General features: G+C 40.8%; 1 long non-coding RNA gene across 4 annotated transcripts; it reads left to right on the forward strand.

The window, feature by feature from the left end:
* The first annotated feature begins 1,864 nt into the window (after window positions 1-1,864).
* Window positions 1,865-21,066, forward strand: LOC118846667. Of its 4 annotated transcripts, XR_005010210.1 has the most exons (9): window positions 1,865-2,038; window positions 2,656-2,719; window positions 8,354-9,133; window positions 10,124-10,211; window positions 11,061-11,228; window positions 11,845-11,908; window positions 17,540-19,376; window positions 19,844-19,935; window positions 21,027-21,066. It is a non-coding gene; the product is annotated as an uncharacterized LOC118846667 (long non-coding RNA). The 4 variants fall into 4 exon arrangements; XR_005010207.1 differs by having other exon boundaries at window positions 8,354-10,211; XR_005010209.1 differs by having other exon boundaries at window positions 8,354-10,211; window positions 21,031-21,065.
* Window positions 21,067-72,089: the final 51,023 nt, after the last annotated feature.

Here is a 72,089-nt window from a genome sequence, read left to right on the forward strand (position 1 = left end):
ATACTCTAGTAGCTGGGGTTGACCCAATATGTCGCAAGACACTTTCTTGTTGTTGTTTATCTCAGTTTCCATGACAGACCTTTCCTCAGTCTCTTGTTTTCTTCTTCAGTACGATGCTTTGGCAACTTGGATACTATGGCCTCATAGCTCCTTGACCTCCTCAATCCCTATTCCTTCTTTTCTTGATGCTATTTCAGCTAGTCCCACCCCTTCCCCAAATAGTCATACTTTAGCCCTCACCATTGCCCAAAACTCCTCCATCACCATGCAAGATGGTGAGTTCTGAGGTGCCCTTATCTCAGCACGATGTCCTGTTCCATCTTTCCCATTCTCCTAATGAGGCTACTTTTTTCAGTCAAGACTATCTTGACCCTTCCTAGATGAATTGATAATTCATTTATGAAATTATGAACTAGAGCAGGCACACCCAGGTCTTTGGGTATGAGCTGTGAAAGACTTCTATGATGAGGCAGCAATTCCATTTTAATAAGGTACAGGGGGTGTGGGCACAAAAACACAGAAATTACATAAAGAAACAGTAAAAGGATGTGCAGAGGCAGATAGCATGGGGGTAGAGGATGGGATGGAGAAGGAAGGTGAGCAGCATGGAAAAGAGAATTAGGAGGGGGAGAGGCACAGAGAATCACCCATGTAACAACGGATTCGATTTGGAAGCACTTGGCAGAATGGACCCAATGGAGAGGGAAGCATATTTGGGGGCAGGAGTTTTAGGTCTCATTTTATGGGGTTTAGGGGAGGAAAAGACTAACCCTTCTCTGTGCCTCCTAGGGGGTTAGTTCATTAATACTTCAAATCATCTCAAAGGTTCAGTAAAACTTTCAAGTGAACACATCCATATCATGTCAGAGTTATCCGTACAATCTTTGCTGGTTTTACTACAAATGTCTAAAACTTATTTGAGATTTGCTTATCACAGGACCAAAAATCTCCGACAGCAAGATGGCTTCCCCTGATTTGACACATGTTACCAAGATGTGATTTTTGGTTAATGTGTGATCCAGTGTGTAAGTTATGCTCTTTTGACCTTTGCAATAGTTTGTATGTGACTTCGAGGTGGCTCTTCACAATCTTACTTCCTGCTACTGCTACTTTATACTTTTGTTGTGTAATTCAGTTGTTTCAGTCATGGCTGACTCTTCATGACTCCATTTGGGGTTTTCTTGGCAGAGACAGTTTGCCATTTCCTTCTCCGGCCCATTTTACAGATGAAGAAGCTGAGGCAAACAGGGTTAAGTGATGTGTCCAGGGTCACCCACCTAGTAAGTGTCTCGGGCCAGATTTGAGTTCCCAACAATGAGTCTTCCTGACTCCAGACCTGGTGCTCTGTTCAAAATGGCGCCCCCTAGCTGCCCTGTAGTGAGAGTATGACAGATCTACTATAAAACCTTTACTTTATGAAGCTCCCTACATACTGGACAGTTGACTTGTCCTGATTTAAGTCAGTCCCATGGCTAAGGGTCACAGAGCTGTCATGAAAGCACTGTCTTGAGGTATTCTACAGGATAATGATAATAATAACAACTATAAATAACATTTCTATGGTGCTTTGAAGTTTGCCAAGTGCTTTATATTCACTTAGGTGGCACAGAGCGTGGAGTGTTGAACTCAAGAGTTCGGGAGTCTCGAGTTCAAATTTGGCCTCAGACATTTCCTGGCTCTGTCTGTCTCAGTTCTCTAATCTGTAAAATGGGAATACCGGTAGGCTCTACCGCCCGGAGGTGGCATGAGGTTCAAATGAGAAAACTTTTGTACAGTTTTGTTTAAAGCGTTGTATAAATGCTGTTGTTATCTCATTTGAGCCACCCAGAGACCCTGTGAGGTAGAGTGTCATGGGTTCCATTATCTCCAGTTTTACAGACGATAAAACTGAGGTTCAGAGATGCTACATGACTTACTTGTGATCACAAAGCTAGTCAACATTGAATGCAGAAACTGGAAGATCCAACACGTCACATGAGGAGGTCCCTCGTGCAAATGTCTGCTAGGGAAGGCTCTTTCCTCTTCCTGCGTCTTTCACGTGAGTACTTCATATTTTTGTCCTGTGACTGGCCCATCTTCTATTTGTGTAAGGCCTCTTAGAACTCCACCAACACACTCCCCCCTTCTCTTTCATGGCCACACCCCTCTTTGGTAGTCACAGCAGAACAGGGTATTCTGATTGGCTTCTATTTCTCGTTGATAAAAGTTAGCATACCCAACTATGAATGAGACAGAAGGTGCCTGATATCTCATGTTTTCCATGCTTTAACACCCAAGAACTACCTAACTTCTCTCAAAGAAATGAGATCCACATTTTAAAGGTCTATAAGAAAAATAGTTCCATACTTCCATTCTGATGAGTAACCAAGATTCACTCATTGGGAAAATCTTCCTTAAATTTGACTTTTCATTGATTCTGCACTTTAAACCTGTTTCTGTCTGTTCTTTTCCTTCATGGAGACAGAGCCCATGTTTACCATCTGCGAATGATAATGCTTATTATGTTCAAAGATAATTACTGTCACCTGACAAACCTCTTTTCTCTTCACTATATATTTTAGCAACATACCCTTTCTGAGGTTTTATTTCCTACCCTTTAATCATCTCGATGGCTCTCTAGTAACATCTCTACAACTTTCTCTTATCTTTCTTCAGCTCTCTTCTATGGCATCCTTTGAGCAAAAGATACCATGAAGGAAATGTATGATCAGAAAAGAAGGTAAGCTAGAGATTCACTGAGAACTAGAGACAACAAATGGGCAGCCTGAGTACCTCTGGGATACTTAAAGATGTAGAAGAAGGTGTCCAGCGAGGTGTGTATATGGAAAATCTGTGGGGGATGAGAGACCAAAATCACACAGGATAGAAAGACGTGAATGGGGTCTAACCTGAACCGTGCAGGGAGTACTCACCCTGATGAGATCATGGAAACACTGGGCAGGGGTTTTTATAAAGAGCTTTGGTAATGCTAAATCTAATGAAAAGGATTGGGCCAAAACTAGAAAGTCTAGATGATGATCAGGCCTCAAGGTCTCAAAAAGAAGAGGTCTTATGATGGAAGGAGTCACAACAAACATTAGCAAGGCATACCAAAATTGAGTCACATACCTAGTCAGTTTGAGAAGGATTTGAACCTGAGTCTTTCAAACGCCAATCAAGTAATCAGCAAGTGTTAATTAAGCACCTACTATGCACCATACCCAACAAGCAAGCCATTATACTATACTATGCTTTCATATATACTGGGTTCGTTGCAAGGAAATACTGCCCTGGTTTTCAGAGAAGAGACACAATGCCTCCTTTCCCCTAAAGTCCCAGCTCAACATTCAGGAGTAATCCTAACATGTCAGTGCTAAGTAAAAGAAGAGAGAAGAAAACAAAATGAGATAGGAAAAAGGCAATAACCCAATGAAAAGATTACTGTGACATTCTGGTATTTCACAGCCTGTTATGTGCCTCAGTAATATCTACCACTTCATATTGGAAATTCTCATTGGTGACCCAAAAGCAGTTTATTAGTTACAAACCAAATGCAACCCCATTGATATCCCATTGGGCTGCTTCTCCAAGCTAGACCCTAAGGTCCATAGATAGAAATGGCATGGACATGCTATCTTTCTGAATTTTCACCTCTTTTCAAATAATTCATACACCTCCCAGCTCCACTTCAGCCCAGTTCCCTCAGTCTTTGTCCACTGCCTTGTGGCCTTTGATTACCTTCCCTCCACTTCATTGCAAACTGCCCTGTGTCCTTGGACTTCTAAAACAGGATTGGTTCCATCTCCTCCATTTAAATATTGCACCCTATCGTGTCATGCTGCTCTTCCCATCTCGCACTCCTCCTTGCCAGTGTGGCCCAGCAGAGTCCTGTGGCCACACACACGTCGAGGAAGTAGGAGGGATTTAGGAGTAAGGTCAGCTTCAAACCAGCATCTCCAAATTGTTTGCAAAACAGATGTCCCAGGGGCACCTAGGTGGCTCAGCACCAGGCCTGGAGTCAGGAGGACCTGAGTCAAATCCAGCCTCAGACACTTGACATGTTTACTAGCTGTGTGACCTTGGGCAAGTCACTTAACCCCAATTGCCTTGCCTTCTCCCCTCTAAAAAAGTAAAAAATAAAACAGATGTCCCAGAAGAATTTTATATACAGTGTCCAAGACTGAGCTCATTACTTTTCCTCCTAAACCTGCTCTTTCTCTTGAAAGAGAGAAAGTTCTGTCTGTGGCATCACTATTCATCTCAATGACTAACTTCCAACCTTGAATTCTCTTTGGCTATTCCCAGTCTATCATCTCTTATGTCCCCTGTTTCCAATTCTGCCTTCTCAACCTTGCTCACATTCATCCCCTCTTCTCTGCTCTTACTTTTCCATTCCTAGTACAGTATTCTGTCTAGTCCTCCCACTTCTCTCTTCTCCAATTATCTTTTCCTCTGGAGCCAGAATAAGCTTTCTTATGCATAAATATGTCCAGGTCACTCCTTTTCTCTAAAATCTTCCTTGGCTCCCCATTGCCTACTCAGAAAAATTCCAATTCTTTTGCCTGGCATTCAAGTCCCTCCAAAACCTGGTATGACTTTCGCTTTCCAACTGTACCTCATGGTACTCCCTTGTACTCAGTCTGTCCTTTAGCTAACTCAGACATCTTCTTGTGCCCTGAATGTGCACTGTGTTCTTATTCCTCCATGATCTTGTTCAGTTTGTTCCCCATCCATGGGATGCCCTCCCTCTCCATCTTTACCCATTGAACACCCTCCCACTCTTTAAAGCCCAACTCACTGATCACTACCCACCTCCTCCAGGAAGTCTCCTTTGATCTTCCAAATGACCTCGTACTTCACACCACACATTTTGTTCAAACACACTGATAATGCAATATTATTTATTTTAACTGTCTGTGTTCATGGCCTTCTTCACCGTCCACTAGACTTTTAAATCCTTGAGGCCAGGCAGAGACTGTGTGTTACCCAAATGTATCTTCCCTAGCACTTAGGATAGTACTCTGCATACAGGTGGCACTTAATAAACAACTATTGACATATTGAATTATATCATCCCTGGAAACAAGATTATTCTCATACCTCGCTGCTCATTATCAAACCTACAATCAATTCTCAGTCTTCCTACTCCACTCCCTCCCTCTATCATGCATTACTGGACATCATTCTTCTCGAACTTCTGATCAGTTTACCAAGATTAGGATTGCCTTCCAGTTTCCTGTAGCTGGTCACTGGAGCATCATATTCTCTGAGAATCCAGTGAGTTTATTTTCATTTTCATCTTCCAGATGCTGAGGAGAGCTCTGAAAGCCAGGCCCTAACACTATGAAAAGCATTTGCTATAGTTTGCCCACCTTGACATCCCATCATCAATTATTCACCTGTGGCTATGAGCCTCCAACCATGAAGGTGCCCACACCTTAATTCTCTGTGGTTCAGGTTAGTGCCTGCCAACCCCTCTGTGTTCTTTTTCATGCCCCAAGAACCCAACCATGGTTCACAGTTGGCACTGGGGCTGGAGGTGATGGTGCAAATATTAATTTGGCATGCTTTCCATTACTGCCCTTTGTTTGAAACAGCCAACAGGGTGCCTCAGGAAGCCCTGGAACCCAGTGAAAACTATATGGATGGTTTTGTAAATCTATCATCCCAGACTGAATCTATAAACTTGATTCTTGAAGAAATAAATCTTCCCCCTTTCTTGAACTCAATATATTATGGTTCTGCCCTTAGTAGGTGTTTTTCTTGAGAAGACAACAGGATTTAGTGAACAGAGCATTGGATTGGGAATAAGAGGGCCTAGGTTTTAGTACCAGCTCTGACATTTACTACTTATGAGATCTTGATTTGGTAAACTTAGCTTCCTGGGTCTCAGTTTTCTCACTTGGAGAGTAGGGACATGGAACGATGAATTCTTGAGTTCAAATCTTTTCTTGCGATGTGAACACACACTTACAAGCAACGTCACCCTAGACAAGTCACTTTATTGCTCTGAGGCTGTTTCCTCATCTCTAAAGTGAAGATGTTGAACTCGATGGCCTCTAAGCTCCCTGCCAATTCACCTATGAAACTATATCTTTTAAGATCCTCTCTAACTTCATATCTACAGTTATACCACAACCCTACCCACTAATCATGCACTTTGAGTTGCTCCGTCTAGCAGTTCTGACATAACTCAAGTGTCTTACCCCAACCCCTGGGATTAATACACTGCATCGCATGGGGCTGGCAGGATACAACATGGCGGTAAAATGGAGCAATGATACTATTGGCACTGAAGCTATGACCTAGGTCTCAGGAGTAAAGGAAGGACTTCTGACAACTTAGCTAATTGGTCCATGACAAACCTGGAACTACCTTGACTAACAGCAAATGTGTAAACCCAGCTGGCCTTGCTCTATTCTCGCCTACAACCTGAGTCACCTCAGAGAACTTCACAGCAATGGTTGCTGCCCTTCAAGGGCCCCCTTCCCATTCTATCTCTTAGTACAATCCAGTGGGTTGGGAGACAGAGTTTTCATTGAAAAATAATCAATCCATCTGTTCTCCCCATCATGCAAAGGGATGCATCTTCTACTGAGTTCTAGAATCCTGTGATTCAACCAAAAAGAGCCATGTAATTTCATATGGGATCAGAAGTAGGGGGAAAAATGGGAACAAAGTTACATGTATTTTCAAAGTGCTTTTTTTTTCAGGTTGGATCTTGAGCAACACCCACCTTCCTTTTTTATTTTTTTTTTGAGGCTATGGGGATTAAGAAACTTGACCAGGTGCACACAGCCAGTAAGTGTTTGAGGCCAGATTTGAACACAGATCCTCCTGATTCCAGGGTCAGTGCTCTATCCACCATGTATCTTGCTATTTCTTGAAGCAATAAAAAAAGGAACTAAAATCACTAACCCTATTAACCAATGCTGCTTAGACCTAAATCCCGGACAGAGTACTGGCTGTGACTACTGATTGTGAGAAAGTAATGATTTAGATGAGTTACAGCTATTTTTTTAATCTGTAAAATGGGATAATAATATTTATATGAACTATGCCACAAGCTTTTTATGAAGAAGACATGTATTCTTCCCATGGCTCTACTTCTGACTCTCTAAATGCCTTCTTCCACCCAAGATCACTCAGCCCCTGTAGACCCTTCCTCTGACTGGTCAGTTCCTCTCAGGAGCTCAATTTTAAGGACAGTGACTAAGAAAGTAGGCATGTTCATTGCTTCATTGCTCTCAGGGTCCCTCTCATGAGTGACTTCTTTCTCTTCCACGATCTCTATGGTACCTTCTCCCAGACCTCCCACAACCATTTCTTAGCATCCTTTGTGTTTTATCTTCACCCATTTAATTATAGGCTCCTTGAGGGCAGGGGCTATCTTTCCTTTGACTTGTGTTTTTGTTCCCAGTGCTTAGCACTGGGCCTGGCACATAGGAGATACTCAATGAATGCTTGTTGGCTTGATTCGTGACTATGTAAAGTGAGTCAATGGTTATTGTTTTCATTGAGTCGAGATAACATTTTGGCATTTTTCCCCAGTGAGTAACGCAAAATTCATATTGCCTGCAGAAAAACAAGAAATGAGGGATTGAACTAGACCTCAGTAAGAAGTGCGTGAGGCAAAGGACAAAATGATTTATCTTAATTTCATAGCAACAATACATGTAGATTAAAGTCGTGTTGAAAATACGAGTCTATGTCAGATTTGGTCGTTGTATTGGTTGATTTTGTTAAAATGCATTTTTTTTCTTTTTCTTTTTTATTATAAGGAATGGATCTCTGGGTGGGGGGAAAGAGTAGGGGTATACTGGGAGAAAGGGTGATAAAAAATTTTAATAAAGTTTTTTTAAGGAAATGTGAGTTTGACATAAAAGAAAATATGAGGCAAAACAGAGTTTGTTTATGCATGTTAAGTGAGGGGGAAAATAGCTCTTTTATGTGAGAAAGAGACATAATCAAATAAGGAAAAGAAGACTGTTTTGTGGTTATTTCGTATGTTTTATTGAGAGTAGCAAAAGAATTAGTAGAAAGACAAAACATAGTACAAGAGAACAGTGATATATTGTGTGCTCTGAAAGGAAAAAATGTGGACACAAAATTGAGAAGATAATATCCCAGGGGAGATTTCGCAGGATGAAAAGATTAGAGAACTGGGATCCTATTATTTGTATATTTATGACTTGCTTCATATTAGTTGGTCTCTTTGGGGATTTGCCTTAGTAATGATGAAAGGACAGATTGGTGATAGAATTATACCTAGACAGACTAGAGAGGTTGAGGTACCCACAGCCATAGAAATATAGATTTAGAGCTGGAAGGAGTCTTAGAAGCCACTAATCTAGTCCTTTCCCCCATTTTACAGGTGAGGAACTTGAGGCCTACTGAGGTTAAGTGACTGACCCAGAATCACACAGCTACTAAGTGTCTAAGGCTAGGATTTGAACCCGGGTCTCCCCACTGCCCTAGCCACTACATCATGCAGCCTCTCACAAAAATCTTCATCATCCTACAATTAACGGGGTTCTCGCTCATCAGCAATGAGCCTAGGAGATGGTGTGAGAGGTAGAGAGAAGCAGATAGGCTGAGCCAAGGAAAGTCTTGCCTTCCTGGATAACATGGCCCCAGCAGGTCCTTCCTAGAGACCCAGCCCCAATCACCTCTCTAGCAGCAGCATTACTTCTTTAACAGCAACATTGTTGGCAGCAGCATTTCTGTTGGCAGCAGCCCTTGCCACAGCCACAGCAGCCACAGCCACCACAGCCACCCCCACAGGAGCCACAGGAGCCACAGCCACAGGAACGGCAGGAGCGGCGGCAGCGGACGACCACCACGGGTCTGCAGCAGCCACAGCAGCAGGGGCAGCAGGCAGAACAGCAGCCCCCACGGTAGCCACCAGAGCCACCGCCGTAGCCACCAAGGCCACTGCCATAGCCACCAGGGCCACTGCCAAAGCCACCTGAGCCAACGCCGTAGCCTCCATAGCCACCACGGCCACCATAGCTGCTGCCGTAGCCACCAGAGCCACCACCGTAGCCACCAGAGCCACCACCGCCACCATACCTGCCACCTCCACAGCCACAGCAAACCATAGTGTCAGTACAGAGTGTTCAGGTGAGGTGAGGAGAGAGAGGACTCAAGAGAGGTGAGTGAAGTCTGATGGTCTCCTTCTGCAGGGCAGCCCTTATATACTCTAGTAGCTGGGGTTGACCCAATATGTCGCAAGACACTTTCTTGTTGTTGTTTATCTCAGTTTCCATGACAGACCTTTCCTCAGTCTCTTGTTTTCTTCTTCAGTACGATGCTTTGGCAACTTGGATACTATGGCCTCATAGCTCCTTGACCTCCTCAATCCCTATTCCTTCTTTTCTTGACTCTATTTCAGCTAGTCCCACCCCTTCCCCAAATATTCATACTTTAGCCCTCACCATTGCACAAAACTCCTCCATCACCATGCAAGATGGTGAGTTCTGAGGTGCCCTTATCTCAGCACAATGTCCTGTTCCATCTTTCCCATTCTCCTAATGAGGCTACTTTTTTCAGTCAAGACTATCTTGACCCTTCCTAGATGAATTGATAATTCATTTATGAAATTATGAACTAGAGCAGGCACACCCAGGTCTTTGGGTATGAGCTGTGAAAGACTTCTATGATGAGGAGAAGTGAGGCAGCAATTCCATTTTAATAAGGTACAGAGGGTGTGGGCACAAAAACACATAAGTTACATAAAGAAACAGTAAAAGGATGTGCAGAGGCAGATGGCATAGGGGTAGAGGATGGGATGGAGAAGGAAGGTGAGCAGCATGGAAAAGAGAATTAGGAGGGGGAGAGGCACAGAGAATCACCCATGTAACAACGGATTCGATTTGGAAGCACTTGGCAGAATGGACCCAATGGAGAGGGAAGCATATTTGGGGGCAGGAGTTTGAGGTCTCATTTTATGGGGTTTAGGGGAGGAAAAGACTAACCCTTCTCTGTGCCTCCTAGGGGGTTAGTTCATTAATACTTCAAATCATCTCAAAGGTTCAGTAAAACTTTCAAGTGAACACATCCATATCATGTCAGAGTTATCAGTACAATCTTTGCTGGTTTTACTACAAATGTCTAAAACTTATTTGAGATTTGCTTATCACAGGACCAAAAATCTCCGACAGCAAGATGGCTTCCCCTGATTTGACACATGTTACCAAGATGTGATTTTTGGTTAATGTGTGATCCAGTTTGTAAGTTATGCTCTTTTGACCTTCGCAATAGTTTGTATGTGACTTCTAGGTGGCTCTTCACAATCTTACTTCCTGCTATTGCTACTTTATACTTTTGTTGTGTAATTCAGTTGTTTCAGTCATGGCTGACTCTTCATGACTCCATTTGGGGTTTTCTTGGCAGAGACAGTTTGCCATTTCCTTCTCCGGCCCATTTTACAGATGAAGAAGCTGAGGCAAACAGGGTTAAGTGATGTGTCCAGGGTCACCCACCTAGTAAGTGTCTCGGGCCAGATTTGAGCTCCCAACAATGAGTCTTCCTGACTCCAGACCTGGTGCTCTGTTCAAAATGGCGCCCCCTAGCTGCCCTGTAGTGAGAGTGAGTATGACAGATCTACTATAAAACCTTTACTTTATGAAGCTCCCTACATACTGGACAGTTGACTTGTCCTGATTTAAGTCAGTCCCATGGCTAAGTGTCACAGAGCTGTCATGAAAGCACTGTCTTGAGGTATTCTACAGGATAATGATAATAATAACAACTATAAATAACATTTCTATGGTGCTTTGAAGTTTGCCAAGTGCCTTATATTCACTTAGGTGGCACAGAGCGTGGAGTGTTGAACTCAAGAGTTCGGGAGTCTCGAGTTCAAATTTGGCCTCAGACACTTCCTGGCTCTGTCTGTCTCAGTTCTCTCATCTGTAAAATGGGAATACCGGTAGGCTCTACCGCCCGGAGGTGGCATGAGGATCAAATGAGAAAACTTTTGTACAGTTTTGTTTAAAGCGTTGTATAAATGCTGTTGTTGTCTCATTTGAGCCACCCAGAGACCCTGTGAGGTAGAGTGTCATGGGTTCCATTATCTCCAGTTTTACAGACGATAAAACTGAGGTTCAGAGATGCTACATGACTTACTTGTGATCACAAAGCTAGTCAACATTGAATGCAGAAACTGGAAGATCCAACACGTCACATGAGGAGGTCCCTCGTGCAAATGTCTGCTAGGGAAGGCTCTTTCCTCTTCCTGCGTCTTTCACGTGAGTACTTCATATTTTTGTTGTGTGACTGGCCCATCTTCTATTTGTCTAAGGCCTCTTACAATTCCACCAACACACGCCCCCTTCTCTTTCATGGCCACACCCCTCTTTGGTAGTCACAGCAGAACAGGGTATTCTGATTGGCTTCTATTTCTCGTTGATAAAAGTTAGCATACCCAACTATGAATGAGACAGAAGGTGCCTGATATCTCATGTTTTCCATGCTTTAACACCCAAGAACTACCTAACTTCTCTCAAAGAAATGAGATCCACATTTTAAAGGTCTATAGGAAAAATAGTTCCATACTTCCATTCTGATGAGTAACCAAGATTCACTCATTGGGAAAATCTTCCTTAAATTTGACTTTTCATTGATTCTGCACTTTAAACCTGTTTCTGTCTGTTCTTTTCCTTCATGGAGACAGAGCCCATGTTTACCATCTGCGAATGATAATGCTTATTATGTTCAAAGATAATTACTGTCACCTGACAAACCTCTTTTCTATTCACTATATATTTTAGCAACATACCCTTTCTGAGGTTTTATTTCCTACCCTTTAATCATCTCGATGGCTCTCTAGTAACATCTCTACAACTTTCTCTTATCTTTCTTCAGCTCTCTTCTATGGCATCCTTTGAGCAAAAGATACCATGAAGGAAATGTATGATCAGAAAAGAAGGTAAGCTAGAGATTCACTGAGAACTAGAGACAACAAATGGGCAGCCTGAGTACCTCTGGGATACTTAAAGATGTAGAAGAAGGTGTCCAGCGAGGTGTGTATATGGAAAATCTGTGGGGGATGAGAGACCAAAATCACACAGGATAGAAAGACGTGAATGGGGTCTAATCTGAACCGTGCAGGGAGTACTCACCCTGATGAGATCATGGAAACACTGGGCAGGGGTTTTTATAAAGAGCTTTGGTAATGCTAAATCTAATGAAAAGGATTGGGCCAAAACTGGAAAGTCTAGATGATGATCAGGCCTCAAGGTCTCAAAAAGAAGAGGTCTTATGATGGAAGGAGTCACAACAAACATTAGCAAGGCATACCAAAATTGAGTCAAATACCTGGTAAGTTTGAGAAGGATTTGAACCTGAGTCTTTCAAACGCCAATCAAGTAATCAGCAAGTGTTAATTAAGCACCTACTATGCACCATACCCAACAAGCAAGCCATTATACTATACTATGCTTTCATAGATCCTGGATTCGTTGCAAGGAAATACTGCCCTGGTTTTCAGAGAAGAGACACAATGCCTCCTTTCCCCTAAAGTCCCAGCTCAACATTCAGGAGTAATCCCAACATGTCAGTGCTAAGTGAAAGAAGTGAAGAAAACAAAAAGAGATAAGAAAAAGGCAATAACCCAATGAAAAGATTACTGTGACATTCTGGTATTTCACAGCCTGTTATGCCCCTCAGTAATATCTACCACTTCATATTGGAAATTGTCATTGGTGACCCAAGAGCAGTTCGTTAAATACAAACCAACTGCAACCCCATTGATGTCCCATTGGACTGCTTCTCCAAGCTAGACCCTACAGTCCGTAGCTAGAAGTGGCATGGACATGCTATCTTTCTGAATTTTCACCTCTTTTCAAATAATTCATACACCTCCCGGCTCCACTTCAGCCCAGTTCCCTCAGTCTTTGTCCACTGCCTTGTGGCCTTTAAGCACCTTCCCTCCACTTCATTGCAAACTGCCCTGTGTCCTTGGACTTCTAAAACAGGATTGGTTCCATCTCCTCCATTTAAATATTGCACCCTATCGTGTCATGCTGCTCTTCCCATCTCGCACTCCTCCTTGCCAGTGTGGCCCAGCAGAGTCCTGTGGCCACACACCCATCGAGGAAGTAGGAGGGATTTAGGAGTAAGGTCAGCTTCAAACCAGCATCTCCAAATTGTTTGCAAAACAGATGTCCCAGGGGCACCTAGGTGGCTCAGCACCAGGCCTGGAGTCAGGAGGACCTGAGTCAAATCCAGCCTCAGACACTTGACATGTTTACTAGCTGTGTGACCTTGGGCAAGTCACTTAACCCCAATTGCCTTGCCTTCTCCCCTCTAAAAAAGTAAAAAATAAAACAGATGTCCCAGAAGAATTTTATATACAGTGTCCAAGACTGAGCTCATTACTTTTCCTCCTAAACCTGCTCTTTCCCTTGAAAGAGAGAAAGTTCTGTCTGTGGCATCACTATTCATCTCAATGACTAACTTCCAACCTTGGATTCTCTTTGGCTATTCCCAGTCTATCATCTCTTATGTCCCCTATTTCCAATTCTGCCTTCTCAACCTTGCTCACATTCATCCCCTCTTCTCTGCTCCTACTTTTCCATTCCTAGTACAGTATTCTGTCTAGTCCTCCCACTTCTTCTCTCTTCTCCAATTATCTTTTCCTCTGGAGCCAGAATAAGCTTTCTTATGCATAAATATGTCCAGGTCTCTCCTTTTCTCTAAAATCTTCCTTGTCTCCCCATTGCCTACTGAGAAAAGTTCCAATTCTTTTGCCTGGCATTCAAGTCCCTCTAAAACCTGGTATGACTTTTGCTTTCCAACTGTACCTCATGGTACTCCCTTGTACTCAGTCTGTCCTTTAGCTAACTCAGACATCTTCTTGTGCCCTGAATGTGCACTGTGTTCTTATTCCTCTGTGACCTTGTTCAGTTTGCTCCCCATCCATGGGATGCCCTCCTTCTCCATCTTTACCCATTGAACACCCTCCCACTCTTTAAAGCCCAACTCACTGATCACTACCCACCTCCTCCAGGAAGTCTCCTTTGATCTTCCAAATGACCTCGTACTTCACACCACACATTTTGTTCTAACACACACATAATGCAATATTATTTATTTTAACTGTCTGTGTTCATGGTCTTCTTCACCCTCCACTAGACTTTTAAATCCTTGAGGCCAGGCAGAGACTATGTGTTACCCAAATGTATCTTCCCTAGCACCTAGGATAGTGCTCTGCATACAGGTGGCACTTAATAAACAACTATTGACATATTGAATTATATCATCCCTGGAAACAAGATTATTCTCATACCTCGCTGCTCATTATCAAACCTACAATCAATTCTCAGTCTTCCTACTCCACTCCCTCCCTCTATCATGCATTACTGGACATCATTCTTCTCGAACTTCTGATCAGTTTACCAAGATTAGGATTGCCTTCCAGTTTCCTGTAGCTGGTCACTGGAGCATCATATTCTCTGAGAATCCAGTGAGCTTATTTTCATTTTCATCTTCCAGATGCTGAGGAGAGCTCTGAAAGCCAGGCCCTAACACTATGAAAGCATTTGCTATAGTTTGCCCACCTTGACATCCCATCATCAATTATTCACCTGTGGCTATGAGCCTTCAACCATGAAGGTGCCCACACCTTAATTCTCTGTGGTTCAGGTTAGTGCCTGCCAATCACTCCGTGTTCTTTTTTGTGCCCCCAGAACCCAACCATGATTCCCAGTTGGCACTGGGGCTGGAGGTGATGGTGCAAATATTAATTTGGCATGCTTTCTATTACTGCCCTTTGTTTGAAACAGCCAACAGGGTGCCTCAGGAAGCCCTGGAACCCAGTGAAAACTATATGGATGGTTTTGTAAATCTATCATCCCAGACTGAATCTATAAACTTGATTCTTGAAGAAATAAATCTTCCTCCTTTCTTCAACTCAATATATTATGGTTCTGCTCTTAGTAGTACTTTTCTTGAGAAGACAACAGGATTTAGTAAAAAGAGCATTGGATTGGGAATAAGAGAGCCTAGGTTTTAATACCAACTCTGACATTTACTACTTATGTGATCTTGATTTAGTAAACTGAGCTTGCTGGGTCTGTTTTCTCACTTGGAGATTAGGGACATTGAACTAGGAATTCTTGAGTTCAAATCTTTTCTTGCGATGTGAACACACACTTATAAACAACATGACCCTGGACAAGTCACTTTATTTTTCTGAGGCTGTTCCCTCATCTCTAAAGTAAAGGTGTTGAACTCAATGGTCTCTAAGATCCCTGCCAATTCACCTATGAAACTATATCTTTTAAGATCCTTTCCAACTTCATATCTACAGTTATGTCCCATCCCTACCCAGTAATCATGCACTTTGAGTTGCTCTATCCAGCAGTTCTGACATAACTCCAGTATCTTGCCCCAACCCCTGGGATTAATACACTGCATCGCATGGGGCTGGCAGGATACAACATGGCGGTAAAATGGAGCAATGATACTATTGGCACTGAAGCTATGACCTAGGTCTCAGGAGTAAAGGAAGGACTTCTGACAACTTAGCTAATTGGTCCATGACAAACCTGGAACTACCTTGACTAACAGCAAATGTGTAAACCCAGCTGGCCTTGCTCTATTCTCGCCTACAACCTGAGTCACCTCAGAGAACTTCACAGCAATGGTTGCTGCACTTCAAGGGCCCCCTTCCCATTCTATCTCTTAGTACAATCCAATGGGTTGGGAGACAGAGTTTTCATTGAAAAATAATCAATCCATCTGTTCTCCCCATCATGCAAAGGGATGGCATCTTCTACTGAGTTCTAGAATCCTGTGATTCAACCAAAAAGAGCCATGTAATTTCATATGGGATCAGAAGTAGGGGGAAAAATGGGAACAAAGTTACATGTATTTTCAAAGTGCTTTTTTTTTTCAGGTTGGATCTTGAGCACCACCCACCTTCTTTTTTATTTTTTTTTTGAGGCAATGGGGATTAAGGAACTTGACCAGGTGCACACAGCCAGTAAGTGTTTGAGGCCAGATTTGAACACAGATCCTCCTGATTCCAGGGTCAGTGCTCTATCCACCATGTATCTTGCTATTTCTTGAAGCAATAAAAAAGGAACTAAAATCACTAACCCTATTAACCAATGCTGCTTAGACCTAAATCCCGGACAGAGTACTGGCTGTGACTACTGATTGTGAGAAAGTAATGATTTAGATGAGTTACAGCTATTTTTTTAATCTGTAAAATGGGATAATAATATTTATATGAACTATGCCACAAGCTTTTTATGAAGAAGACATGTATTCTTCCCATGGCTCTACTTCTAACTCTCTAAATGCCTTCTTCCACCCAAGATCACTCAGCCCCTGTAGACCCTTCCTCTGACTGGTCAGTTCCTCTCAGGAGCTCAATTTTAAGGACAGTGACTAAGAAAGTAGGCATGTTCATTGCTTCATTGCTCTCAGGGTCCCTCTTATGAGTGACTTCTTTCTCTTCCACGATCTCTATGGTACCTTCTCCCAGACCTCCCACAACCATTTCTTAGCATCCTTTGTGTTTTATCTTCACCCATTTAATTATAGGCTCCTTGAGGGCAGGGGCTATCTTTCCTTTGACTTGTGTTTTTGTTCCCAGTGCTTAGCACTGGGCCTGGCACATAGGAGATACTCAATGAATGCTTGTTGGCTTGATTCGTGACTATGTAAAGTGAGTCAATGGTTATTGTTTTCATTGAGTCGAGATAACATTTTGGCATTTTTCCCCAGTGAGTAACGCAAAATTCATATTGCCTGCAGAAAAACAAGAAATGAGGGATTGAACTAGACCTGCGTAGGAAGTGCGTGAGGCAGAGGACAAAATGATTTATCTTGATTTCATAGCAACAACACATGTATACTAAAGTCGTGTTGAAAATACGAGTCTATGTCAGATTTGGTCGTTGTATTGGTTGATTTTGTTAAAATCCATTTTTTTTCTTTTTCTTTTTTATTATAAGGAATGGATCTCTGGGTGGGGGGAAAGAGTAGGGGTATACTGGGAGAAAGGGTGATAAAAAATTTTAATAAAGTTTTTTTAAGGAAATGTGAGTTTGACATAAAAGAAAATATGAGGCAAAACAGAGTTTGTTTATGCATGTTAAGTGAGGGGGAAAATAGCTCTTTTATGTGAGAAAGAGACATAATCAAATAAGGAAAAGAAGACTGTTTTGTGGTTATTTCGTATGTTTTATTGAGAGTAGCAAAAGAATTAGTAGAAAGACAAAACATAGTACAAGAGAACAGTGATATATTGTGTGCTCTGAAAGGAAAAAATGTGGACACAAAATTGAGAAGATAATATCCCAGGGGAGATTTCGCAGGATGAAAAGATTAGAGAACTGGGATCCTATTATTTGTATATTTATGACTTGCTTCATATTAGTTGGTCTCTTTGGGGATTTGCCTTAGTAATGATGAAAGGACAGATTGGTGATAGAATTATACCTAGACAGACTAGAGAGGTTGAGGTACCCACAGCCATAGAAATATAGATTTAGAGCTGGAAGGAGTCTTAGAAGCCACTAATCTAGTCCTTTCCCCCATTTTACAGGTGAGGAACTTGAGGCCTACTGAGGTTAAGTGACTGACCCAGAATCACACAGCTACTAAGTGTCTAAGGCTAGGATTTGAACCCGGGTCTCCCCACTGCCCTAGCCACTACATCATGCAGCCTCTCACAAAAATCTTCATCATCCTACAATTAACGGGGTTCTCGCTCATCAGCAATGAGCCTAGGAGATGGTGTGAGAGGTAGAGAGAAGCAGATAGGCTGAGCCAAGGAAAGTCTTGCCTTCCTGGATAACATGGCCCCAGCAGGTCCTTCCTAGAGACCCAGCCCCAATCACCTCTCTAGCAGCAGCATTACTTCTTTAACAGCAACATTGTTGGCAGCAGCATTTCTGTTGGCAGCAGCCCTTGCCACAGCCACAGCAGCCACAGCCACCACAGCCACCCCCACAGGAGCCACAGGAGCCACAGCCACAGGAACGGCAGGAGCGGCGGCAGCGGACGACCACCACGGGTCTGCAGCAGCCACAGCAGCAGGGGCAGCAGGCAGAACAGCAGCCCCCACGGTAGCCACCAGAGCCACCGCCGTAGCCACCAAGGCCACTGCCATAGCCACCAGGGCCACTGCCAAAGCCACCTGAGCCAACGCCGTAGCCTCCATAGCCACCACGGCCACCATAGCTGCTGCCGTAGCCACCAGAGCCACCACCGCCACCATACCTGCCACCTCCACAGCCACAGCAAACCATAGTGTCAGTACAGAGGGTTCAGGTGAGGTGAGGAGAGAGAGGACTCAAGAGAGGTGAGTGAAGTCTGATGGTCTCCTTCTGCAGGGCAGCCCTTATATACTCTAGTAGCTGGGGTTGACCCAATATGTCGCAAGACACTTTCTTGTTGTTGTTTATCTCAGTTTCCATGACAGACCTTTCCTCAGTCTCTTGTTTTCTTCTTCAGTACGATGCTTTGGCAACTTGGATACTATGGCCTCATAGCTCCTTGACCTCCTCAATCCCTATTCCTTCTTTTCTTGACTCTATTTCAGCTAGTCCCACCCCTTCCCCAAATATTCATACTTTAGCCCTCACCATTGCCCAAAACTCCTCCATCACCATGCAAGATGGTGAGTTCTGAGGTGCCCTTATCTCAGCACAATGTCCTGTTCCATCTTTCCCATTCTCCTAATGAGGCTACTTTTTTCAGTCAAGACTATCTTGACCCTTCCTAGATGAATTGATAATTCATTTATGAAATTATGAACTAGAGCAGGCACACCCAGGTCTTTGGGTATGAGCTGTGAAAGACCGCTATGATGAGGAGAAGTGAGGCAGCAATTCCATTTTAATAAGGTACAGAGGGTGTGGGCACAAAAACACATAAGTTACATAAAGAAACAGTAAAAGGATGTGCAGAGGCAGATGGCATAGGGGTAGAGGATGGGATGGAGAAGGAAGGTGAGCAGCATGGAAAAGAGAATTAGGAGGGGGAGAGGCACAGAGAATCACCCATGTAACAACGGATTCGATTTGGAAGCACTTGGCAGAATGGACCCAATGGAGAGGGAAGCATATTTGGGGGCAGGAGTTTGAGGTCTCATTTTATGGGGTTTAGGGGAGGAAAAGACTAACCCTTCTCTGTGCCTCCTAGGGGGTTAGTTCATTAATACTTCAAATCATCTCAAAGGTTCAGTAAAACTTTCAAGTGAACACATCCATATCATGTCAGAGTTATCAGTACAATCTTTGCTGGTTTTACTACAAATGTCTAAAACTTATTTGAGATTTGCTTATCACAGGACCAAAAATCTCCGACAGCAAGATGGCTTCCCCTGATTTGACACATGTTACCAAGATGTGATTTTTGGTTAATGTGTGATCCAGTTTGTAAGTTATGCTCTTTTGACCTTCGCAATAGTTTGTATGTGACTTCTAGGTGGCTCTTCACAATCTTACTTCCTGCTATTGCTACTTTATACTTTTGTTGTGTAATTCAGTTGTTTCAGTCATGGCTGACTCTTCATGACTCCATTTGGGGTTTTCTTGGCAGAGACAGTTTGCCATTTCCTTCTCCGGCCCATTTTACAGATGAAGAAGCTGAGGCAAACAGGGTTAAGTGATGTGTCCAGGGTCACCCACCTAGTAAGTGTCTCAGGCCAGATTTGAGCTCCCAACAATGAGTCTTCCTGACTCCAGATCTGATGTTCTATCCACTGCACCACCTAGATGCCCACTTTGTACTGGCTATTTTTAATTTATTTGTTATACTGACTAGGTGATTAGGAGAGCAGAACAAGATACAATTTTAAAATACTAGAGCATCACTCTCATTTTGGCTTTACTTCTCTTTCTAGTCAATCTCAACAATATACCTTCCTCAATCCTGAAGTTCTTTGTGTGCCTCTGGGCATCCTATTACACCATCCCCATTAACACCCAATCACAGGTAAGTCCCACTATCTGCCTTCTCCAATCCTACTCCATAAATGTTGAAGAAGTACAAGAGATATATCTTGAGAACAGGAATAGTTTTGTTTTGTTCATTTTACCCATAGCACTTTGCAACAAATGACCCTAGAATCTGGGGGAGGGGAGCCCACTAAGTTGCTTAAGGAAGGACAGACCAGTTCAGGTTAGAATGCAAGTAGGCAACTTTCCCATGCTGATCAGTAGTGAGATCAATCCCATGGGCAGCCCCTGTGCTTCCAGCCTCCTGAGCAAATTAGGGAGAGCCAGTGAGAGGACAGGTTGTGGCGTGTTTGTCCTTCGTTTTCGAAGAGGACCATGACAACAGGGAAATGATGACATGACTTGCAGTTGACTTTGATTTGAGCAAGGAAGGGCTGTACAAAGTCACCAGCCTCACTTTCTCCTCCAGAGCCATCTGGGTCCAGTGGCTTGATATTCACCAGGATGACTGGAGATGGCCCTGAATGCAGTGGGAGACCCTGGCCCTTTTAGGCTCAGGCCTTTTCATGTACTCACTTAGAATGAGGTGATGTCCATTCAGTGAATGGGCCTCTTTAAGAAGTGACTCAAGGGATGGCCCCTTTAATTAGAAAAAAAGAAAAAAAATCAAGCTGGGAAGGGAAGACCCTCAGGGTTGCTGTTCCAAAGAGAAACAGTTACCATTGACATTGACTTTAAGCCAGGAGGGCCCAAAATACAGCCATTAAGTGTAGTTTCAGCAGGGACAGATAGACAGACAGAGACAGAGAGAGACTAGGAAGAATGGATGAGAGAAGGGAAAATACCTTGATCTTCAAAAATGGGAAGAGAATAAAGTCTGCAGACTATAGACCAGTGAATTTGACCTGGTAATGTTGTAGAAAAGATAGAAGGAATTGGTACAATAGTAAAATAGATGAATTAAAAACTGACCATATTCGAAGAGCATCATTGATGGTACAATTTATTTTTTTTCCTTTTTTTATTTTATTATTATTTTTTTAATTTTTATTTTTAGTTTACAACACACAGTTCTACATAATTTTGAGTTCCAGATTTTCTCCCCTCCCTACCCCCTCCTTCCCCAAGGCAGCATGGAATCTCATATAACTACCACATACAACTTTGCATTGAATTAATTTATACACTAGTCAAGTTGTGGAGAAGAATTATGACCAATGGAATGAATCATGAGAAAGAAGAAACAGAACCAAAAATAAAAAACAACCCAAAAACAAAAACAAAAGAGAAGAAAAAAATGCGAGCATGAAGTGTGCCTCAATCTGCATTCAATCTTCATAGTTCTTTCTCTGGATGTAGATAGTATTCTCCATCGTGAGTCCTTTGGAGTTGTTTTTGCACCTTGTGTTGCTGAGAAGAGCGAAGTTTGTCAGAGTTGGTCCTCACGGAATCTACATATCTGTGGTTGTGTACAGTGCTCTCCTGGCTCTGCTCCACTCACTCAGCATTATGTCGTGTAGGTTTTTCCAGGTTGTAATGAAGTCCGTATCATCCCCATTTCTTATGGCACAATAGTATTCCATTACCTTCATATACCACAGCTTGTTCAGCCATTCCCCAATTGATGGGCATCCCTTTGATTTCCAATTCTTGGCTACCACAAAAAGAGCCGCAATAAATATTTTTGTGCACATGGGTCCTTTTTCTGCTTGTGTGATTTCTTTGGGATACAACCCTAGAAGTGGTATTGCTGGGTCAAAGGGTATGAACATTCCTGTGGCCCTTTGGGCATAGTTCCAAATTACTCTCCAAAATGGCTGGATCATCTCACAACTCCACTAGCAATGTAACAATGTTCCAATTTTCCCATATCCTCTCCAGCATTTATCATTTTCCTGTTTTGTTATTTTAGCCAATTTGACAGGAAAGATGTGGTATCTAAGAGTTGTTTTGATTTGCATTTCTCTAATCAGTAGTGATTGAGAGCATTTTTTCATATGCCTATAGATAGCTTTAATTTCTTCCTCTGAAAACTGCCTGTTCATATCCTTTGACCATTTCTCAATTGGGGAATGGCTTGTATTCCTATATATTTGGCTCAGTTCCCTGTATATTTTAGAAATGAGGCCTTTATCAGAGATACTAGTTGTAAAGATTTTCTCCCAATTTTCTGCTTCCCTCCTAATTTTTGTTGCATTGGCTTTTTTGTACAAAAACCTTTCAATTTAACATAATCAAAATTATCCATTTTGCATTTTGTAATGCTCTCTAACTCTTGTTGGGTCATGAATTCTTTTCTTTTCCATAAATCTGATAAGTAAACTATTCCTTGCTCTCCCAAATTACTTATAGTATCAACCTTTACTCCTAAATCATGAACCCATTTTGACTTTATTTTGGTACATGGTGTAAGGTATGAGTCTATGCCCAGTTTCTGCCCTACCATTTTCCAATTTTCCCAACAGTTTTTGTGAAATAGTGAATTATTAGCCCAGAAGCTGGCCTCTTTGGGTTTATCAAAGAGTAGATTGCTATAGTTGTTGACTTCTCCATCTTGTATACCTATCCTATTCGACTGATTCACACCTCTGTTTCTTAGCCAGTACCGGGTAGTTTTGATGACTACTGCTCTGTAGTACAGTTTAATATCTGGTATGGCTAGGCAACCTTCTCTAGCATTTCTTTTCATTAATACCCTAGATATTCTAGACCTCTTGTTTTTCCAGATGAATTTTGTTATTATTTTGTCCAGCTCAGTAAAATAATTTTTTGGTAGTTCGATTGGTATGGCACTGAATAGATTAATTTAGGTAAAATTGTCATTTTTATTATATTAGCTCGGCCTAACCATGAGCAACTGATATTTTTCTATTTATTTAGATCTGACTTTATTCGTGTGAAAAGTGTTTCATAGTTATGTTCATATAGGCCCTGGGTTTGTCTTGGCAAATAGACTCCCAAATATTTTATAGTGTCTACAGTAACTTTGAATGGAATTTCTCTTTCTATCTCTTGCTGTTGGGCTTTGTCAGTAATGTATAGGAATGCTGAGGATTTATGTGTGTTTATTTTATATCCTGCAACTTTGTTAAAGTTGTTTATTATTTCAAGTAGTTTTTTACTTGATTCTCTAGGATTCTCTAAATAAATCATCATATCATCTGCAAAAAGTGATAATTTAGTTTCTTCTTTTCCTATTCTAATTCCTTCAATTTCTTTTTCTTCTCTTATTGCTACAGCTAATGTTTCTAGTACCAAATAGAATAGTAGGGGTGATAATGGACATCCTTGTTTCACCCCTGATCTTATTGGGAATGCATCTAGCTTATCCCCATTACCAATAATGCTTGTCTATGGTTTTAGGTAGATGCTATTTATAATTTTAAGGAAGGTTCCATTTATTCCTATGCTTTCTAGTATTTTTAATAGGAATGGATGTTGTATTTTGTCAAAGGCTTTTTCTGCATCTATTGAGATGATCATATGGTTTCTGCTAGTTTTGTTGTTGATGTGGTCAATTATGCTAATAGTTTTCCTAATATTGAACCAGCCTTGCATTCCTGGAATAAATCCTACCTGGTCATAGTGTATTATTCTCATGATAAGTTGCTGCAATCTTTTTGCTAATATTTTATATAAAATTTTTGCATCAATATTCATTAGAGAAATTGGTCTATAATTTTCTTTCTCTGTTTTGACTCTACCTGGTTTGGGTATTAATAACATATTTGTGTCATAAAAAGAATTTAGTAGGATTCCTTCTTCACATATTTTCCCAAATAGTCTGCAAAGTATTGGAATTAGTTGTTCTTTAAATGTTTGATAGAATTCACATGTAAAACCATCTGGCCCTGGAGATTTTTTCCTAGGGAGTTCATTGATGGCATGCTCAATTTCTTTTTCTGAGATGGGGTTATTTAGAAATTTTACTTCCTTTTCTGTTAACCTGGGCAGTTTATGTTTTTGTAGATATTCATCCATATCTCTAAGGTTGTCAAATTTATAGGCATACAATTGGGCAAAATAATTCCTTATTATTGTTTTGATTTCCTCTTCATTAGAGGTGAACTCACCCTCTTCATTTTTGATAGTGGTGATTTGATTTTCTTCTTTCTTTTTTTTAATCAAATTGACCAAAGGTTTGTCAATTTTATTGGTTTTTTCATAAAACCAGCTCTTTGTTTTATTTATTAATCAGTAGTTTTCTTGGTTTCAATTTTATTAATCTCTCCTTTGATTTTCAGTATTTCTAATTTAGTATTTAATTGGAGATTTTCAATTTGCTCTTTTTCTAGCTTTTTCAGCTGTATGCCCAGATCGTTGATCTCCTTTTTCCCTATTTTATTCATGTAAGCATTTAGGGATATAAAACTTCCCCTAAGAACTGCTTTTGCTGCATCCCATAAGTTTTGGTATGTTGTTTCATTATTGTCATTCTCTTGAATGAAGTTATTAACTGTTTCTCTTATTTGTTCTTTGGCCCATTCATTCTTTAGAATTAGATTATTTAGTTTCCAATTAATTTTTAGCTTATTTTTCCATGGTTCTTTGTTACAAATAATTCTTATTGCATCATGATCTTAAAAGTGTGCTTTGACTACTTCTGCCTTTCTGCACTGGATTGTGAGGTTTTTGTGCCCCAGTACATGGTCAATTTTTGAGTATGTGCCATGTACCGCTGAGAAGAAAGTATATTCCTTTTTATCCCCATTCAGTTCTCCAGAGAATATCTGCCTTTTCTAAAATTCTGTTTACCTCCTTAACTTTTTTCTTATTTATTCTGAGGTTAGATTTATCAAGTTCAGAAAGGGGGAGGTTGAGGTCTCCCAATATTATAGTTTTGTTGTCTATTTCTTCCTGTAACTCCCTTAACCTCTCCTCTAAGAATTTGTATGCCTTACCACTTGGTGCATATATGTTAAACAATGATATTGCTTCACTGTTTATGGTGCCTTTTAGCAGCATATAATGTCCTTCCTTATCTCTTTTAATTAAATCTATCTTTACTTTTGCTTTGTCTGAGATTAGGATTGCTACACCTGCTTTTTTTACTTTAGCTGAGGTGCAATATATTTTACTCCAGCCTTTTACCTTTACCTTGTGTGTATCCCCCTGTTTCAAATGTGTTTCTTGTAAACAGCATATTGTAGGATTATGGTTTTTAATCCATTCTGCTATCCGCTTCTGTTTTAGGAGAGTTCATCCCATTCACGTTCAGAGTTAAGATTTCTATCTGTGTGTTTTTCTCCATCCTATTTCCCCCTGTTTATGCTTTTATTTCTCCCTTTCCCCTTCTCCTCCTCAACAAAGTTTTGCTTTTGACTGCCGCCTTCCTCAGCTTACCCTCCCTCTTTATTCCCCTCCCTTAACTTACCATTTCCCACTAGCTATTTCTCCCCTCCCTTCTGACCACCCCCCCCCCTTTCCCCTACCTTCCCCTCTTACTTCCCATAGGTCAAGTTAGATTTCTAAACTTACCAGGGTATGTTATTCCCTTCTTGAACCAGATCAGATGACAGTGAAGCTCAAATACTGCTCTTCTCCCTCCCTTCTTTCCCTCTACTATAATATGTTTTTGTGCCTCTTCATTTGGTGTAATTTACCATTTTCTACTGCCTCCTTACCTCTTCTCTCATAGCCCTCCCTTTACATCACTTACTTATGTTTTTTATCTTTACATCAGTTAATTTATACAGGGATTCACAATCTATGTGTATCCCTTTCAATTGTCATAATAGCTGTACCATTTTCAAGACTGACATATATATGTATATATATAAAACATACATAAGATGATATAATCCCACATAAAGATGCAAACAACCTGCCCTTATTAGTTAATAAGGTTTGTGGGGGTTTTTCCCCCTGGTTACCTTTTTATGTCTCTCTTGAGTTTTGTATTTGGAGATCAAATTTTCCATTGAGTTCTGGCCTTTTCATCAGGAAGGTCTGGAATTCCCTTATTTCATTGAATGTCCATCTCCTTGCCTGAAAAATTATGCTTAGTTTTGCTGGGTAGTTGATCCTTGGTTGTAGTCCCAGCTCCTTTGCCCTTTGGAATATCATATTCCAATTTCTCCTGTCTTTTAATGTGGAAGCTGAGAGAACCTGCGTGATCCTTACTGTAGTTCCACGATATTTGAATTGCTTCTTTTGGGCTGCTTGCAGTATTTTCTCCTTGAGTTTATAGTTCTGACATTTGGCTATGATATTTCTTGGTATTTTCAGTTTGGGATCTCTTTCAGGGAGTGATCGGTGAATTCTTTCAATGACTATTTTGCCCTCTGGTTCTAGGACCTCTGGGCAGTTATCTTTGATAATTTCTTCGAAGATACTGTCAAGGGTCTTTTTTTCATCATGGATTTCCAGTAGACCAATAACTCTTAAATTGTCTCTCCTGGATCTATTTTCCAGGTCAGTTATTTTCCCAATCAGATATTTCACATTTTTTTCTATTTTTTCATTCTTTACATTTTGTTTTACTACTTCTTGGTGCCTCATAGATTCATTAGCTTCCACTTGCTCAACTCTAATTTTTAATGAGTTAGTGTTTTCATTTTGCTTTTGAGTCTCCTTTTCCAATTGGTTGATTTTACCTCTCAGGGTGTCATTTTCTCTCTCCAGATTCTGAATCTCCGTGGCCATTTCGCCAATCTTATTCTTTAGGGACCTTTCCATTTTTTCCATGTTTTCTTTTACCTCCCTTATTTGGTTTTTAAAATCCTCCTTCAGCTCTTCCAGCAGTGCTTTTTGAGCTGGAGACCAGTTCACATTACCTTTTGAGGTATCAGATGTATCAACAGTGTCATTGCTGTCCTCTTCCATATTGGTATTTTGATCCTGCATGTCTCCATAAAAAGAATCTATTGTCCTCGGTTTTTTTGTGTTCTTCTTCATGTTGGTTTGCCTTTTCCTGGCCTTACAACAAATTTTTGCCTTTGGGGCTCAGGGCTCTCTGTCCCAGCTTTCTTATTCTGGGGATTGTGAGTCTAGAATTATAGCCTTCAGTTTCCTGAAGTGTGGGGGAGGGGTCTGGCTCCCTGACGTCTCACTCCCTATGGGTGCTCTCCAGCACTGCTGCTCTTCAGCAATGGTCTCAGCTGTTTGTTGTTTGAGCTGAACTCTGGCACTTCCCCTGGGGGAGCAAGATTACGTCTGGGCTCCTGGCGTTGACCCCTGCCAGCGGTGCCCCTCTGGGACTAATGAACTTCTACTATTTGACGACCGAAGCCCCACTTCTTTATCCTCTGTTCCAGCGTTCTCCCCCCCCCCCCCCAGGAATTCTCTGGGTGGGGAGGGGAGGGATTAGAGCCATTTACCTGGCCATTATGTCTCCTGAAGTTCAGGAAACCGCGTTTCATGACTTTGGGCTGCAAGCCTCAGGAGTCGGTGTTTGGTGGCATTGCACTGCCTCTCCTTGCTTCCACAGACTGCCGTCCTGTGTTGGGAGGCCTGGGGATCTCCACCGGTTTTGGGCGCCCAGCTTTCTCCCAGCCTGTCTGGATTTCCCGGCCAGGGCCGGCTGCTTCCGCTTTGCTCTGGAGCAGCTCAACACGCCGCATGCCGAGCACTCTCCGAGCCTACAGATTCATGCCTTCGGCCTTTCAGACTCTCCCAGCTTGGAAATTTGCCCCATGCAGACTGCTCGTGGTTTCTAACTCTCTCAAATCTGCTCAAATTCACTTTTTTATATGAATCTGACAGACTTTGTGAGAGAGCTCTGATAAGACGCTGTTTTCATGCAGCCATCTTGGCTCCGCCCCCATTGGTGGTACAATTTAAACTCGCAAGGAGGCCTCCAGTGGAGTGCTCAAAGCTCTGTTTAACATTTTTAATAATGACCTGGAAAATGGCATGGATGACATCCCTAGAAAATTCACAGGTGACAAAAAGATGGAAGGAATAGTTAACACCACTGAATAACAGAGCCAGGCTTCAAAAATGTTTTGACAGGCTGTAACAGTGGGCTGACTCCAACAAAATGAAATTTAATAAGGAGAAACGTGTGTGTGGACATGTAGAAATTGAACTGAATACATTCAAGATGACTGAGGCACAGTACAAAAGCAGTTTGTCTGAAAAAGATCTAAAGATTTTGGTGGACCACAAGCTCAGTATGAATCAATAATGTAGCATGCCAGCCAAAAGACCAAGTTAGTGTGATCTTAAGCTTCATGGAGAGATATGGCTTCCAGGAATGAGGAGGTGATCACCTCGCCTTAGCCTGATCTGCTCAGATCGCACCTGGAACACTATGGTCAGTTCTTGGCTCCACTGTTTAGGAAAGATATGTATCCTGTGTGTACTCTTTGACCCAGCAATAGCACTATGAGGTCTATATCCCAAAAAGATTTTTTTTAAAAAAAAGGAAAGGGGAAAGTAAAAAGAAAAATATGTACAAAAATATTTATAACAGCTCTTTTTGTAGTGGCAAAGAATTGGAAATTGAGGGGATGTCCATCAATTGGGGAATGGCTGAACAAGATGCAGTACATGATTATGATGGAATATTATTGCACTCTAAGAAATGACAAGCAGGATGCTTTCAGAAAAACCTAGAGTTACATGAACTGATGCAAAGTGGAGTAAGCAGAACCAGGAAAACACTGTACAAAGTTACAACAATATTGTATGATTATCAACTCTGAATAACTTGGCAATTCTCAGCAATACAATGATCTAAGAGAATTCCAAAGGACTTATAATTGAGAGAAATGGTCATTTCTCTCTTACATTAATAGTCATTTACTATTGGAGAGATCCAGGATGCTTTCCCTTCCTATTTCCTACTTTTCTAACATTCTCCTCAATCTTGTTCAGATCCTACCCAACCAGTAGGCAGATTCAAGCCCATTGTGTTTTAGTAAGCTGTGAATAGAAGTGGATTCCCCTGTTTGACTAAATTACCCTAGACTAGGGTGATGTGGGAAGAAAGAAGTCTCTTTGTCCAAGACTGAGTGATCAGAATCACATCCCCAACCATCATTAGAATAAGGCCAGCTCTCATTGTAATATTTATTCTCTCATTAACCAATCAGAGTTGATTTCCATTCTCAGGAACCCCACTCTTCCAAGGGCACATAAGCACTGAGTGAGTTCCATGAGGGGTTTCTGGCATTCAAAAGTGCCACTAACCCATTGATTAATTATCCACTAGCAATAAATAATAAAATTATCAATTACCCAGAAACTATGTCTCTTGAATTTTTTATATGTCACATGGCAAAAAAATGTTATCCACTTCCAGAGAAAGAAGTGATGGAATCTGAATGCAGGTTGACACTTACTATTTTTTACTCTATTTTTTTCATGATTTTGAGGGGGAGGTAATTTCCTTTCACAACATGACTAATACGGAAATTTTAAAAGTAGTTTGTTTGTTTTAGAAGAAGTATGCTTGTAAGCTAAAAAGTTTACAGAAGAAGATAACCAGAATAGTGAAGAGCCTCTAGCCCATACTATATGAAGATCATTCAAAGGAATTGGATGATGTTAAGTATCAAGAAAAGAAGTTCAGGGAGGGACAAGATCAATTTCATGTGAAAGGGGGATTGGACTTCTACTGCTTGGCCTGGAGGGCTTAACTGGAGACAATGGATGAAAGTTTCAAAGAAGCAAATTTAGATTTGATATAACAGAAAATGTCCTAATAATTAGAGCTAGGCCTATGTGGAATGGATAGTGGGTTCCCTCTTATTGGAGGTCTTTAAGCAAACACTGGATGACCATTTGTCAGGTTCCAGTAGAGGGGGATCTTTTTTTCTGGTATGGATTGGAGAAGATGAATACTGAGATCACTTCCAGTCTCCGCAATTCTGTGATTCTGTGATCCCAGCACCTTTCCCTCTCCCTACAAAACAGCTCAAGTCTCCCACATCCTAACAATTACCAGAACCCTCACTGTTAGCTCTGCTACCTACTCCCAATCTTCTTTTCATTACTAAGCTTCTATAAAGAGTGCTCGACACTCACTGTCTCTACTCACTCATCCCTTAACCCCCTGAGATCTGGCTTCCTTCCCTACCACTCATCTGAAACCACTGTCTCCAAGGTCACCAGGACTCTAAGGTCAAATATAATGATTTATTCTCAGTCTTCACAACAGACCTTTCTGCAATCTCTGAAACTGTTGATCACCCCTCCTTCTTGATGCCTACTTCTCCTCTGGCTTTCATTTGTCATCCACATCTCCTTCTCTCCACTCTGATAACCCCCACCCTGATAACTCAAGCTATGATTACCTCTTACCTGGACTATTGCAATAGGCTTCTAATTGGCCTTCCTGCTTCAAACCTGTCTCTACTCTAATCTGTCTTCCCTACAGCCACCAAGTTTTCCTGATCATATCATCCCTACTCAATATAATCCAGTGACTTCCTATTACCTTTGGGCATTCTGACAAGCTACTGAAAACGATTAACTCAAATATTTAGAATAAACATAAACTTCTGTGTTTGACATTTAAACTCTATACCCCCTGATCCTTTCGACTTTTCTAGGCTTCTTACAAATTCCTCTCTTCTGCACACTCTACAATCCTGACTCGATGAAGCAGGTAACATAGATAGTATTCCCTCCCACCTCCCTTTTTCTAGGTAAAGAATGGGAAGGCAAAAGAAATTCAGTTTCTTGCCTATGGTAGTGCAGCCAGTAAGAGGAAGGGCTGAGATATAATCATAGGCTCTTAGGGATGTAGATGTAGAGTTAGAAGAAACCTCTGAAACCATCTGGTCCAACTCCCTTATTTTACAGATAAGAAGACTGAGACCCAGGGAAGTTGTGACTTGCCTAAGGCTATATAGGTAATAAGAATCAGAGACAAGACATTAAAAAGACAATACTTGGACCCAAGTTTCTTAATATATGTCCAACTTTCTTCCTAGTATGCCAAATGGTAAAAGTAATGAACCTCACAATAGTATACCCTCATGACCATTACCAAATGTTCAAGTTTCCTGACTATGACTAAATATTCCAGCTATTTTAACTTTCCACTAAAATATGGCTAAAATTTAGGAAGCCCTAAAAACAAACAATTTAATGAGTCAGAGGAGACTGAAAGGAGGAAGTAAATAAGAAAATAGAGCTCACCTGGTCATAAAAACTGGGATAAACAACAACAAAGAAATTTTGTGAGTCCTGGGCCAGCCCTTGAGCAGGGTATATAAGGGCTGCCCTGCAGAAGAAGAGTATCAAACTTCCTTCATCTCCTCTGAGTCCTCTCTCTCCTCACTTCACCTGAACCTTCTGTACTGACACAATGGGTTGCTGTGGCTGTAGAGGCGGTAGCTGTGGTGGCTGCGGTGGTGGCTGTGGTGGCTGCGGTGGTGGCTGCGGTGGCTGTGGCGGCTGTGGTGGCGGCTGTGGCAGCTGTACCACCTGTACCTGCCGCCGTGTGGGCTGCTGTTCTGCCTGCTGCCCCTGCTGCTGTGGCTGCTGTGGAGGCTGCTGCAGCCCCATGGTCATCTGCTGCCGCCGCTCCTGTGGCTGTGGCTCCTGTGGCTGTGGCAAGGGCTGTGGCAAGGGCTGCTGCCAACAGAAATGCTGCTGCCAACAATGCTGCTGTAAGAAGCAATGCTGCTGCTAGATGGGCATATTTTCCACCGGTTGGTAAGATTTCACAGTGGTTTAAGAACAGGGCATTGGCCTGAGACTTAAGAAGGTGTGGTCCTAGTCCTCACTCTGCCAGTGACTTGCTATAAAACCTCATGCATGCCACTTTTACGGACTCAAAGAAAAATCGGTCCTCAGAGATAGAAGTGACCTGAGAGATCAACGTCACTCTACTCCACCTCATTTCCCTCATCTGCCAAGATAAGAGGCTTGAATAATATGGACTCTGAGGTCATTGCCAGCTCTAAGATTTGATTGCTGTGATTCACTTCTGCTCTTTTCTGGCCTTTATGTAATTGATGCATGCATGAGCAGATATAATCCTTCGGGCTATTTGAATTTAATGCCCCTTCGCAAAGGCTCTGTTGCAGCAGAAATCTGTCCTCTTAAGAGGCCTGGCTATCAATACAATCTGTCCAAGACAATGAGAAAAGGACACAGCCCAGCTACTGCAGAATGATTCATGCCTATGAGCCAACCAAAATGGAATCATAATGTTCTATATTTTCTTTCTCAGTAAGTTTCATTCTCTTCTACCTTTCCTGCCTTTAATCCTGTTCTTTCTACACGTACTATATATTGTCTTACCTTTCTGCTGCTCTGGAGCCTTTCTAAGTCTTTAATAACTTTCTCAATAAAATCCAAAAAACTACCATAAAAAGCTCACATTCCACTTTTGCTTAAATGTATGGAAAACCTTAGCCTCAGAGAAGCATAATCATATCCTTTGAGGACGAGATTTTTCCATAACAGTGGGGATCCTATCATGTTGCTGTTAAGGGTTAAGGGGGTCAATGGATGAGAACCACTCAGTTCGTAGACAACACAAATTCCCATGCCAAGAATACCACTAATCACCACTGGTATGTATCTTACCCTGGGAACTCTCACGGAAATGGTCCCTGCACACAAACCAATGTTGAGAACCATTTTCCTACCACTACATGTTTATTGAGAATTTCTGAGGAACTGAGAAAATGTAGCCTTATCCCTGAAAATGTAGGTCCCTTTAAAAGATGATCTTTGAACCAAGATCATCTCGACAGCTATGCCAGACTTCAAATGCACCGCCCTCCCTGTGATCATGCTGACATGCTTCCATGATAGGGATAATTACAGGAGCAATGCAAGGCTAACATTGACCCACATTCCTTCCTTCTAGTCACAGCTCTCCTTGGAGTGGAGGCCCCAAGATATCTGAGGAACCCTCTAATTAATTTGAAAATGTACGTATCCTTGATGGCGGCCATTACCACATTGTTCATTAGCTTTGTTATTCCCCATGCTGCGTCACAATCATAGATGGCAGAGATACTGCCACCTGCTCTGCCAAATGGAACACTGAAGACAAGGTCAGCCATGTGGGCGCTTGAAGTGGTGCCAATCTAGAGCTTCTGGAAGGAAAATCTTCTCTGGGGTGGCTGCCCTGAGCAATATCTAATGGATGGAGTTTTCTTGCCTGTTGGTTCCTGTACACCATCCTTAAGACTGCATGACCCCATTTTACCTTCTATAGTGTTTCTTTTGGGGGGGCTGGGCAGGGCAATTGGGGTTAAGTGACTTGCCCAAGGTCACACAGCTAGTAAATGTGTCAAATGTCTGAGGTCGGATTTGAACTCAGGTCCTCCTGACTCCAGGGCCGGTGCTCTACTCGCTGCACCACCTAGCTGCCCCCTTCTTTAGCGTTTCTAAACACATTATTGTAATTTACAAAATATATATGTATATTCTGCTCTTAGAAACAAAATTGAAAAAAAAGAAAGTTAAAAAAAGAGAAAGTTAAGGAAAAGTTAAGAAAGTTAAAAAAAGTTAAGAAAGTTTAAAAAAAGCTATTGATTATGTTTTGTTTTTCTTTTGAAGTAGGTTGTACTATTCAGCTTTGTTAGTATATTAGTGTAAGTAAGGTGGATTTTAGTGTTTGTAAAATGGATTTTTGTTATTCTTTCTTAGAGTTCAGTTTCCCAGAATCCATGACCACAAAAATCTCTATTTCCCAGGCTCATGGTTCAAAACATCTCCACCACGCTTGTGTAACATTATATAATGATAAATAATATAAACATGTGTGTTTAAATTGTAAACATCCACTACAACTGTGCAGTGAGATATAGGGATGAGGTGATATAAACTTGTGTGGTTATTGCTCGCAATATGCCTTCTTTGTCTGTTGCCCTATAAAGCAGGTGGGCACTGGTTAGTGAGTTGGGGAACCTTTAGGGTTGAATGCACAAGGTGGAATGCTGTGTGTGCCTTGATGGGCCCCCATTAAGACTTGGGAGGAATCAGTGTTCGCCTCAACTGGCCCTCATTAAGGCCTGAGGGGATTTAGGAGAATGCACAGGTTGTGCCTGTCTGGATTGATCCCATCATGATGTAGGGGTAGTTGTCCCTCCCCTTCTCGCTGGGCTCTCTGAGAAAGGTAATTAGGGAATACTGTAGGAGTTGTGCTTCAGCAACCCTTGTGAGAAAACTAGACTAGAATAAACTAAGATTATTAACCCCTTTGAAGCTGTCTTTCCTGTCTGAACAGATCAAGAGTGAACCTGTGCTAGCAGCCATCCTGCGTGCTAGTGTCTTACAATTAGTAACTTTCTTTGTCACTACAGTATGAAAACAAGATAAAACCTTGGTTTTTTCTACTCTTGTGATCTGTAGAATATATGTGTATGTTATCTATTTTATCTTTATAACCAAAAAAGTTAAAGGTGTTATTATCCATATCGTCTTTCTCTTTCGAAGTGGCACAATTCAGCTTCATTAGCATTGTAGCAGCTATTTTTGTCAAGACAGAAAGAGACAGAGAGTCCAAACTCCTGATACCTTCTGAAGAAACTTAAACTCTCAGGATCTAGAACACCTGAGCCTCAGTTCCTCTGGGCCTAGAGCCCATCTGCCATGTGTTTTGGGGCTGCCCCATCACAGTGTTAACTCCTCCCCCACCCCCTGCTTCAGGTCTCCCTTTGCTTCCTTTATGCTTTTTATTTTGCATGGACATTGAGGGACTCACCTAAAGAGCTTAACCAGCTTCGTCTCTCAACTTTGGGTTCTCCAGATGGATACAAGTGGTATAGATAGGTGGTCTGCTCTTTTCCATGTCAATTTGAAATTTGATGTCACAGGGACTGGGGTGATACCTAGAACCCAAGGGTTGCTTATTTGCAGTGATGGAATAATAGGCCTTTTTGCAGTGAGGTTTCTCCATTATGCAGCCAAAAGCACAATTTTCCCTAAAATAATCCAATAAACAAAATAACCTGAAATTCATTTATAAGAAAATATTATTGAGATTTTTTTATCCTTGTGGGGAATTACTTATGTATTAATATTATGTATTAATTTTTAAGTTTTGGTGGTTGAAATAAACCTGACTTAAAAAGGGGGGGAGAAAAAAGAAAAGATGCATGCTACATATTCTCTTGTAGTGAAAATGAAATAGTAAATATTATTTTGGAAATATATGCCCAAATGAAATGCTATTTTATATAGATGCACAGGATCTCAAGGTTGGAAAGGATCCCAGAATTCATCTGGCCTAACCAACCAATTACGGGAATTCCCTTACAATAACCCTGACAAGTGGTCATCCAGTCAGCCCTGACACCTTAGACCTTAGACGTCTACTGATTAGGAACCTACTACTTAACAGGTAATGTGGGAGAGTGACTAGTGGGCTAGGCCTAGATTCCAAAAGATGGGTTCAAATCCTACCTCTGACACTTACTAGCTATGTGACCCTGGGCTAGCCACTAATTCTCTCCGTTCCTCAGTTTCCTCCTCCATAAGTGAGGGAGTTGGAGAGGGTTCTGGGAGGATGGCAGAGTAGGTCAGAAAATTTCAAGCTCTCAAGACTTTCCTCCACAGAAGAAATAAAATAGCACCTCTGGGTAAACATAGAGCCCTGAAAACAATTAAGAGTAGGGGCAGAACAGGAGTCCTCTTGGGACAATGGCAGAAGACCTGAAGAAAAATCCCAGGACTAGATTTCCTCCCTGTGATGAGTAAATACCTCCAGGCTAGGGTCGGCTTTAGCTACAAGTCTCAAGGTGCTTAAACAAGGGGCAAGCCCTGGGGATAGCTGGTTTGGGAGGCTGCCTGGGCCCTGCTACAAGAACTTTTACCCCCAGGACACTGAGGGAAGTTGGGCGTCTGACCTGGGGAAGATCTAGGGAGCCTCTGCTGACAAGAAACGCTGGATCCAGCTGTGCTGCAGAGAGCAGCTGGGACGAGAAGGACTCAGAGCATGCCCAGTGAGTGCAGAAGCAATGAGGCACAATGCTGCTGGCTGTGGGCACTTACAGAAGGCTGGAGGTCTTGGTTTGAGTTCAGAGTCAGAGGGGAGAAGTGAAGAGGATCAGAGGTCAGAGGCACCATCCCCCATACCCCAGGACTAGAGATGATGACAAAAACTAAACTATTATCAAAAAATATATATATGCACAGGCAAAGGAGAAAGAATCCAACCATAGAAAGCTACTATAGGAATAGAGAAGACTGGGGTTCATCTTCAGAGGAGGATAACAAAGCAAAGAAACCCTCTTCTACCCCAAAGAGTAATGTCAAATGGTCACCTGCCCAAAAAGAATTCTTTGAAGAACTTAAAAAAAAGACTTTAAAAAATCAAATGAGAGTGAGGAAAAATTAAAAAGAAAAATAAGAATGATACAAGAAAAACAAGAAAACTATGACAACAAAGTCAACCAATTAGAAAAGGAGATCCAGCATCTTAAGGAAGAAAACAACTCCTTGAAAATCAGAATTGGGCAAGGGAAAGCCAGCGACATAGATCTTCACTTCTTATAACTTAGCTGGCTTTCCCTTGCCCAAAATATATACATATATATACACACACACATACATACTGAAAAAACAGAATAGAATGTGAAATGTCTCGTAAGAAAAACAACAGATCTAGAGAACAGATCAAGAAGAGAAAACAGAAGAATAATTGGACTACCTGGAAGTTCTGATCAAAAAAAGAATCTTGATACAATAATATAAGAAATAGGAAAAAAGAGATATGCACAAACATAAAAACAAGATTAGGAATAGAGTTTCTCAGGGAAAGTATATGTTTATATGTCTATGTAGGCATGTATATATGTGTATGTATATATTATACATATGTGTATATATCAATGCCTATATATAAACATATCCATGTACAATTGTAGCCTTGGGGTGATGGGTAGTAGGGAGGAAGGGGGAAAAAGAACAAAGTAAAAAGTGTACAGCAGAGAACAAAAGAAAACCCACAAGGAAGCAGAGAAAAGATGGGCAGCTTTCAACTTAATGCACAGTATTTAATATATAGGCTTTCTTGAAATGATTAGTTACTGCTATATAGTTTGAATCCTCTCCTATGTTCTGCTGTGCACAGGACATTTTTTTCTTTTCTTATTTTATATTTAAGTTTAATATTTAAGCTCATAATGTTTCTTTTTCTTTTCTTATGTTTTTAGGAATTAGATGGGGGAGGGGGCTGTTAGTTCTGGAAATGTACTTTCATCTGGAATGGGTTTAAAAGGAGAAAATACATACACATCTAGAAGAGTATGAAAGTCTTCTAAATTTAAAAAGAAATTAAACTCTAAGAGGGGCAGCTAGGTGGCATAATGGATAGAGCACTGGCCCTGAAGTCAAGAGGACCTGAGTTCACATAGACCTCAGACACTTGACACTAGCTTGTGACCTTGGACAATTCTCTTAACCCCAATTGCATCACCCCCCCCACACACACACACAAAAATGAGGAGGTTGGATTTAATGGCTTCTAAGTCACCCTCCAGCTCTAAAGCTAAAATCCTATGAACCCTGCCCCAATCTACTTTGTGGTAGTTCTCATCATTAGGCAGTTTTTCCTCACCTAAAGCTTATATCTGGCTCTCTAAATTTCACCCAGCTCCCCTAACTTCTGCCTTTTGGGGCCAGATAAATCTGTCTTCTTCCATGGGACAGCACTTCAGATACAGTTTTCAGATCCCACCTCCACACTCTGAGTCTTGTACAGGATAAATAGCCCTGCTTCGTTCTAGTCATCTTCATGTAGCCTACACATCATCATCTTGGTCATCCTCCTCTGAACAAGTCTCCATTCATCAATGTCTTTCCTGCATAGACTCACATTTCCTCTCAAACCACAGGAAAGGGAGTGAAGGTTTCGACTTAGTTTTGTTGTCCAACTTCCCACTGTTTCACCCTAAAGTAAAATGATCGTTTTCATTGACAGGAGGAGAAAAGCGTAAGAAGCTTGCATCTCAAATACCCGTCTTATTCCGGGAAAACATTACTTTTCTAAGTCTTCAGAGAGTAATGACACAGAGTCATGAAAAGAGCCTTGGACTTATGTTCAGAAGACCTAGCCAGCTATTGGGATCCAGGCTACATAGAAGACAGTATAGTTTATGATCAGCTAACAGCAGAAGCCAGCCTAGCCTTAAAGGGAGGAAGGGAGGAAGTCTCAGGAAAAAAGCAAGCAGCAAAAGCAATAGTACAGTTGGGGCCAATACCAGCCAAAATCATAGCCAAAGTCTGAGGTCATTGCCGGTGAGCAGTTGAATGGAGGCACAAGGGACAGGAGTAAAATTAGGATCCACGAGGTCAAGCCAGGTCATCAAATAAGTGGGCAAGCAAATGGAAGTGGGGAGAGGGAAAGTAGAGTCATTCCAGAAGAAAGTATTCTCCCCGAGGGCAGGTGCTATTTTTGTTTTTATCTTTGAGTATCTAGTGGCTAGCATAGTGCTTTGCACATGGTAGGAACCTAATAGATATGTATTAAATTCAATTCTAACATTTCTTGTGAAATGTGCAATATTGCAGACTGAGGTTTTTTTTTTCCTTTTCTTGTTTAAGAGGAGAAGTACCACCCCTATACTTTCATCTGTGTAGGTTACCGATAGAGGTCAGCATTTGTCCTGAACTGAATCTTAGAGACTTACTGAATGCTTAAATGACTTGCCCACTTTTTTTTTTAAGGCAGCTAGGTGGCTAAATGGATAGCGCACCTGGGCCTGAAGTCAGAAATACCTGAGTTCAAATGTGACACTTTGCACATGTGCCCGGCACATAGCACATGCTTAATAAATACTTGTTTAGTAATACAGCCAGTATGTATCAAAGGCAGGACTAAATCCAGATCTTCTTGCCTGTAAAGCTAGATCTCTACCCATCTTGCCACACTGCACCTCTTTCTTGTTTATACATAAAGCTATATTTGAATCTTTCCTAGTTCAAGATAAGGAACCTACAAGTAATTTCGATCTGAAAACACCTCTTAACAACACAGGCTCAAAATGGGCTTTTAGTGAATGTTTTATATGTATATCTACCTAAGGGAAGATTCTTTGTAACTGTAGAACTTTCTATAAATACAAACTTTTATTACTATTGTTGGTGTCCTTGTAACTTTTCCATTTCTGTGGGGGTAAGGGAAGCCTAAGACTAGATCACAGAATCTCAAATTCTATAGGTCATGTATTCAGGCTTCTCTACCAGCAGAAATCCCCTCCACAACATTCTTGGAAAATGGTCATTTGGGTTCTCTCTGAAAGCCTCCAGTGATAAGGAGCCTACAGGATTATCTCCTGAAGCAGCTCGTTCTACTTTCGGACAGTTCCAATTTTTAGGAAGGTTTTCCTCCTATCCAGTTGAACTCTGTCTCTGTGGCTTCCACCCAGTACGTACAGTTTTGTCCCCTGGGAACATGTAATATCAGTATACTGCCTGTCTTACAGGACAGCTTGCCAAATATTTGGAGACAGCTATCCTATTGCTTTAAATCTTAAATCCTCTCCAGGCTCAAATTGCCCTATATCTTTTCCTCTCTCTGGTTCTTTTAACAAGTCCTGGTATGGTATGTGTTCAAATACCTTCATTCAATTTTAATCAAATCAACAAACATTTATAAGAGGTCTATTATGTGTAAAGCATTCCTGCTAGATTCTAGAGATACAAAGAGAAGCCCTTGGACACCTTACATTCAACTGGTCCTTCTCCAAGCTGCAAGTTATAGACTTCCTGGCTAAAATATGTAGCCAGAACTAAACACAATCCTCCAAATGTGGTTTGGCCAGAGTAGAGGACTTCTGGGTTGGAGTCTTCCTCAACTGGGACACTGTGCTTATTTTAATGTCATCTAAGGTGGAATCAGCTTTTTTTTGTCTACCATCCCATCTTCATCCTGTGACCCACTAAAACCCCCAGATCCTTTTCATACAAACTACTGTCTAGTCAAGTCTCCTGAGTTCTAAATTTATACAATTATTTTTTTCATACATATGACTTTAGCCATGAAGTCATAACCAAGCACTGAGCACAGTGCCTGGTACACAGTAGGTGCTTAATAATTGTTACTTGACTGACTGGCTGATTTTACACATACCCATATTAAATTTAATCCTAGTCAAAGAGGTATCACAGCATGGTAGATAGAGAACTGGCCTCAAAGCTAAGAAGACCCAGGTTCAAGTCCCATATCTGACCTATATTGGCTGTGTGACCCTGAGCAAGCCCCTTAACTTCTCAATGCTCTAAGTCTATAAATAACAGAAAAGGGACTAACCTTGTATTAGTTCAGAAAGTTTCCTTCCCTTTTCTGATACCAGTGAAAATCATAGGTACAATCTCTGTCCTTATCATTCTAACTTAATGCTATATCTTTTTGAACAAAAATAGAAGGAAAAAATATTACATTGATAGATGTAAATGAGCTTAATATAGATAGTCCAGGGTAAAAGAAGGGTAAGTTGGAGAGGAGGTTGTGATATTTGAGATCTGTTTTCGAAACTAAATCAGCATTTGGAAAACCAATGTATCTTTGGAACCAAAAGAGGGTTCTCAGGGACAGAAGTTATATTTCTACAAATTTTTGGAAATACATTTTTTAAGTAATTAAAAGGCTAAGAAATGGAAGTACCCGTGAATCATAGGAAAAGTTGCTGTGAGTCTGTAACAGAAAGAAGTTAAATGCCTACTGTGACTTTCCTGAATCAAACTACTAGAAATCAAATCACAGAATCATAAAAATCTCTGTTAGAAACGATCTCCAAGGTCATCTAACCATCCCAGAACACAAATTCCTTCCCCAGCACTCTTTTTAAATCATCCAACTTCTACCAGAAGAACTAAAGTGATGGGAAATCCACTGCCTTCCAAGGCAGCCCATGCCCTTTTTGCATGGCTCTAATTTGTTAGGAAGATTTTCCCCCCTTATATCAAACTGAAAACTGCCTTGCTGTACTTTCAGTACTCCCAGTTCTGCCCTTTAGAACCAAGCAAAACAAGTCTGATCCACCTTAAAATATCATAATTTTTCAAAAACTTGGTGGTCCTTGCAAGTCTTCTCTAGCTTATAAACATGTCCAGTTCTTTTAGAGAATCCTTGTATAGTATGCTCATGGCTGCCTTTCAGAATAATAGGGGTAGAATATTCTAAGACGCTTCCATTGATGACTGGGGTTTGAGTCATCTCACACATGGTAGGTGGTCGATAAGTATTTGCTGAATCGTGTGTGCCATACACCACACAAATATCTACAAAATTACATTACTACATATTAAGATGCAGAAGATGATCGTGTATAATATAACTAAGTATATTTTGCAGAAATATAACTAGTAATTCTAACATAGGAAAATTTGGTTTCATGAAAGGTGAGGAGAGACAGCCAAGGTATGACCATACCTGTATTTGGTTGCCATAAAGGGGAGACAAAGAAAATAAGTGCTAAGGAGTTTGACAGAGTGAGTGATCGGAGTGTTTAAAAGGAATAGAGACTGAGGTAGAGAGAACTGTGAGCCAAGTGCTGAACTTATTAAGGAGGAAGGAAAGTGCCCTGGAAGTTCATTGATGAAAAAAAGTCAATTTATAGGTAAGATGAAATAAAGTTTAAAGGAGGGGGGTGGCTGCAGAGACTTGGAGAAAGAAGGAGGACCTAAAAGCAGGACCTAAAAGGAGGAGCAAGGTGTATGCGATCTTCTCCAAAGTCTTAGGTTGTCAAAGGGCACGAGAAAAGAAGCAGACAGCTTGCGAGGGGGGACCAAAAGATGCATTGTCTTAAGGACAAAACTGTGGTTTCACTAAGACTTGAAAAATGGAAGGAATCTGAGAAAAAGAAATCTAGGATGAAAAAGGGTTATTAACAATAGAGGAGGGTTGCAAAGGGTATAATTTAAAAGAAAAGAAAAAAGAAGGCAAGAGAATGATGGGGGATTGGGAGATCTACGACTGAATTTACTATGGGGTGGGGACAATGGCCAGCACATTCAAATTCACCATGAGGGGAATGATCACATGTCTCTTGCAAACAGTGTATTTTGGGACTCTAATTTTTTAATAAATTCTGTTATTCTCTCTTTTTTTTTTGATCGCTTAATCCATTTACATTTAATGTTTCAAATATACATGTTTTCTTCATTTTTATTAAAAATTAAATTATTTTAAAATTTGTGTTAAATTTAATGGAAAACAGTAAGCTCTTTTTGGTTATTGTTTTTTAAGCCATATTTAACAAAAGCCCTCTAAATCAAATTCCTTTGTTTAATAAACAATTGGCTATGTGGATTTCTGTGACTTTGAACTTCCCTTTTATCAAAGAGTAAGAGCTTCAGTTGGAGTTACCCTTCCCCACCCACTTCCACCCTCATCTTATTTCCCTTTTTATTTATTTATATGAAATGTTCTTTTAACCCGTACAACAATCTGAAGGAAGTTAGCAACTAATTTTTTTTTCATTTGAGAAATGCAAATTATTTTAAGTGATTATCTTTTTGGATTAAAGTTTTGGTTATTGTTCAAAATCTTATTTGAAAGGCCTGTGGCTCTCTGCAAACTAGTCAAGGTCCCGATGCTCCACAAATAAATGCATTTTTTGCTTCCAAGTAACATACAAAGTTTCAACAGAGAGGTAATTCTAGGTTCATGATCCCTGATTCTAAATTTTGTTTATGCCATATTCCAGTTTTTCCAATCTTTCTTTGTCTTCTTCGAGAAGACCACAGTGGTCTGGATTTCTAACCACTGATATATCACATTCATATTTCTTTTTGGAGTTTTAATGATTTTCCCTTGCTGTAATGCTAAATTTTATCTAATGTATATCTAAGAGAGAGAATTGAGGAAGTTCATCTTCACTGAGTCCTATTTTTTCTGTTTGTATCATGTAGCTTCTATTTGTTAATTCTGAAAAGATTTCTTGTGTCATATCCCATAATATAGTGTCCAGATTATCTTCCTTTTCATAATTTTCTAGAAAATCATTAATCCTAAGATTGTTGCACTTTGATCTGTCCTTCATTTCTATTTCTCATGTCTGCATTTTTTTCAAATTTTGTCAATAATCAAAGTATTTTAACTATATTATCCGAAATTCTATTTTCTGCTTTACCGAGTTTTATTAGTTCCTTTTGTTTTTAAGATTTCTACTTTTTTCCATTATTTCCTATATCTTCATTATACTTTTAGTTCTGACTGTGATTTTCAAAATTTTTATTCAACTTCTTTTATTTGCTATCGTGATTTTCTCATTTGTGCTCATTCTTGTTCAGATCTAGCTATGTGTCACTCACCCACTGAACAAGGATATCTTTCTTCTTTTCTCAGGTATGTTGCTTCTGAGGCTTTAGCTGCTTTGGTTGTGCCACAGTATTTTTTAGGCATCAGAGTTCTTCTTAGCTTGGCTAATTTTTCTATTCTGGTAGTTATTCAGTATCTTGTGTGTTTATTTTAGCTATTTTTTGTTCTCCTTGGTATTTCTATTGCTTTTGAGAGATATATGATGAGCTTGGCTCCCCTGAAACCTCCTACTGTCGCATATTGAGAGACTAACCCTCCAGTAGCTCCCTGGAATGTGACTTTGAAATAGATGAAGAATTTAATAGTCTAAAATAAGCAATTTAATGAGGTTAATTTAAAGATGTCAAATTAAGAAGTAAACAAGGAAGTTTGTCCTTCATTCTCGAAAAGGACCATGACATCAGGGAAATGATGACATGACATGCAGTTGACTTTGATTTGAATGAGGGAGGGCTGGCCATGGAGATTAGGAAACCAACAACAAGGTCTTGTGCCTTCAGACAAGTCTCCCTAGGAGCATATGGGATAAACAACAACAAAGAAATTTCGTGAGTCCTGGGCCAGCCCTTGAGCAGGGTATATAAGGGCTGCCCTGCAGAAGGAGAACATCATACTTCCCTCACCTCTTCTGAGTCCTCTCTCCTCACTTCACCTGAACCTTCTGTACTGACACCATGGGTTGCTGTGGCTGTAGAGGCGGTAGCTGTGGTGGCTGCGGCGGTGGCTGTGGTGGCTGCGGTGGTGGCTGCGGTGGCTGTGGCGGCTGTGGCGGTGGCTGTGGCGGCTGTGGTGGTGGCTGTGGCAGCTGTACCACCTGTACCTGCCGCCGTGTGGGCTGCTGTTCTGCCTGCTGCCCCTGCTGTTGTGGCTGCTGTGGAGGCTGCTGCAGCCCCATGGTCGTCTGCTGCCGCCGCACCTGCTGCTCTGGCTCCTGTGGCTCCTGTGGCTGTGGCTCTTGTGGCTGTGGCAAGGGCTGTGGATGTGGCAAAGGCTGCTGCCAACAAAAATGCTGCTGCCAACAGAAATGCTGCTGTAAGAAGCAATGTTGCTGCTAGAAGGGAGTGATCAGGGCCCAATATCACAAAGGACCTGCTGGGGGCACATGCTCAGCATGAAGGTAAGACTTTCTTCTGTCTCAGCTTGTCTACTTCTCTCTGATTGCTAAATCAAAAAAAAATCTATTCTTTAAGCTGTGTACCCCCTTGCTTAAGGTTGTTGATAGCAACAACCTACCTTTCTAAGAGATCCCGACATCTGTAAAAAGCCAAGGCAAACTCCCCAAAGTAATGAGAAATGGACATATACCAAATATTGGAAAATAATTCATAGAATCAGCAAAAGTAGGATCATGGTTCCTTAATTTTATATTCCTCTATATTATATTTTTACTCTCATTTCTGTCCTTTCAATGTATACAGTACATTATTGCTGCCATCTGCTTTCTTCTGTCTTCCTACTGATTTTTTTCTTATTCTCAATAAAGATGTACCAAATAACCATAAACCCAGACTCCTTTTGCTTATTTCTGTGTCTGTTCTCTTTTTTATGCCTCATAATATCAACTAAATAAACTAACAGATCACTGTTTGTTTGTGTGTTTTTTTCTGATGCCAGACTCATCTTTTCCAGCTGACCTTCTTCTAGATATGATCTCTCTGTTAAAACCCATGAGCAAACAGCTCAGTCTTTCCCCTCTCTGCACTGTAGCACTTTCCACTGTAGTCTGATGTATACTAGTTTATTATTCCACTTCGTATTTTTATACCACTAAAGTGATTATTTCATTACCCAAACTGAACACTGCCAACCTGTCAAATCCACTTATGTCCCAAGAGCTTGGATTTATGGAGCTGGGATTCTTATTTCCTTCCCTGTCCCCATCAGCTAATAGAGTGAGTCTCCTAGCAAGAAGAGTTCTGTTCAAAACTGAAAGCTATACTTAAAAAATAAAAGAAGAGAAAAGAAAAAGAAAGAAAGAGACAAAGTTCTGCTCCCTGGAGATGCATTTTTCCCATCCTCTTCTGACCCCGCTGGGAATAATGTAACCTTTTCAACTGAATCACAAACTCCTGATTCTGAGTAGGACCTTCTGCCTTCTTGGCTTTTAGCAAGCACAACTAGATCCATTTATCAGTGAAAAATCCAAAGGTTCAATCAGCTCTCTATTCAAGCACCCGTTGCTGCTTAGAAAATGACGAATGAACTGGTGCTAGACCACCTTAAAGTGGCAGCTACAATTGCTCTGTAGTCATCTGATATGATCCAGTTTTTAAGAAATGGCAAGGGGAAAACAATGTTAGTGTGCATAGCACTAGCTTAGGTGATTCCATGTTGTCCAGTGATTCAAAAGGAGGGGGGGAAATCCAGTTCTTGTCCTTAAGGAGTAGACATGCTAATGAGAGAGAACCATCAAAACCTAAGTAATATAGATTCCATATGGAGTAGATGGAACGTAGTGTTGGAGAAGAAGGCTCTCCTTAGTAACTGTGGGAACCATGAAAGGACTACCATAGAAAGTGAAATGGGAGCTGAACCATGAAGGAATCCAGACAGAGGCGCAGGGGCGGAGAATTACAGGCATGATGGATAAGGGGTGCAAAGTCAGGGAGATGGTGCAAGAAATTTTGTGTTTCTAAGGAATTACAGGTGTAGCTAAGTGGTGCACTGAAGAGAGCACCGGCTCTGGAGTCGAGGACCTGAGTTCAAATTTGACCTCAGATACTTACTAGCTGTGTAACCCTGGGCAAGTCTCTTAATCCCAATTACCTCAACAACCACAACAACAAAGCAATTGGAAATAGGCCAACAGAGGAAGATTGTGTGGAGGGGAGAAAAGTACAGGAAGACTGGAAAGCTAGAAAGAGGTCAGGTTATAAAACACTTTAAATGCCAAACAAAGGAGTTGATATTTTATCCTGGAAGAATGGAGAATCACTGGAGTTTAATGAGCAAATGGGCATGACGTGTTCACACCCGTGTACCAGCTATTGGTACAAGGACTTGAAATCGGGGAGAACTGAATTCAAATCCTGCCTCAGAGATATGTATTAGCTGTATGACTCTGGAAAAGTCCTCTAACTTCTCTCAGTCTCAGTTGCCTCATCTATAAAACGGGAGCGGTAGCGGCACCTAAGTCACAGGGCCATTGTGAGAACCAAATGAGATAACATGCCTTTAAGCACTGCATTAATGTTAGTTGTTCTTATTTCTCTTATGCTTTAGAAAAGTTTCCTCAGCAACTTTCTGAAGAGAGGAGAAGTAGAGATGGGAGCAATTTGAGCCATGAGGCCAGTTATTTAGTAGCCTATTGTGATAGTTCAGGTAACAGAGGATGAGGGACTGCGGTAGATTTGGGGCTGGACATATGAGTTGAGACAAGATGTATACAAGTGATGTGGTACTAGTAGAAACAACAAGATTAAGCAACAGTTAGAAAGGTGGGAAGAGAGAGAAGACCCATGCATGGCAGAGGTTATGAACCTAGATCTTTCCATTGCCCTTTGAAAGACAAAAAAATGAAGGGGAAATGTTTATCACTTGGAAGATGACATTCAAGTAGATGGAAGGCCCGTGAGATTGTTTACAAAGTTCTAGACCCAGAACTTTTTAAGAGGAATAAGGTGGGCTGATTCGCATTTGGAAATCTATGCAGCCCATATGACGCAAAACAAATGACAGGCTTAGTGGGTAGCATGCTGGATTTAGAATCTGAGAGACTGGGCTTGGTTCTAGAATCTGCCCTTTGCCACCCATGGGACATCAGAAAAGTTCCTTAACCTCTCTGATCTTCAGGTTTTTATCTAGAAAGTGAAGGGATGAGACTAAATTAGCTATAAAGTCCCTTCTGATTATAAAATCTGTAATTCTAACCCTTATTGATAAAAAAAAAGCTTCTGATGAAAGTTTTAAAAAAAAAGTTAAACACCAGAAGACATTACTAAACCTGATACTTAGTCATGAAAATATTTGTTCTGATAATTGCATATTCCATCCTGCGCTGGCACGGTAGATAGAGTGCCAGGACTCAGGAAAATCTGAGTTCAAATCCAGCCTCAGACACTTACTAGCGGTGTCACCCTGGGCAAGTCATTTAACTCTGTTTGCCTCAGTTTCCTCATCTGTAAAATGAGCTGGAGAAGGAAATGGCAAACCACTGCGGTACCTTTGCCAAGAAAACCCTGTAAGACATCATGAAGAGTCAGAAATGACTGAACAACAAGAAGTGCTAAGCTCTCTATTTTTCTCAAAGATTGGAGCAGCTTCTTATAGTCCATTTCTGTTTATCTCTGGGTGACCATATTCCTTTTATGAGTCTATCCTGAAACAGAGCATTTCGAAGAAGCGAGTACCTGCTATAACTATCTTGAACACATTCTCCCACAATACTTGACCAAGAATACAACAGTACTCCAGGATCTGCAAACCACCATACAGACAACTACTGCCATAGTAAGAACCACAGGGGGAAAGGGGAATTATCCAAGGAATTGCCCTAAGGAGCAGAGCCAAGCACTGCCAGGGCAGAAACACTTGAGAGAGTAATGGAAGATCTGTGGAGAGAAACCGGAAGATGACATCAACCTCTAGATGGTCTATGTAATAGGAAACCTGGGTGCCATTCGGCCTGATTAAAGTCCACAAAAAATAAATGCATGGAAAGGAATGGAGGAAAAAGGCATATCATAAATTCTAGATTCCCTTCATCAGCGATGGAAACTAAGAAGTGAAGGTGATGTGAGGAGGCGATCGGTACAAAGAAAAAAATTGAAAACTCAACACCCATCAGAAAGTTGACTGCAGAAGGCAGAAAAGTAAAGAATTCAGTCACTAGTGGGAACCCCTATAGGAGAAGGAAGAAAATTTGTAGCTGTCTATAGATAGACATAGGGTAGCTAGGTGGCACCATAGTGTGTAGAGTACTGGGCCTAGTGTCAGGGAGACTCATTTTCCTGAATTCAAATCCAACCTCAGACACTTACTAGCTATGTGACTCTGGGCAAGTCGCTTCACCCTGTTTGCCTCAGTTTCCTCATCTGTAAAATGAACTGGAGAAGGAAATGATAAACCACTCCAGTGTCTCTGTCAAGAAAACCCCAAATAGAGTAACGGAGAGTGGGACACAACTGAAAAACACCATAACAACAACATACGTAGTCACAAGAAGTGCAACACAATGCAAATAAACGTAAGCCAGATCAAACAAGAAACAGAAAGCTTGCACGCCGTTGATAATAATGAACGACAGAATCACTACATAATAATGAGAGCTAGCAATTATTTCATAGTGCTTCAAGGTATGCAAAGCACTTTATATGTGTCATCTTATTTGATCCTTACAACCGTCTGAAGTAAATGCTATTTTATCCCTATTTTACAGATGAAGAAACTGAGGTAAAGAAAGAATAAATGACCTGCCCAGCTTTCACACAGCTAATAAGTAACAGAAGCAGGATTTAAATTCAAGTCATCCTGACTCCCAAGTCCAGTTGTCTATCCACTGTGCCACCCAGTTGCCTACGTGATTTAAACTCTAGCTTCTCTGCAAAACTGAAAAGCAGCCGTCTACTCTCCTCTTATTAAATTCTAAGTTCAGAGCCCTCTGCATCTGCAGTAGCTTTTAAAGATATCTATACTAATGGACTAACTCAGTAAGTTCCCTGGTCAACTCTAGATCATAATCCAGACGATAGTTTGTTGTTTTGTTTTGTTTTTTCATCCCCTCGAATCTGCTTGTGTGAATTATTTTAAGTATTTGCGAACTTCATTGATAGGGCAAGTAATATTGTTGGGTCTGATGCACTCTCTCCCACAAACAGGAGGACCTGGAGAACGTCAGATAAGTTCATCTTCCATGACAGTCAAGAACAACTTTTTAATCCCTTTACTCAGTGTCGATGGTCTGAGACGCCTTGAACAAAGTTATTTCTATGATTGCATCTATCGAGGAATCTTCTATGGTCTTAATATTTGTGTGAATACCATGTTGGAGAATGACCCTGTAGACTACATATTGTACTAACCAAGTCTAGTGGTTTGTTTTTTTTTAAAGGACTGGAAAAAAATAGCATACTAGAAACCTGCTTCCCCATTTCCCCCCATCCGGCCCCACCAAAAAGCACGATGGAGTCTTTAAACCATAATCCAGGGAGCTTGACTTCAATTCCTACCAAAATTCTAGGATGTATTATTAAAGGGGATAATTTGTGAGCATTTAGAAAATGAAATGGTCCCTAAGAGCCAGCAGAGCTTTGTCAAGGCCAGACCATGGCAGACTAATCTCATTTCCCTTCTTAATCTGTTTATCAGGGGAACACCATTGACATAATATATCTGGACTCCATCAATGCATTTGGCAGTTTCTCTGTGTGCCTCATGCTTATGAGCTGTGTATCCCTGGACAAGTCACTTAACCTCTGCCTGCCTGTTTCTTCATCTATAAAACAGAGGTAATGGCACCTGGCTCCCAGGGTTGTTTTAAGGATAAAATGTGATAGCATTTGTTAAAAACTCCTAAAAACATTAAAGCACTATAGAAATCCAAGCTACTAGAAAAGACCCACTTTCTGGAAAGTCACCACTCTACCAAAGAGCTCCATGATGCAAAAAATGTTCAAAATCCCTGAACTAGATGGCCTCGATGACTAGATGTTCTTCTTGTTCTAATCTTTGTGGTCTTATGATCTCTCCATCCTGATTCATGTCTGTCAGGGATTAGGAATGTCCTTGTACAAAGTCAGGTTGGTTATCTCTTCTGGGACCTTGAAACATTCCTCACCAAAACAAAACGAAACAAAAAAAAACCCTTCAAAATCATCTCCATCCACTCCCTAATCCCCGAAGCTACAATCATTTATCTCCATTTCATCACCGGCTTGTTGGCCTGTGGATGTATAAATCACCTCCTGGAAGAATAGCACGTTACTTGGCACTATGAGCAGATAAGGACATCTATATGGGAATGAGTATTGGGTCACTCACTTCCTAGGCACTAGTTTTGATATGGGAAAGGAAGAGAAAACATTAAATGATTTTGGGTTCCCAAGGGAGAGACATACTAAGAATTGAGGGGAGGGAGAGAGGAGAGAACATAACAGAGAAGCATCCTACATCTTGCCTGAGGAAAGCCTGGACCCATTTTTCTCTTTGACTGACTTCACCCCCACCCCCAGACTATGCTTCCAGCAGGCTCTTCTTTCACATAAGGGCCAGTCAGCAGGAGGAGTTTAAGACACACAAACAGATGTGAAATGGCTGGTTTGGAAATTCTGCTTAATATCATTAGGCAGCTGGGTGGCATAGTGGATAGAGCCCTGGACCTAGAATCATGATGACCTGAGTTCAAATATGACCTCAGACACCATGCAGCCCTGGGCAGGATCCTTAATTTCTGCCTGCCTCAGTTTCTTCATCCTCAAAATGGGGATAATAAGAGGACCCCCCTCCCAGGGTGATTGTAAAGTACTTCTCACAGGGCCTGGCATATCCTAGCATATGAACGTTAGCTATTATCTTCTTTCAGACAATGGGGTCAGGCAGTTTCTAAGTGCATTGGCCTTCCTCCTTTCATCGCTATCTCCGCTTCTAATTGAATGTTGATTTTAACCTTTGCTCTAATGTTTCAATAGCTTGATTGTACACAGAGGACTGATTCAGAGGCTTATCCGCAATACAACGAATTTTTCTGCCACAGAAACTGTTAAATTTCATCTTCAAAATTATGAGTTATAATCTGTGGGAATGGGGGCAGTCCCCACTGTGATAACATCACATATCCTTAAAATACTGAAGTCAAGATCCCTTGATGCCATTGGGAGACCCCAGAGTCAAGGACTGCCTGAACCCAGCTCTGCAGCAACGCAAGTAAACTCCTCTGGACCCGGCCACTGGGAATCTATACCATAGATGAGTCCTTATGCTAGAGAGAAGTTTACTGAATGGGCCAGAATAAAGGAAATAATGGGGGCAGTCATGTGACCACATCAACTTCACACAGAATTGTGAGATTATAATAATACAATATAAAACACTTTAAGGTTTGCAAAGCATTTTACAAATATCTCATTCAACCTTCACAATCCTGCGAAGGAGGTGCTTTTATTATCCCCATATTCCAAATGAGTAAACGGAGACTGAGAGAGATTATGTGACTTGCCTAGAATCACACAACTAGTAAGTGTTTGAGCGGGGAGATATGAATTCAGGTCTTCCTGAATCTAGGCCCAGTGTTCTATCCACTGAGCCACCTGACTGCCACAGCATCCTTGCTTCTTCCACGCTCCTCTCTCAGTAATCCTGTAATCCCTAAAAGTCTCTCTTCCCTCTCCATATCAGAACTGACTCTAGAAAAGCCTCTAAAATCTATCCCCTTTCAGAGACACACAAAGACATTTGTATATCCTTCAGGCCAACAAATACAGAAATGGAGTGAACCATGATGCTTCAAGCTTTAAGAAGTAGACAGGATTGAGGGGTTTTTGCTAAGGGATTTTCCAACTTCTTATGGTTACTGTAGGGTATGTAAGGGCTACCTTGTAGAAGGAGATTCCCAACCTCCATTCACCTTTCCTGGGTCCTCTCTCTCCTGTCCTTACCTCACCCAAACCCTCTGCACTGATACTATGGGTTGCTACGGTAGTTATGGCAGCTGTGGCCACTGCAGTGGTTGAGCCTGCTGTTCTAGCTGTTGTCCCTGATGTTCTGGCTGCTGGGGCAACTCCTATAGCATCCCTCCCCATGGCTGCTCCTGTGCCAAGGGCTATCTCCAACTGGATCAGGGGTCAGACTTTCGGGAAGGAGGGATTCTTGGAGGAGGGTGGTAGGGAAGCTCTTTCTAGAAGGCAAGAACTTTCCCCTTCTCGGCTGTCAATATCTCTGATTTGCAATTTGATTGTTCTGTAACGTGGGCACATGGATTGTGGATACCCCAGACCATGTACCCTTCTTTCAAGATTCCCATGTCCTGATTCTGCCCCAAGAGACCCTGATCTCAATATAAACCAAAGCAAACTCCCCTGTACAATGAGATTCAGGCACACAAAACCCACTAGAAAATAATGCACAAACTTGGGGGAGGGGGAAAGATCATAATTCCTTACTCTTATTCCTCGAATCTTTATCCTCTTCTCTGACTTTTCTGTCCTTTCAATATGCACACTACATTACCATTAGTGCTTATTATCTCCTTCCTAGTCATTCATTTGTTATTCTTAATAAAATAAAACAAATAAAACAGTCTCCATTTCCTTATTCAGTGCGTCTGTTCCCCCAAATAAAGGGATGTTTTACACTCCATAATATCAACCAAGTAAACTTAAGAATCCCTGTTTGCTAGAGCATTTCTTCTAATGCCAGACATTTTTCTCCAGCTGATTTATCATGGCTGTAACCAGAGAAAATAGCCTAATGCTTTGCCCTTCTTAATTCTTGGAGCAGCATGGCTTATACCGGCCCATTCCCTCACTATTTCCACACAGCCACAATGACTTTTTCATTACCCAGTGAACAATGCCAAAATGTCAACTCCTCTTAAGGCCAAACAAACTGGATTTATGGAATTAGTCCTCTTAATTCCTTCCCTTGACACTTCAACTAATATCCAGTGGAATCTCACAGCAGGGTAAGAGCTCCCCAACCCTGAAAACTACACTTTTAAGAGAAATACAGTTCTCCCTAGAGATACATGTTTCTGCTGTTCTTCTGACCCTATTTGGAATAATGTAGCCTTCTTTATTAAATCACAAGGTCCTGGGCCTGAACACAACCTTCTGTCTTTTGGTCTTTCGGCAGGGACATATAGAACCATTTGTCAATGAAAAGTCCAAGGCATCCCTCACTGCAGTGTTCGAAGGGAGTAATGGATAGGATAGTTTTGGACCACCTTAAAGCAGCAGTGACTGTTGTTCTGGAGTCCTCTGAGATAATTCAGTTTGTATGAGAGGAAAGACTGAAGCAAGTTGGTACACATTTAGTGTTAACTGCGTTGGTTCTGTTTATGACTAATCAATCCATTTGGTTAGAGCCCTTTGCCCCCGAGGCCCAAGTCATGAATGGGGTGCCCACATGACTTTCGCCCAATTCTATCATTACAAACTAAAATCCTAATGGGAATCATTCATATGGAAAAAATCCATATGGTTTTATGGTGTAGCAGAGGTATCGAACATGCCTGAAATAGCCCTGAGTGCTGTCCAAATCAGATTAAAATGTAATTGGGAAACATTTAACAGAATAAATAAAAATTCAATAAAATATAGATAACATTACATTTTAAAACTAAGTCAATATGCCACCCACAGAGCTCTTTCTACATAAATTAATTTTCTATTTGAGTTTGACACCACTGGTGTAGAGGACAGCAATCAACTCACAATCAAAAGACCCTCATCCAAATGCTAGTTCTGGCACTTATAAGCTGAGTGACAAAGGCCAAAGTATCTGATTAATTAATCAATATATCAGGATTTATTGATGGCCTCCTATATGGAAAAGTCATTGATCTAGAAGTTGGAATCCGAGGAGGGGTGGGTAAAAGAAAATAGTGTGGGATTTCCTTAGTCCATGAAGAATGATGGTGATGATGATGACGATGATGATGACGACGATGATGATGATGATGAATCAACAGGAGGAAGAAGAGCTATGTCAACAACAAGAAGTCAAAAGCAGGAGAAAAAAAACAGTTTTGTGGTAAGACTGGCAACTGAGGAGGAAAACACACAGGAAATTGTTGCAAATATTTTGAAGTTGACTGTAAGCTCCTTGAGGACAAGAATTATTTCAGTAGTTGTGTCTTTTCATCCACTGTGCCTAGCATATAGCACATGATAAGTGCTTTTTGAATTGAAGGGAAAGTGTCTTCAGTTTTTGACGAAGGATGGAAGGGCAGAATAATTTTTAACATAAGTGTGACTTGCCAGTACAACCCATCCTCAATTAATTAACATTAAGTGCCTATATCATACGCCAGGCACTAAACTATGTGCTGGGAAGATGAAGACAAAAACACCTCCAACTCTGAAGGAGTTTACATTCTTCAGACATGGGAATACCAAGTAAGACATATGTCGGAGAAAGGCTAGACAGGACATTTAGTCACCTAGGTCAGAGGAAGAGAAAGGTAACCATATAATCTTTCTTTGACCTGAAAATCTATGAATTCAATCCTCAATGATATATTTACATAAAAATATCATATTGGGTAAGTGAGTTTCAAACTGCTTTCCAGGGCATCAATCAATCAACCAGCATTTATTAAATGCCTACTATATGCCAAGCTCTGTACTAACCACTAGGGATATCAAGGATAAGACAATCCCTACCCTCAGGGAGTTTATATTCTGACAGTGAAAATAAGTTTAAGTATATATGGAGTAACACAAATACAAGGTGGTTAAATTCGAGGTAGACAGGAAGAGCTGGAGGAATTAGGAAAGGTGTAGAAGGTGGTGTTTGAGCTGTTTCTTGAAAAAAAAAAAAGCCAGAGCCTATGAGGAGGGAGTGCATCCCGGATCACAGAGTTGAGGTAGGGAAGGGTAACAGATAAAAAGTCTAGAAAGGTAGGTTGGGTCCAGGTTGTAAATTACTGCAAGAGTTTACACAGAGGATTTGGCTCCTTTGAAGAAAGAATAGTTAAGGGAAACATGTCCAATCTATATGTGCCCCATCATCCTCATGCTGTGTAGAAATACAAAGACATACAGGGGTGTTGTGTGTGAGGAACAGTAAGTAAGCCAGAATGGTTGGCTCATAGAGTATGTTGAGGGAAGCAAATGCAAAGGAAGATTAGAAAAGTGGGAAGGAGCCAGGTTGTGATGAACTTTAAATGCCAGAGAAATTTTTTATACTAAAATTATAATAATAACAATAGCAATGACAAGCATTTATATAGTCCTTTAAGATTTGCAAAGAGCTTGGAATATGTTAACTCATTTAATATGTAATATAGAGTGAGTCAGTGGTGTTTACTGAGTAGGGGCACAGAGTGCTCACAATCAGACCTATACTTTCAGGGAGGAAAAAACTGTCAGTTTTGTAGAAGATGGATCAGAATGGGAAGACACGAGTTAGAGAAACAAAATAGGGGATGGTTGCATCTGTCCATGTGAGAGGTGATAAGGTCCTGTACTAGATGTTCTTGTAAAGCATGGTTTCTAGTCCTTTCAAAATCCTGATCCCTTTCTCTTCCCCTCCCCCAGCTCTAACTTAATTGTTTTTTGTCTGTAACAAGGATTTCACTATAGGCAATTCCCAATGTGAAAGTATCATCTATCAATGCAAAATCACCCATGCGTCTGTAATTTATAGTCTTACAAAGTTGCCTAGAGTGCTGGGAACCTAAGTGACTTGTCCGTAGCCATTCAACTAGTATGGAGTGAGTGAAAGACTTGATCTCTGTTACATCAAGCTGCCTCTCCAATTCATTAGTGTCCTTCCTAACATGGCACTCAGAACCAGACACAACAGAGAAATTTGTTCTAAGACAGGAAGAATGTTACAAACTTCTGAATTCTAACAAACATACTTGTTGGGCTTGCCAGCCCAAGACGGCACTAACATTTTTGGATACCATTTCATACTGTCGATCGATACTGTGTTTGCAACCCTCTATAGTTCTCATATCCTTTACACATGAGCTGCTATCTAGCAAACTCTTGCTGACCTGTTGACATGTGCTTTTGAGCTTTTGACCTCACTGAATTTTACATTTTACACGTCTATTAAATTTCAACTAGTTAGACTTGGCACATCATGCTAACCTTTCAAAATCTGTCTTTTCGGATGGAGACGGAAGATAAAAAAAGAAGCAACATTGATTAAATGTAAGGGAGACCAATAGAAATCATACTGTTAGAATATAAATTAGGAGCCCTGGTGATATTTATGATCAATTTGACAAGCTAATTAATATTTTGAAAATTGATAATATCTTCATGGTTGAGAATCTTATTCTAAAGGATGAAAATTCCACTTCTTAAAACTTCTTAGGATGGTTTCAGAATATTTAGAATATTTCAGATGGAGGCAGGGTGTCAGGCTAGAACAGGGAGATGACAATAGGAATCCCAATACAGTACAATAGGAATACTACAATAGAAATCCCAAGGACATTAGGGGTCACAGAGTCTCAGAGTAGGAAGAAATCTCCATAGCATCCTCTTCAGCAATTATCCACCCAACCTACACTTGAAAACATTTTATGAAGGGGAGGGTAACCCATTTTACTTTTGGATAGCTCTAATTTAAGTTTGTCTTTATTCAAAGCTTAAACCTGACATTCTACAACTTGTACTTATGGTTCCAATTCTACCTGCTGGAGCCAAGGAAGTCTACAAATGCTTGAAGAAAGCAGCCATATCCCTAAGTCTTTGCTCTAAGCCAATCAACTCCATTTCCTTTCACCAGTACTGATTTGGCATGATATTCAGTTCCTTTACAATCCTTTTTGCCCACCTCTGGATCGAATTCAGTTTGTCAATGTCTTTCCTAAAATACGGAATCCAGCAATGAACACAATACTCAAAATAATTACCTCCCTATATTATTCCTCTCTTAATTCTATTTGGGTCGTGTTGGCTTTTTGGCCACCATGTTATACTGCTGATCCATACTGAGTTTATGGTCTACTCAGACCCTACTCTGCAATTCTATGACCTCTAATGTCTTTGTGATTCCTCTTGTAAGTCTATGTCCCTCCCACCCAATGCAACACCTCTAATAGGAGTGTTTACTATCTCTCATCTTCCCACCTGTTTGAGTAGAAGGATCATCAGTCACTGAAGCCTTGTCCCATACCAATTCCTATCCCTGGAAACAATACTCATGTGGAAATTTTAAAACACCTTACTCGTCTCTCATATATCACATGGTCATGTTGATTAAGCAATTCAATGAGTCATTAAATGCTAAATAAATATTGTGTAGGACTATCTGTCACCTGACCACTAACATGGTATTTCCATCTTGATCTATGTCTAATGAGATGGAACTCAAGCTAATCCAGAACATCTGATTTGTTTTCATTCTTGGTAATTCTAATGGAATTTTCAATAAGTGAAACTGGCATGGAGACTATGCTTCCTTCTGACATATTGGCCAATACACCCTAAAATCACAGTTGAGACATAAAGTAAGGATACTCTGGCAAAAACTAAAGCTATCCTGGGCTTCACTGAGTTTCAGAAGAAATTTCTTATTTTCAGATATATCAATACGATGAAATATGACACAAATATGAGCAGGAATGAAATGCTTGCCATGCATTGGGCCAAATCTGAGGCCTAATTTTTCAAGTAGAATTTAATAAGAAGCACTGATATAATGTCATCTAGAATTTTAATCACCTCCTAACCTAAAAAAGTAATCCTTTATAGGCTCAGTGTCATGTTTATGAGTGTAGATCATTCAAGAGTCTTAGCAATGAGGACTAGCTTTCCGGAAAGAATATTGTAACTGATTTTTGAAGATTATATCATAGAATTTATATGCCAAAGAAAAGGTGATTTTCAGTTTCTAGATAAAAAAAAATTAGGCCAAAGGTCAAACTGTAACAGGCTCATGACTTATACCTCTGAAACCTGAGGTAATACGACAATTGCAAAGTTTGGAAGGCACCTTTTCACTAGGAGATTTCCACATTTTTTTTTCCTACTAAAGGAGAATTTGTCTACTTTGAAGTATTGTTTTGGAGACCCCCTGAGAGAAAATCATTATCATTCTAGGAAGATATGGAAAAGGAGATGGGAAAATTTGAATACTTTTACCTATTCACAACAAGGTGGTCAAAGGCACCATTATGGAAAAATGTGAGTTTGTCATGGGGTATTTTACTCATTTCTAGTTCTCCCAAATATAGTTTCTAAATAGAAGAAAACTTAACAAAACCTACGATGAGCAATTTAATTAGACTGAAGGCATCAAGTGAGGAAATCAATAAGAAAATTGGAGGTTTTTCATGAAACTCCAGTAAACAACAAGGAAGTGGCCTGTGGCCTGTGGCCTGGGCCGAGTCTCCCCAGGAGGCTATACAAAGGGACCCTGGAGAAGGAGATCATCAACTTTCATTTACCTCTCCTGAGTTGTCTTTCTTCACCTTACCTGAACTCTCTGTACTGACACTATGGGTTGCTGTGGCTGTAGAGATGGTGGCTGTGGCGGCTGTGGTAGTGGCTATGGTAGCTGCAGTGGCTGTGGCGGTGGCTGTGGTGGCTGTGCCACCTGTACCTGCTACCGTGTGGGCTGATGTTCTCCCTGCTACCCCTGCTGCTGTGGCTGCTGTGAAGGCTGCTGCAGCCCCACGGTCATCTGTTGCCGCCGCTCCTGTGGCTGCAGCTCCTGTGGCTGTGGCAAGGGCTGTGGCAAGGGCTTCTGCCAACAGAAATGCTTCTGCCAACAATGCTGCTGTAAGAAGCAATGCTGCTGCTAGAGAGGAATGATCGGGACTGGGTCTCCAGAAAGGATCTGCTGGGGCCATGTTGTCCAGGAAGGTAAGATTTTCCTTCATCTCAGACTTATGCTTCTCTCTGAATTTTCATCTGAGTCCCATCATGTGAACATGTGATCTGTGGGTACCTCAAAGTATGTGCCCTTCTTGTGGGCATGATTATGTCATCATTCTGCCCCCAATAAAGAACCCCAACAAACTAAGGCAAACTCTCTAAAGGAACTAGAGATGGACACAGTCCAACTGCCATAAAACAATTCACAAGATCAACAGGGAAAAAGAAAAATCATGATTCTTTAATCTTTGTATTCCTTTGACATCTTTATCTTCTTCAACATCTTGTATGACTGTTTCTGCCCTTTCAATGCATACAGTACCTCACCGTTCCCTTCAGTCTTCTAACTCAGACTTTTGTTATTATCAATAAAATGACACCAAATAACCATAAAAGACAGTCTCTTTTCATTATGTCAGTGTGTTGGCTCTCTCATCTAAAGGAGTGTTTTATGCTTCATAATATATACCCAGGAAGCTTAAGAATCTCTGTTTGTTAAAGTGTTTCTTCTGATGCCAGACTCCTCTTTTACAGTTGATTTTATCTAGATGTTTCTTCTCTATGAAATGCAAGAGAAATAAATAGCTCCATCCCTCTTTTGTACTAGATTATTCCCTCACTTTTTGATTCTCCACAGCTATAGTGACTTTTTCTTTCACAGCCTGAACAATGCTAAGATATCTCCTTTGCTCCTCACCATTCCTTCCTTTAGCTCTTCAACCAACCATAGGGAGAGTCTAAAAAGCCTAAAAACTATACTTTTATAAAGAAAAGTTCTACTCTCCAGAGCCAAGGTTTTTTGTTTTTCTTTTTGTTTGTTGTTTTTTTGTTTTGTTCTGATTTTTTTTCCTTCTCTTCTGACTCCACTTGAAAAATGTGACCTTGAATAACATGCCATGGAATCTTAGGTCTGAGTAGGACCTTCTGCCCTCTTGACTTTTGGCAAGGACATTTAGAACTAATTGTCAGAAAAAAAATTCAAGGGCTCAAACAGTTTTTTTATTTGGGCATCCCTCACCATAGAGTTGGGCAGCAAGTGAATAGAGTGCTGGGCCTGGAGTCAGGAAGACTCATCTTTCTGAGTTCAAATCACCTCCTTTATTCTTAATACTATGCCTCTCTTATTCCATTTGGGTCATGTTAGGTTTCTTGCAGAAGGAGGGATTCTAGCTGGGGCTTGACAGAATCTAGAAGGTTGAGAGGAAAAAGGAAAGCAAGGCAAACTGGTCATCCACAGCAACGTTCCCTCCCCAAAGCAATCTGATCTGTCTCACTGGTTAGCTTAGTTGGTTATAACTCTTTGTTCAGAAGTTCCAGATAATAAATCTCAAGGCCACATTTTCTTCATTCTGTTCCTAACCAGAAATTACACCCTTGGCCTGAATGGCCTATCTAACAAATCAGTCAGTGGAACGGAGTGGAAAAAGAGCCACCCCAGGAGTTGAGACCTGATTTCAAGTCTGCCTCAGGAATTTACTAGCTTCACCACCATGACTAAGTCACAGGCTCTCCATTCCTCAGTTTCCTCACTTTGAAAATGAGCATGAGCATTCTCCCACAATGAAATTCCTTGTAAACCATCAAGTCCTATGTAAATCTGAGCTGCATATTTTTTCCAAAGAGCTCAGGGCAAGCAATTATGTAGCTCTGGGTAAATTCATCATTCATTGGAAATGCACCTCAGAGTCTGTGTGCTGCTGAAATCTAGTCATAGGAGTTAGAGATGAAAAGACCTTAAAAATCTTTGATTTAAACCTTCTCAGTTTACGCAGATGATGAAACTCAGGTCCATTTTTCTGTTCTCCCATCTTGCTTCACCAAGACTTTGATTGTTGCGGCCAAGGAGAGGAAATGTAACCTCGAAGACTTCTCTTCTTCAGGTTCAACCACCATAATCCATTTACCTTCTACCAGGCTAAGGAAGAGAGCATTTATTAAATACCTACTATACGCCAGGGGAAAACTGAAACTTGTTAAAGACCTTAGTTTAAAAAGGCCAAGGTCTCCCGCTGCATCCTGGGCCATCTCCAGTCATCCTGATCTATATGTGGCCGCTGGACCTAGATGGCTCTGGAGGAGAGAGTGAGGCCAGTGACTTTGCACAGCCTTCCCTCACTAAAATCCTGTTCACTTGCATGACACGGTATCACTTCCCTGATGTCATGATCCTCTTCAACAACAACACGCCACGGACTCTGCTAAGCGCTTTATACAATCTCATTTGATCTTCATAACAAGCCTCTAATGTAAGCATTATGAGTCCCATTTTACAATTGGAGAAACTGAGGTAGAAAGAGTGACTTGCCCCACTAAGAGTCTAAGGTCACATTTGAACTCAGGTCTTCCTAACTGCACTGGGGTTCGAATCCTAACTCTTATAATTTATGTGACCTTTGTCGAATCGTGTGCCTTGCCTGGTCCTAAGTTTTCTCATCCACAAAATTACACTAGATGACCTCTGAGGTCCCTTCCAGCTATGGATCTATGACTTCCTAAGTCAAGAACAGTTTCTCACAAATCAACACAAATTACTGATTGGGGTGATTACAAAAGAGTATGGCTTTGCAAGGCACTTGCACAAAGACATAGAGGTCAAGGAAGTGGGTAGGAAAAGAGGAAGTAGGCTTCCTCTTTTCAAGGACTGACTGCCTTGCGATAGTCCTTCAGCTACAAATTTAGTGCTGCTTCACAAAGTCTCTGATAGCTCCTACCACGCCCTGCTACTTCCTATACCACGGAGCGGTGTCTTTGCTCATCGTGGGTAATGAAGAAATCACAGAATCTCAGAGCCGAAGGGAAGCCCAGGCTTATCTGCAAATCTGATGAGCAGGTCCTCTCTGCCCAACAGAAATGTTAAATAGCACAGACCTAAGCAGAGAGTCCTGGTATTCGATTAGAGATTCTCTCTCCAAGCTGACACCCAACCACTAGGCTACTCTGAGTCTGGCCATTCCACTTTTCCCAAATCTACCTAATTGTACAGTTATCCCTTCTACAGCATGGGGGTTAGGGGTATAGTGCTCCGCATGATCTGGAAAATCTACGCAAAAATGTTTGGCCCTCCTTTAATACCAGAGAAGAAGTCTGAATTATTATAGTATTAAAAGATAAAATATGTTGATATTATATGATACTACACATATATTTTGTGCATTTCTGAGTTTCTGAACTTTTTTGTGTCATTTGCTGGCCTTCGCGTGTCATCTACGGCTTCCACAAAACTCTCAAAAAATTTCCATTTAATTTTTTATGCCAACCTGCAATATATCAAAACTGTGATGGGGAAAGTTGTGATATGGAAGGGATAACTATATTATCCTCAAGTCCCTATATCTGCATCTTTTCCACAAAAATCTCATAAGCCTTTATTAAATGAATTGCTAAAATGTAGGTAAATCACAAGTGTGGCATCTCCTTGACCCAAAAGGGAATGAGGATAAATATGTCCAAAAAAGAAAACAAAGTTAGTCTGGCATTATGACTCATGCTTGATAAGAGCATGCTGCCTCAGTTTAATTACTGCTTCCTTTTCTGTATGTTTACTAACCATTCCTGTAGTACTGCCTTCTAGGTGTAACACTGCCTCTCACATATTCCTTCATCCTAAAAAGCTTGAATATGAGTTCAAGAGAAACTGCAGTTTGACACCCACTTAAAAAATCATATTGCAAGAGTCCTCACAAGGATGTTTGCTTTTACCAGTCAGCCAGAGGGCACAATTTGTTCCAAGCAAAAGCATTGTAAGAAAAGTAAAATAGAACATTTTCCTCTTAAGCTTGAGGAACAGTCTCTCTCAAACACTCCCAGCATTGGTGGAAAGAGAAGACACCATAGGCTCAGGCATGGAGGGTCACATAGAGAACATTTGTGGCCAGCACACGTGGATGCAAGGACATAGAAGCAAGGCACCTATGTGGAGGATCTGCCACCATCCAGAGCCAAACCCAAATGAGCCAACTTGCTAACTGGACCAAATCAGCATTTGGTCTGTCTTTTGAAATATCCCCTTTCTGCTAGCAGGTTTGAAGTCAAATCTCTGTTCTATGCCTTTAAGATTTAGGACTAAAAAATTGCCTACACCCCAATTAGTTCCTTATCATCGGCCTATATTTCCCCTCAAACCATTTCAGAGGTTTGCATTGCAAAGACTGCAAAGGAATGTATAGGTCAAAGGCAATATGGTTTTCCTCAGCCCGATAAGGTTCCCTGCATCTCCCCTGAAAATTTATGAGTCGAGGAATCCAAGCACCAACATGCTAGGGAGCCATTGCAAGATAGCTTTTTCCATCTCATATCATTTGTTCTCAATTCCAGCATCAACATGCAAATGTGGTCAGCAATCAACTTTCCTGGCTTTAAGCCACCCTACATAGACTTTTCCAGGAAACAGAGTCAAGCTCACTGGCCTGTAGTTAGCATCTTCCATGCTTTCCTTTTTTGAAAATAAAGGTAACTATCCTGAAGAACTTCTTCCATTATTCAAGATCTTCCAAGTCATTCATAATCCTATTTAACCAGTTTCTTTTCAAGATGTCGGCGACTTTAATATATCAAGGGAAACTAAATGCTCCCTTACTATCTCACTATGTATCCTGGGTACCAATTCTCCATTAGCCATTTTTGTTCTGTTCATTCAAGTTCGGAGTATTCTCTTCGGAAGAGAAAAGAGACACAAAATAAGAAGTGAAGAATCCTTCCCTGTGTTGTCAGTTACCAGTGTTCCAACCACACTGAACAACAGTCCTCTTGTTCTTTGATCTGCCTTTTTTGCCCAGTCTAACTTAAAAAAAAAACAACACTTTTTTTTGTTGTCTTTAGTATTCCTTACCAGCCTCAGCACCTACTGAACTTTAGCCCGTTTAACGCTGTTCTCATAAGCCGCAGTTTTATAATTATCCTTTATTACCTGCCCTTACCTTCATTTTCTGTACATTTCTTTAAGATCTAGTTTGATTCATGAGCTCACTGATTCATGGTCTTTTTAGACAAGTACCACTTTTCTTCTCCCATAAAATTATTTTTCTTTTGGTCTTTTTTAATTTTAAACTTAAATATGAAAAAAGAAAAGATTAAAAAATTGCCATGTATATAGCAGAGCACAAGAGGATTCAATATAAAACAATAAATTTTCATTTCAAGAAGACCTATATAGGTGCAGTGGATAGAGCACTGACCTTAGAGTCGGGAGGACCTAGATTCAAATCTGGCCTCAGACACCTGACACTAGCTGTGTGATGCTGGACAAGTCACTTAACCCCAATTGCCACACACCCATACACCCACACCCACACCCCCCATACGCACACACTATATAATAAATACTACACATTGTTTTCATAGCTGCCCAGCTTTTTTCTTCCTTGTAGATTTTCTTTTGTTCTCTGTTGTGCACTTTTTATTTTGTTTTCTCCCCACCCTAAAGAAGGCTACAATTAAGCACAGGTATATATACATATACATAGATATCTATAAACATACTCACATATACACATACATACTCATACAAGCATATGTAGGACCATACTATGCTTATTTCCACTTGTCATCTGTCTCTCTGAAGGTGGGGAGTATCGTCCTTGATAGGTCCAAGTCTTTCCATGTTTCTCTAAATCAGCCAGCTTATCATGTGCTACACCACAGCAATATTCCAACCCAATCACATCCTGTCTGAGAGTCTGTCTATGAAAGGTTTTTTTTTCCCCTACTTTTCAACATTCCTTCTATTCTTGGATGCATGGGTTTTATTTGTACAAGAAAATTTTAATTCAAAATAATCAAATTCTCCATTTCACACTTCAACAATGCTTCCAGCTTATAATACAGTTTAAGTTCCGATACAGATGAATCTACTTCCTTTACATCTTTTTTCTTAGTTTCTTTGAAGTTCCTGTGACCTTTTGTTCTTCCGAATGAACTTTGTTATTGTTTTTTTCTAACTCAACAAGACAATTTTTTAGTAATTTAGTTGGGATAGAATTGAATAAATAGATCATTAGGTAAAATTGTCCATTTTTTTATTACATTGGTTTTGCTTACCCTTGAACTTTGAGTCTTAAGAATAACATTTTTGAGAGTTTCCCATTTTCCCCTGAGCTGTAGAATTTTACTCCATAGGATTCTACATATCATTTTCCTGAACTCTGAAATTTGTTCTCCAAAATTCTTGGATATGTGTCCAACTATAGCCAATTTTCCTCTCTGTCTCGGATGTAAAGCTGGTACAATCTCTTCTCCTCACAGCTTTCATCATTTCAACATTAGCCATCCATTCTTCCTTTTTGGTTAGGATCAGGTCCGGATTCACAGTTCTCCTGGTTGGTTCCTTCACCCTTTCAAGGATGAAGTTGACATTACAGTAAACCAAATATTAGTAGCTGCTCAGTTTGGGGAAGAGTTAGTGCTCCGATAGATGCCAGAGTAAATGTCTCCCATTACTACTTATCATGCTTCTGTGTCCTAGGCTTGAGATCTCTTTCCTAAGCACATCGATTCCTGATCCTGTCGAGGGATTCAGTGACAATATTTCTCTTCTTTCTGATTCCACCGTTCTTCGTTAAATGCTCCCCATCTCCCTCACATCTCTGGATTTCCACACTGGAGTATATTTTCACAATAGCCATTGCGTTCTGTCCCCTATTTAATTATCCTGTTTTTGTTTCTGCTGCTACAGTGGTCTGCATTGTGTTTATCTATGTCATTCTTCCAATAAAGAGCAAATTCTAGTCCTAGAAGCCGTCCTATCTGGTCTCAATAATACGTAGAAGCTTCAATTTGCTTTCTGGCATTGGGATTGCTAGTTCACCTTCCTCACTATCCATCCTTTGTGCATTTGTAAATAAACCACTCAGAATGTGGGTTTTGTTTCTGACTCCCTGAATTTTGCTTCTTCTGAATTTCTATGCATTACTACTGCTATTTTCCTCCTACGCTGTAAACTTTTTTTTAGTCTGACCCTGTAGCAATTGGCCTCATAGTCTGATGAATATAGGCAATTTTCTCTTTCTCCTTTCCTGAAAATGTTTAAATTTTACTGAATGGATGAATAGATCAAATAGATCACATCCTGTAGCGTGCTCTCATGCACACGCGCACACACACACACACAGCCAAAATATTTAGGTTACCTTACCAGCCAATAGGTAAATGTTCATCTGTCCTGTGGAATATTCTTTATCTGGGTGTGTTCAACTCAGCATACCTGAGGACCTAGACCTCAATGCACAGACACATAGAAACATCCACCACAACATCATTTTCTGATTTATATACATTCACACTTGGCAAAACCCCAGTACATACCAACTCTAAGGATTACCTACCTGCTGCCACTTAAATTTCTGGGGGCAGAAAGTAGTTCATGCTCAGCCAGAAAAGAAGGTCCAAGGTATAGCTTGGTAGGGGCAATTACAAAGGGAAGGAAGGAAGAAATAACAGAAGAAATGGGGGGTGGGGGAGGGGTGGGGAAGAGGATAGCACAAAGAGGGACCAGAAGAGATGACAGGGTAGTTGCTCTCCTTTTTCTTCTGCAAAGGCCAAGTGTGCCCGGCCCCCCAAAAAGTGGTGTATTCAGCACTGATCATGGATCAAAAATGAAAAGACTAGAATTCAAAGTGTGGTTACCCAATGGTTTCTTAAAGGGAGGGAGCATTAAAGTCAGATCAAATAAATTACTGCAAAAATTGTAGAATGACCAGCAAAAAAATGAATTAAGATTGGCTGCAGGTGTGACCTCTTGAGGACACTATTTTTTCAAAACACCAGTCACTTCCTCAGTTACCATTAACTCAACATAGGTACCCTAAGGCTCCAAGAAAGCAGGGCATGACATGGCTAATTTAATTCATAAAAAAGGCAATCTGATATATTGGAGTCAGAAGAGGGCAGGGGGAAAAATATATACACACACACACATATATTCATACACATACGCATACACATACACATACATATATACATATATATGTGTGTATATATGTACATATATATATGTGTGTGTGTGTATGTACATATATATGTGTGTGTATATATATATATATATCCTGCTATGTGCCAGGTACACCTGGGACTTTACAAATATTATTTCATTTAATCTTTACAAGAACCCCGGGGAGGCAGGTTCTGTTGTAATCCTCATTTTATTCTCATTTTACAGTTGAGGAAACTGAGGCAAATAGAAGTTAAGTGACTTGCCCAGGATCACACAGCTACTCAGAGGTCCAATCTGAACTCAGATTTTTCTGACCTCAGGTCCAGTACTCTAAATCTGCCAGGGTTTAAACCTTGACTCTGACTTTTACTAGCCATGTATGACCTTGGACAAATCAACCCCTCTGACCCTCAGTTTCCCAATCTGTAATTAGGAATAATAATAGTTGTACTATCTACCTTATAAAGTTGTCGTGAGGAAGGCATTTTATAAATTTTAAAACACTATTTAAATTTGAATTAGTAGTTTTTATAGAAAGCTTTGAGATTTCCAAAATGCATTATAAACACTTAATAGAGGGCTGGCCCCAGAATCAGGAGGACCTGACTTCAAATCTGACCTCAGACACTTGCTAGCTGTATGACCCTGGGCATACAGCTTGTAGAAAGATATAGATAGATAGATAGATAGATAGATAGATAGATAGATAGATAGATAGATAGAATGAATAGAATGATAGATAGATAGATTAGATAGAAAGATAAGATAGATAGATGGATTATATAGATAAGATAGATTAGATGGAAAGATGAGATAGATTAGATAGATAAGATAGATGGATAAATAGATTAGATAGATGAGATGGATAGGTAGGTAGGTAGATAGGATAGATAGGATAGATTGATCAGGTAGATAGATAGACATATATGTATATATGTGTGTGTACATTTATATGCGTGCATCCTTGTATATGTACACATATATGCACAGACACACACATATATCTGTGTACAGGCTGAATATGTGTGTATGTAAAATAGAGCATACGGACTAAAGAATCAAGGTAGGGATAAGCCATAAGGGACGTCTTTCTGCTGCTCGGTCCCGCTACACAGTTTGGAGCTGGAAGAGATGAGGAAGAGGAGTGGGTAAGGACAGGTCACAAGCTGAAGACCATCGTGCAGGATGATAATTCCCAACTGAGATTGAAGAAGAGTTGAGTATACAATAATAGGATCTCCAGCAGGGAAAATGGCTCAAACTGGGATGGTCAAAGAAGGACACAGAAGAATTGTTTGGAAAAACTGAAAGAGGAATATAAGCTCACAATTTCCTTTTTGTCTTTGTATCTTCAGCCGCTGGTACGGCATCTGGCACATGGGAGTTGCTAATAATTAATTGCTGGATTGAATTAAAAATGTCCTGAGATTTTTCAGAAGACTGCAGAAATGAACTGCCTGTACTAATTGTCCTCAAAGAAGAACACAGCCGGCAGAGCATATGTGAGAAAGAAAGGGAACATGCATACATTAAGCACTTACTGTGTGCCATGCACTGTGCCAGCAGTATGTGAAGTACTTTGACAACACCATTTCATTTGATCCTCACAATAACTCTGAGAGATAGACACTGTTATTATCTCTATTTCACACCTTAGGAAACCACAGTAGGCAATGGTCAAGTGACTTACCAAGGTCATGCTGCTAATAAGTGTCTGAAGCTGGATTTGAACTCAAGTCTTCATGAGTCCAATCCCAGCACTCAATCCATCATGCCACCTGGCTGCCTCTGTCAGAGGCAGGTTAATCATATATGAGTGTATACTACAGAATGAGTGAATGACTAGATAGAAGAAAAAAAAAGGAAGTAAGGGAATCTTTTTTTGACAAGTAAGCCCACAAATTCAATCCTCAGTGATAGTCAATGATATGCTCATGTACAAATGGTGCATGAGTTAGGGATTTTCAAGCTATATTCCAAGTTGTCACAAGATATTCCTAAGGGTACCTTCAAAAAATGTGGTTGTAGAAAAGACATTTATTTCTGCTGTATCGGTGTCAGTCTCTGTGTTGACATTGAACCGAGGTTTGGGTTTCTGGGCACCAAAAAAGCCACTTGGAGGAATTGAGGACCATTAAACCAGAGCAGGGTTAGGTGGGTTCACAAACAGTTAGAACCATAAATTAAGAAAGTTATGAAACAATGATGGAATGTCATGTGAGAGGATAGAGTAAGGCAGGGCTAGAGAAATATTGCAGAGTTGTAAAATATTTTACAGGAAGGGAGGCTAGAGTGGCAGCTAGGTGGCACAGTGAGTAGAGCACCAGCCCTGGAGTCAGGAGGACGTAAGTTCAAATCCAGCCTCAGACACTTGACACACTAGCTGTGTCACCTTGGGCAAGTCACTTAACCCCAATTGCCCTGCCTTCCCCCCTCAAAGGAAAAAAAAAGGAGTGGCTAGCTGCCATTTCCCTTCTAACTAGCTTTAGTGAGTAGACAGAGAAAAATGACTTCCTTGTCAGGAGGCACAGAAGGCCATTGGAAACAACACCAGGACTGAAGGCAAATAACTGAGGTGTTGATATGGGGAAAGGAGGAAAGAAAATTTGAGAGAAAGAAATGCAGTAGAAATTAGCAATAAGTGAGGAGGGGGATTGTGAAGAGAAATAAAAGGACACAGAGCAAAGATCAGAACTCTTAAATAAAGGCACATATATGCATCAGGTGACTTCAATAAGTTTTACTAGAGGAGCATTTTTAAGTCTGGGGTTTAACAAAAAAAAAATCACTTAAGCCTTTTAACATTTACGTTTTTGAAACAATTTTTTGGTTTGGAAGAGTTTGTGACCTGGTGACATCTACCCCCATATAGTTCCACAATCTTGATTTCCCATTGGCAGAGGTTGGCTAGTTTCCAAAATTGCAAACAACATTGTTTTAAGAGGTAAAATCCATTCCTGAGACATGAACCTAAAAACAAACAACACACAGGTGAAAACTTTGGGACAGTATCCAATATGAGGAAGTAAACAAGAGAAGGTGAAAATCTGCAAAAACAGAAAGCATCAACAACAAGGAAGTAGCTAAGAGAGTATGTATATAAGGGCTACCTTGGAGGAGGAGAGCATCAAAATTTACAAACCTCTCCTAAGTCCTCCCTCCTCACTTCACCTGAACCCTCTGTACTGACACTATGGGTTGCTGTGGCTGTAGAGGAAGCTGTGGCGGCTGCGGTGGTGGCTGTGGTGGCTGCGGCGGTGGCTGTGGTGGCTGTGGTGGTGGCTGCGGTGGTGGCTGTGGTGGCTGCGGCGGTGGCTGTGGTGGCTGTGGTGGTGGCTGCGGTGGTGGCTGTGGTGGCTGCGGCGGTGGCTGCGGTGGCTGTGGTGGTGGCTGTGGCAGCTGTACCTGCTACCGTGTGGGCTGCTGTTCTGCATGCTGCCCCTGCTGCTGTGGCTGCTGTGGAGGCTGCTGCAGCCCCACAGTTGTCTGCTGCCGCCGCTCCTGTGGTTGTGGCTCCTGTGGAGGTGGCTGCGGCAAGGGCTGCAAGGGCTGCTGCCAACAGAAATGCTGCTGCCAACAATGCTGCTGTAAGAAGCAATGCTGCTGCTAGAGGGGAGTGATCAGGATCTGGGAAAGAGTAGTTGAGGGCACATGCAGAGCATGAAGGTAAGACTTTCCTTTGCCTCGGTCTGTCTGCTTTGACTCTTTCTGACATGCATGTCATCTGTGTGGCCTGCAACACCTGTTAGGGGGTTGTACCTTCCACCCTGCGAACATTGCGTCTTCTTGATTTCATAGAAACATCACAGGCTAAACAGCCAAAGCAAAAAGACAACAGTACTAACCCAACTATTATATGTTGTTGAAGTCAGGGGAAAAAAATGCAATCATGAGTTTCACTCCCTCCTTTCTTATAATACACACATGTGTTTATAGATACATATATATGTGTGTACACACACATATGTATTTATATACACACAAATACTATACACATATGTGTATGTATAACTATTAGATATGAAGTTTCCATCTTCAAAGACATCTTTTCTCCCTTACGCTTCTTGAAATGTTTGATGCCCTCAGATGCTAATTTGTCTATTTATATTACCTGTTTTTCTACTCTTTTGGTGTTTCTTATCCATCTTCCCACTAACCTATATCTCAATAAAATGAGCTAAACTGCCAGCAATAAACTTGTCTCTTTTATTATGGTATGGCTGTGCTAAAAGATAGCATTCCTGCCTTGTGAATGACTAATGAAAGAAACTAAGTATGAGCAGGACAAGCAATTCACGTTCAAATGTCTTTTTCCATTACTGAAATAAACCTGTAATTTCAGACAGGTCAGGATGAATCATCCAAGAAGCACAACACATATTGTATCTCATGTTCACGTGGGGAATATCCATCATCAACAAACATATACCATACATAAATTTGTATCAACTGATGTCCTTTTGCATCAACACTGTAATGCATTATAACCACACCTCATCATAACATGATAAAACCCCACTCTGATATCATTCTATCAATCATCCTTCTATATATAACCCATGAAGCAGATGCTCAAACTCTGGGTTTACTCAGACTACATCACATACTAGAATCTACAACCCCAAATTATTCATATTTGACTTATTTTGTCCCTACCAACCTCAGAATATGTGACATTTGTCTAGGTCTCCCCTGATGTGTGTTAAAAAAAAAAAACTTTAGCTCCCAGAAAAGAACTCAATGTTACGCACTTTAGATGCCTCTATTTAATTAAACAGAAAGTGCAGAAAATACCAAAAACTCAGATTAGCCCATAGTCCACATAGTTCTCCTCCCCTTTCTGGCAGATCTCTTCTTCATTTTAGGAAACCATACAGATCTCCAGCCTTACAAATACTACCCTAATAATTTCAGCTTGATTAGGAAGGAAATAAAGTTGGGGTTGCTATTGAAGTAAACCCCAAGATCCCCCAAATAGGAATGTAGCCCAGAATCGTGAGTTATATATATGGAAGAAAGTATTTGCTAAAACATCATTTCACTTAAAACCAAACTTTCACAGAACCAATGACTGATACTGAGCATGTCCTGACTGTAGGACCAGCTCTAGGGAGTATTGCTTAAGATAAATCATATTGTGTAATTCCTCGCCCCTCCTTCCAACATTGTTGTTGTCGTCTGGTTGTTTTTCAGTCTTGTCTGACTCTCGGTGACCCCATTTGGGGTTTTCTTAGCAGAGATACTGCGGTGGTTTGCCATTTCCTTCTCCAGCTCATTTTACAGATGAGGAAACTGAGGCAAACAGGGTGAAGTGACTTGCCCAAGGTCATGCAGATATTAAGTGTCTGAGGCTAGATTTGAACTGAGGAAGAGGAGACTTCTTGACTCCAGGTCCAGCACTCTATTCATTGTGCCACCCCATTGGCAGAGGTTGGCTAGTTTCCAAAATTGTACTATATAAACATATAGTTTATAGACAGATGAAATAAGATTAAATTTTACATTAAAGGCAGTTAAAGGGGAAAGGAGTCACCAATGGGAACCCTGAAGTGTGTGAAAATAAGGAGGGGCAGTCACACCTTTTGCCT

The sequence above is a fragment of the Trichosurus vulpecula genome, chromosome 4 (assembly GCF_011100635.1).
Source record: "Trichosurus vulpecula isolate mTriVul1 chromosome 4, mTriVul1.pri, whole genome shotgun sequence".
In the NCBI taxonomy this organism is placed as follows: domain Eukaryota; kingdom Metazoa; phylum Chordata; class Mammalia; order Diprotodontia; family Phalangeridae; genus Trichosurus; species Trichosurus vulpecula.